Raw genomic sequence first — 72089 nt, forward strand, 5'->3', positions numbered from 1 at the left:
TGAAATGAAATAGACAGAATATAAATATAAGAAGAGACACTGGTAGCTGCAGAACGGCTCAGAAAGGCAGCTCACCACTATGCCTCGGGATGACGTGGGTATGTAATGATAGGTCCTTCACTAGTACCTGTCTCAGATCCTGCACAAAAAGTGCAGCAAGTGTAGTATGAGTACGTAAACAACGTGTACCCAGTAAGTATCAAGCCTAATCTCGAAGTGGTAGAGACGAGATGGCCGACTTTGACACTCACTATGGGTCAATAATAATAACTGAAATAAAACTAGGATATTTAAATCAGCATGATTTACAGAATTTATAATAATTTATTTAATCAGCAGAAATAATCAAATTCCTTCAAATGTAACAATTCTCAATATATTAATTAAATTCCTTCAATTCAAATAATTTCTAACTTATCAATTAAACCTCATTTACAGGAGTAACAATTAATTCCTTAACAAGCAAGAATAATAATTCATTAAATTCCAAGGATTTTTCAATTTATTAATTAGCTTCACAAGCTGAAATAAATTATTAAAGTATCGTATAATTATTATTATTAAGCATGATTTCTGTCGAGGACGTACGACCCGATCCAGAGTGTCGTGTACACTGCCGAGGGACGTGCGGCGCGATCCGTAGATGCATCTATCCTGCCGAGGCATTCGGCCCGCTCCACAAGAAAGGAGGACATTTTCTTTGTGCCTCCGGAAGGAGAGTATATTTATTATAAGATGAATTTGGGAGGAGAAGAATTTCTTTTAACAATTAATTGATTTAAACAAAAAGTAAGCATATGAAAATTTCATATTTTTCTACTTTTCATAACAATTCACAATATATGCATCAATTATTTTAATTAATAAAGAATACAATTCACACAAGTAATTCATGCTTTGAGTCTTATACTCCCTAGACTTTAGCATTAATAATAGCTACGCACGGACTCTCATCACCTCGTGCATACGTAGCCCCCGCAATTAGCAACAATTATTCAATTTAATCCCTATGGGGTAATTTCCCCCTCACAAGATTAGACAAGAGACTTACCTCGTCTTGCTCCAATTAATCCACTATAAGGCCTTTTCCACGATTATCCAACTCTGTCTCGCTCGAATCTATCCAAAATAATTCGATACAATCACTAAATATTATAGGAATCAATTCTATAAGAAAATGCTACATTTTTAATAAAAATCCCGAAATTAATTAAAAATTCGTCCGTGGGGACCACATCTCGAAATCTGGGAAAAGTTACGAAATCTGACAACCCATTCAATTACGAGTCCAACCATACCAGTTTCACTCAAATCCGACTCTGAATCGATACCGAAATCTCAAAAATTTGTTTCTATGATATTTCTAAATATTTCCCAAATTTAAATCTCAAAACACTAATTTATGGTGAAAACAATGAAACACTTGTATATGTAGACCAAATCTGAGTTAGAATCACCTACTCCAATATTTTTCCCTTGAAAATCTGACAAAAGTCGCCTCTGCTCAAGCTCAAGTTCGTCAAAAATGGCAAATGGGACGAATGTCCTCTGTTTTTATAACTTACAGCTCTGTCCTGTTCGATCAAGGAGCTCGATCTTGGGAGCTGGTCATGGCCTCGATCAGGCCTCGAGCCTGGGACATGGTCATGGCCTCGATCAAGTTCGATCTTGGGTCTTGATCCTGGCCCTCGAGCCTTACCTTCGATCGTGGCTTCGATACTAGGCCGCGTCCCTCACTTCGACTCAGGCCTCGATCATAGCCCAGAATATACAGCAGAAGGGAAAATTGTAGCAGCTTTTTAAGTCCAACTTTTGATCCATTAACCATCCGAAACTCACCTGAGGCCCTCGGGACCTCAACCAAATATACCAACAAGTCCTAAAACATCATACGAACTTAGTCGAACCTCTAAATCACATCAAACAACGCTAAAATCATGAATCATACCCCAATTCAAGCTTAATGAAACTAAGAGTTTTCAACTTCTACATTCGATGTCGGGACCTATCAAATCAACTCCGATTGACCTCAAATTTTACACACAAGTCATAAATTACATAACGGAGCTATGAAAATTTTCAGAACTGGATTCTGACTCCGATATCAAAAGGTCAACTCATCGGTCAAACTTCCAAACTTAAATTCTTGTTTTTAGCCATTTCAAGCCTAATTTAACTACGGACTTCCAAATAAAATTCCGAACACGCTCCTAAGTCCAAAATTACCATACGGAGCTGTTGGAATCATCAAAATTCTATTCCGGGATCATTTTCTCAATATGTTGACCGAAGTCAAACTAAGCACTTTAAGGCCAACTTAAGGAACCAAGTGTTCCGGTTTCACCCCAAACACTTCCAAATCCCGAACCAACCATCCCCGCAAGTCATAAATCATTACAATCACCTATGGGAAGTTTTATTTTAGGGAACGGGGTTCTAAAAGTTAAAATGACCGGTTGTGACATTACACTTTGCACGGCCTTTACGTTGTCCATGGCCGTGATATCTTCGATGGCTTTGATCTTGTCAGGGTTGATCTCGATTCCTCGGTTGGATACCATGAACCTGAGGAATTTACCTGATTCGACTCCGAACACATATTTTTCCGAGTTCAGCTTCATATTGTACTTCTTCAATATGCTGAAGGTTTCCTGCAAATGTTTTAAATGGTCTTCTACTTGCAGGGACTTAACCAATATATCGTCAATGTAAACCTTCATCGATTTTCCTATTTTTTCCTCAAACATCCAGTTTACTAGGCGTTGATAGGTGGCACCGGTGTTTTTTCATCCGAATGGCATCACATTATAATAGTATGTGCCGTATTTAGTGATGAAGGAGATTTTTTCCTGATCACCCGGGTCTATCGGTATTTGGTTGTATCCGGAATAGGCATCGAGAAAACTGAGGATCTCGTTGCCGACCGTGGCATCGATCATACGGTCGATGTTAGGCAAAGGACAAAAGTCTTTAGGGCATGCCTTATTCAAATCTTTGTAATGTACACACATTCTTAGTTTATTCCCCTTTTTAGGAACTACCACTATGTTTGCTAACCAATCCAGGTATTTAACCTCCCGAATGGACCCTATTTTAAGGAGTTTAGATACCTCGTCCTTGATGAAAGCATGTTTGACCTCAGGCCTCCTCTTCTGCTTGACCGAATTGATTTTCAGGTCTAGGCTTAGCTTGTGAGTGGTTATTTCCGGCGGGATCTCTGTCATATCAATATAGGACCAAGCGAAACAATCTATGTTAGCTACAAGAAATTGAATAAGTTTTTTCCTGAGCTCGGGAGTTAACCATGTGCCTAGGTATACCGTTCGATCGGGTGTATGCTCGATCAATATAACCTATTCCAACTCTTCGACTGTTCATTTGGTTGCGTCGGATTCATCAGGGATTAAAAAAGATAGGGGAACCCCGTAATCGCCGTCTTCATAAGTCTTCTACGTATACGGTTGGGTCGTGGTCGGTATCGATGACTGTTATTTGGCCTTTTGGTTTGCGCCCGAATTTGGTTCCTTCGATGTTGCGAGCATTGATATTGGAGTCACTTCTTCGACTAAAAACATCTCTTTTGCGGCCGGTTGTTCCCCGTTGATTGTCTTACCCAATCCCCTCTGGAGTTGGGAATTTTAACACTTGGTGAAGAGTTTAGGGCACTACTCTCATGTTGTGGATCCATGGCCTTTCGAGAAGGGCGTTGTACCTCATGTTTCCTTCGATCACATAAAACTTGGCCTCTCATATGGTTTCGGTGGTATTGACCGGTAATGTTATCTCCCCTTGGTGGTTTCACATGCCATGTTAAATTCGTTTAGAACTCGGACTGCATGCACAATTTTGTCTTGTAGACCGAGCTGCTCCACGACCCTTGACCGAATGATGTTGGCCGATCTACCTAGATCAATCAACACACGTTTAATTCGAGTTTTATCAACGAGTACAGATATTACCAGTGCATCATTGTGAGGTTGTACGATCCCTTCCACATCTTCATCGCTGAAAGATAAAATCCCTTCCGGTATATAGTCTCGAGTTCGGTTCTCCCTAGTGATGGATAGTTTGGTGCGTTTCAACATCGGCCCTTGTGGGATATCGACTCCACCAATGATCATATTAATGACGTGTTGAGGTTCGGTATCCTCCTGTTCTGTCTGTTTGTTAGAATTCCTGTTCCTGAAATGATTCTTGGCTCGATCACTCAATAATTCTCGAAGGTGCCCATTGTTGAATAGTCGGGCTACTTCTTCTCTCAATTATCAACAATCTTCCATTCTAAAACCGTGGGTCGCATGATATTTGCACATCTGGTTAGGATTCTTTTGAGTTGGATCGGATTGTAGAGGTCGGGGTCATTTAGTATCCTTGATGTGCCCGATAGCTAATACGATGGCAGCAGCATCAACATTAAAGTTGTATTCCGATAGCCTCGGTGCTTCTTTAGGACCGATGGACCTGTCGAAGCTATTTTTGGTCATGAGCCCCCGGTTGCTTCGACCTTGGTCATTTCTCCTTTTGTTTCTTATGGGATTCCGCCCGGACCCATTGCTCCTCTAATCTCCATTATATGGAAGATATCGATCCCTGTTTAATCTTAGTTCAGGATCGATGTCTCTCTTAACTTTGTCGACGGTTCTGACATGATAAACAGACTTTGAAGGGGCCCCGAGTTGGTCATCTTCGACTCTAATTTTTTATTGATACTGATTATGTACGTTGGCCCAGGTAACGGCAGTGTATTCTATCACATTCTACATCAGTTGTTGTGATGCTACTGAGCTTCGAATATTGAGCCCCTGAGTGAAAGATTGAACATCCCAATCATCAACGACGGGCGGTAGATCCATTCGTTCCATTTAAAAACGGGACACGAATTCCCTAAGCATCTCGGTATCCTTCTGTTTGACTTTGAAAAGGTCTGATTTCCTGGTTTCGACCTTGATGCACCAGCATGTTCTTTTACGAAAGAGTCTGCAAGCATAGCAAATGACTCGATAAAATTAGGAGGTAAGTTGTGATACCATATCATAGCTCCCTTTGACAGGGTCTCCCTAAATTTTTTCAGTAAAATAGACTCAATCTCGTCGTCTTCCAAGTCGTTCCCTTTAATGGCACATGTGTAAGAGGTTACATGCTCGTATGGATTGGTCGTTCCGTTATACTTAGGTATTTTGGGCATACAGAATTTCTTGGGGATCGACTTCGGAGCCGCGCTCGGAGGAAAAGGTTTTTGCACGAACTTCCTGGAATCCAATCCTTTCAATATTTGAGGTGCTCCTAGGATTTGACCTACTCTGGAATTGTAGGTTTCCATTTTTTTGTCATTTGCTTCGATTTTCTTTTCCCTTGATTCTATCCTCTTTGTTAGCTCCTCGAGCATCTTTATAATCTCGGGGTTAGTATCCGATTCTTATTCATTTGACCTTACTACGACCGATTTATTTCTGCGAGTGACTTTACTGGGCGGATCGTGTTCAACCCTGCTTGGCGTCTGGCTTTGGATCTGCAACTGAGTTATCGCAACCTGTTAAGCTTGTAGCATTTTGAAGATCATTCGTAGGCTGATCTCGTCTTTTTTTATTGTTTTGTGTGTTTCGAGCTGCCGATCGGGCCCTACCACGGATGCTATTTTCGGGGTCGGTAGGCAAGTTTGCGTCGATGGTTACATGTGAATTAACAACAATCGGATCTGCGATCGGAATTCCAATGGGATCAGCAGTTGGCCCTACATTACCGGGTGCTATGTTGTGATTCTCACCTTGATGACCGGACTCATTGTCGATATGTAAGGGTGCTAATTGAGAGTTTGGCATTTTTAGCCTGAAATCAAAGACACTTCAAAGAGCAAGTGTAAAGTAGTGTGTGTTATGGAGATTTTTATCAAATAACCACTATTATCCTTAGCCCCACGGTGGGCGCCAAACTGTTTATCATCAGAATCAGATAACAATTGAATTTGTTAGGGGTTTAAAGGATATGCGGATTAACTTGATACAAAGCGATAAATTAGATTGTAATTGAAATGAATAGTGATGAATTAACTATAAACCACACGAATTGGATGATTTCAGCTTAGGAAAGCAAGCTACCCTTGAGTTGAATGCACTTTTATTGACATAAGGATATCAAAGAGTAAGAACTTAGAGAATGCATTGCTTATCAGTATATGTTACCATGTCCCTAATGAATTGTCAAGTCCCCTTTATATATTAGGGGAGATCTACCTTTTAAGGTATTATTTTATTGTTCTATAAAAGGCAAAATTTCTTGATTTTCTGACCGTTGGTTCCTTGTTTGAGTCGTTCCGTGATTTCCACCATAATGATTGGTTAATGGCGAGAATTATAGACCCTATTAGATGAGTTGGCAAATCTTTCTTCGAAGTCGTTGAAAACATGACCGGTTACTCTTTCGGTAAACTCGAGGGAAAATCTGATGGTTTCGATGGCTATATTTGACAATGCTTTAGGTTCGATCATAATCACCATGTGCCGATCTTGGCTGATGGTGTTAGACATCAGATCGATCTTCGAGCTTGATTTCACCCGATCACAGATATTTCGACCCTGACTTAGGGAGTTCGGAAGCTCGATCGAATATCGAGCTCGGTTTTACCCGTATACAAATGTCAATTATGAGGGTCATTGATGAATACGTGATGGTGAACATAAATGCTAAATTCTCTGTAACAGACCGTCGCTCTTAATGCTGCAAAATATTCTCTATTAAATTCTACCGGGCGTAGAAAATTTAACATACCTTTATGAACATTATCCTTTCCGGTGACAAGCGGAATGACTGTGTTCGGTCTTCGGCCATCCCTGTCATGAGTTCCACGTGTCCAGAGGCGGACCCAGAATTTGAGCATGACGGGGGCACCACTGTATGCTAATCACTAGTGATAAAATTCGGCGTGCAACTCTTTGAAAACTTAATGATTATGATAACTTATCATCCATGTATTATTAAAAAAAGTTCTAAAGAAAAAAAAGCACCGAACAGAGAAGAGAGGGAGAGAGAGAAGAGAGATTTCTTCGCAAAATGGGTGTTATGGGAAGAGAAGGAATAAAATTAATTAAGTTGACTATTGTGTATTAGTTCTAAACTATAAATAAATTCAAAAAAAGATAAAAGTAAAAAATTAAGTAATTTTATTAAATATAAAATATATTATATTCAAATAACTAAAATATTAACTAAGTTGACTATTATATATTAGTACTAAATTATAATTGAGTTAAAAAAAAGAAGAGATAGAAGTAAAAGATAAAGCAATTTGCTATTAAATATAAATTACATTGTACTAAAAGAATAAAAATAGAAGGAGGAGAAAAGCTGAACGTGGGTTTCGAACCTGTGTCACCAGTAAAGCTGGGAATTTAAGTGCCCAAAGCAACCAGTTCTCCTAGCTACATCTTTATTTTTGGGGCACACTTCAAATATTTAAGGGGTCCCATATAAATGCACAAATATATATAATATGTATATACATGCTTTTTGCCGAGGCTAATGGGATCACGTGACCTCTCAACCCACAACGTAGGTCCGTCTCTGCACGTGTCCTCCCTTTATACGACCACGTGTCATATCATATTTTACCCTATATTGAGAGTTGAATGGAGTGCAAATGAAAATAGTGTTGATCTCTTTAGCGTGTAGAAAAACCTTTTATGAATAATTTTAAGTTTTCTATAAAATAAGTTATCTTATTATTAAAAGAATCCAGTCAACTGATTATAAGAATTAACTCGGTGTAAAAGAATTCTTATCTGCTTCTTTCGTTTTTAAAAGGATTTAACTTTGTACTATTCGAACAATGCAACTAGTCTTTTTGTTATGGGAAGACACACGAAAGTTGGATACAACTATATAATATCAAGCAAATGCTGGATGATTTGAATAAACTGAATCAATAGGTTTTGTTACTTTCGTTATATTATAGTTATTGCTGTCCTTTTCTTATTATTCAAGGGTCAAAACGAAAAAGAAAGGAAACAGGTTTTTATCATTTCTTTTGGGAATTTACATCATTAGCTGCAAATTGCATTAAAACTATACTAAATGAAGAGCAAGTTGCAAGTAAGTTAAATGCTTAAAAATGTCAAAAAATGTAGGCCAACTTGGAATAAAACATAATGTGCTGGTGCTGTCTGCTGATGAATCCGAGACTGCTTGTAAAAATAATTGTCTAATGAGTCGTGCGATAGAGCCACTAACAACAACTTCCTTATGGTACATTTGTATTTTGTACTATATATACAATTCATTGAATTTAACTTTTTTACGGGGCAACTGTATAATTTTTTTAATTTGATCAGGTTAAGAATATATATATATATATATATATAGTAATTTTATTAATAATTTTCATTGGATAACTTAAAAAATATAGTTAAACAATATATTATAATCAGTTAAATACACTAGCAATATAAATTATTTGCACATAAGCTACTCATCCTGACCTAAAAGGGATCAGACATGGTCAGGGGCGAAGCTACATTAATATACTTCATCGAAAAATTATACTGTATATATAAATAAAATATTAGATTTTATAGGTGTATAATTTATACTGAACATTCTTTATACTGAATATTCTTTGTCGGAATTTTTTTTTTTACTTCTTTCAAGTTTGAACACTTTTGCGGAAATTTCTGACATCGCGCCAGTGTACATAGTTGATAGTACGTAGTTGTTAAATCGGAACAATTTATAGCAATATTCAAGGAAATTATGGCATGTCGTAAGATTTAATTAGGAGATCAAATAATTTATATTTTGAGAAAGGACAAATCTTGCCATTTAAGTCTTTGATTTAATGCTTCACATGCAGGTTCATCACAAGTGTGACTATCCGTATTTCAAATAATTGTTGATGTTCAATGCGCATGCAATCATGCCCTTTTTAGGTCAATAAATATTGAAGAGAAATAGTTTATTTTTTCAATTGGGTAAAAAAAAGAATCATTTACGATCAAAAAAGTATAGTCGATAAACCTCTCCATTGCATAACCTATTTCAACTTAAACTTACAGGAAAATTAGTGTATTAATGAACTTTTTTCTTACTTAAAATAGTATTTAAGTTATTAAGAATAATCGTTTGCAATGAGGACCTAAAGTGATATTTAAAGCTCTTTTCTTTAATAAAGTAAATCAAAAGGCGATACCTTCACGTTGAGATACGAATTTTTTTATGTTAAAGAGTTTCAGTAATACATACTGCATCATATTATATTACGTAAAACTTCCTCGGATGTGTTTACCCTAAAAAATGGATAACAATTAAATTTGTAAGTGATTTTAAGGATACGTGGATTAATTCAATACAAACAATAAGTTGCATTAGATTAAACAGATAAAGGACGTGATAAATTATAAAACCGATCAAGAGAGATGATCCCGGACTTAGTAACAACCTTAATGAGATGCCTGCCCTCGATCCCGGACTCACAATAACGAAGCACTGATGAACAAGAATAAGAACTTTGAATAACAGAGAAAATAAGACTATATTGCCTTGATATGTGTGTTACAGTGTCCCTAATGAATAATCAGACTCCCTTTATATAGTAGGGGAGTTTTACCCTAAGTACAATTCTATGAAAGTAAAAAATCTTTTATTTAACCAATCACTGGTTCTGTGCCGATATGTGCCGAGATCCACGCCGTGATATCCGGTCGGTCGCGGATATCACGGCCTTTTGTTGGTCGTGCTCGATTGTCTGGTAATGCTCTCTGAGGCTTTTGGGGTTCGAACCGACCTGGGGGGTCATGGCCCCGATACTTCCGAGGGCGGGTGTTTTGCCTGGACCTCGGACCAAGGGGCATCTTGCCTCTATTTCGGTCCCTTGCCTTTACGTTTCTTGTTCTGTTCACTTCATCGGAAAACGAGGTGTCCCATGAACTCGGTTTCACCTGTATACAGATAGTCTCCTCGTTTCTCGGAGAGTGAGTTTACGGAAACGACGAGAAATGACACGAACACTTCGATTCCTTCTTCAATAGGCCGTGACAGAAACGACAAAGAATCCGAAACGTCCCGTCAGTCGCATCATAATGACCTCAAACGCATGTCGGCTATCGACAGACCATCCCTCGACACAAAACGGCGTGAATCCTCTATAAATACTCCCCTCCTTTGTTCATTTTTTACTTTTGACCAAGCTTTTACCTCATACCTTTAGGATATTACTGCCTTTCTTCGTACCCCAACATTTTTACCTTCGTTCTTCAAAAAATTTCAGCAAATCACAAGTTTTCATTTATCTTTTACCCAAACCAGTGCGTTTGATTTTCTCGGCAAGCTTTTACCCTTCATCTCCCAATCTTCCTTCTCACTTCTCCTAACTTTTTTCTAGATAACAATGGTGAAGACTTCTAAGACTGTTTCCCAAAAAGTTGCTACTTCTTCTTCACGACCGACCACCGAAGTCAAGGAGACCGCTCCCGATGTGGTTGACCTTGGGAGGTCCACTCCGGGCGTGGCTACCGATACCGACAGCCGAGCCTCCCTTGAAAATGTTCGTCTCCGGGGGGTGTTCGGTCGCGGATGACTTTAAGGTCAAAAAACCCTCATCGGTGCAAGGCTGATGCGAGGCGGTATCTAGGTACATTTGCTCCATCATCGAGGCCGTCCTTCCTGCGGTTTGTAAGGACTGCGGCTGGGCGGATAAGGACATAGTAATTCCCGGGCTCGATGACGACATTACTACCCATGTGGGCGGTGGACCCAATTATTTTGGACTTCTGTAGGAGGTGTGAAGTGTGCTTCGGTCAGATCCACCCATCGTTGTGGAAGATCATAATCCTCCTCCGATTCTTTGTGAACAAAATCGACTCCTGCTTGTTCACCATCGATCATCTACTCTGCATGTACGGTCCCCGAATCTTCTGGGGGGGTGATAAAGCTCGTACGTCGGGCCAACAAAGCCCCATTTCAAGCATCGACGATGACCAGGATTGGGGCTGGCAGGGACGCTTTGTCCGGGTGAGGACCACAAACTTGATCCCTGTCGAGTTTAGGCCATTCCCAGAGAAGTGGAATGTATTACGTAAGCATAACTTTCTTTTAAATGTCAATTTTATGCTTTATCTCCCTTTTCTCATCGGTATTTGCTGTGGTGCAGCCCTTGCTCGAGTCCCAAATGCCACTCCTCGGCTTAAGGAGTGAATCGAGGGCATTTGCTCTCAGATGCCTTATTGTAAGCGCTCATGGCGTGAGCTATCGAAGGGCCGTTGGGAGGTTCAAACTGACGGTAAGATCTCTTTTTCGAATAAGTAACATCACGCTCCCCTTTAAGCATCACATTCTCATTTCCTTTATATTCTTTTCGTAGGATTGCCTAAGACCATTGAGCTTAGGGATTTAATAGGGGATGAGGACTTGTCCGTTGATCTTTCCGCCTCGGGACAGCCTGGGGATGCTGCAGGAGAGAAGAAAAAAAGAGGCTCCGAGTTCCCCGAGCTTGGAGAAGAAGAAACCAAGGAGAAGATTGTACCGCAAGCCAAAGGAGAGTTCTGGCTCTCGAGCACCCGAATTGGACTTGCTTTATCGACTCAGGGATGATCCCGAGGAGGATGATATTCTCATGGCCCATAGACCGATCTCCCCCGAAGAGAGGGTGATTGTTGAACGAGAGTTTTATGAGGCTGATCTCCCTCAGATTAGGGAAGTCGATGAGGAGATCGGAGTCGAGACTTCTCGAGATGCCGGTCATGCCCCGAAGGAGACACCCGGTGTAATAGAAATTTCAGGGTCGCCTTCTTATATCGAGTATATGCTCGAAGAGGCTTGAACGACAAAGGAGCGATCCAACGAAGGGGATCATGGTGTGGACGATCCCCTCCATTCCTTTTTTTAAGGTATGGACTTAACCGCCCTGGAAGACTTCTCCGGGTTAAGTGATTTGGAGGTGCCGAGGAAAGACCCATCTATGGAGGTCGGCGGGAAAAACTCGAGCCCAAAATTAGTCAACTGGTTCCCCTCCCCAAGCATGGATCTCGGCCGAAATTGGTCAATAATTATCACCGTCCCAGAGGATGCTCGGGTTCTTTCCGCCCCCGTTAGAGAAGCTAGCTACCTCCGCTGCCTGGTAACCGAAGAAGACCAAGCAAAATTGAACGAGGTGGATACGCCGTGCTTGTTTAATGAAGCAGAGAAGGCGCTGAACCGGGTAATGCGTCATTACACTCTTTCATCTTCATATTTATTTTTTGATATCTCTCATGCCTTTTCTTTTTCCTTTATATTTTTGCAGTCCTCGGTACTTCATCATGAAAGTTTCCTCTGGTACCGGGCTGAGGTTAACTAGCTTAAGGTTGAGGTCAAGGAGCTTGCTGAGAAGAGGGGCATGTATAAGCTTGTCAGCGAGCAATGCGATGAAGAAGCCAAGAGTCTCTGGGCTGAGTTGGATGCGGCTCAGAAGGGGAATACCGACCTGGTGGAACAGGTAAAGATTTTTGAAGTTAGTGGTGATGAGTTAGATATGGTGACTAACGGACAAACCCTGCTGCTCCAGCAGAAGGGTGACAGGATCGACCAACTTCGAGCCGAGATGGACGAGGTTAAAGCCATGGCCGAATGGTGGAAAGGAAAAATGGACTGATTGGCTTCGGAGAAGAAGACTGCCCAAGAGCAACTAGCATCGGTGGAGTTCCAACTGCGAGTTGCAAGAAAGAAAGATGAAGCACATGCTCCATGAATCGAAGATCACCAGTCTCAACTGGACTCGGCCATTGCTGAACGGGATGCCCTCGGCGAGGAGCTCGAAATAGCGAAGTCTGCGTCGGAAATGACCAGGGCCGATACTGCAGAGATGGTGGCCCAGTAAAGGGTTGATGCTGAGGTAGCCCAAGACCGCCTGAAAGTTACTGTCGAGTACGTGGAGTGGTTGTCCTGAAGGGAGGCTCTCGAGGAGGTCCATGCCCGGAGTTTCGACCTGTCGGCCGAGAACGAAGATGCGAAAGGCTCAAGGCCAAGGCAAGAAGTTGGCTGACCCCGAGGGTGAGGAAGGCTTTGAGGGCTCCGACGAACCCGAGGATGGAGAAGACCCCGACGGCTCTGATGACGAGGCGAGTTCTAGTGAAGATCAAGCTTAGGTGCCTTAGGGACTGTTCTTTGTTTTTGTATTTTGTTCATTTTGTTGAGGCCGTTATAGTTGGCCTTTGTAAAAGACTTTTATTGCAATGTATATAAGGCTTTTTTCCCTTTGGCAATTTTTGAGTTCGTTTATTTTGGCTTCCCCTTTATGATTGCAAAGTTTTCAAATGCCTTAGCATAGAATAAAATGTAGAAATAATGTCTTGTTCGTAGGTTCGAACAAGAGTCGTTCTCGATGTAAATTTTGTTTGAATCTTATAGGGGGATCGGTATGACCGGAAGCTTTCCCCGAAGTGCTTGTTTAGATATTTTTAGATTATAGTTTTGCCGAGGGTAGCCATTGAACCAGTTTGTAATTTTTGAAGGCCTTTATGTTTCGATTACCAGCTTTGAACGTCTCCGAGCCATTTATAGGGTAGTCATAGCCTTTTGAGTTCAGGTAAAGCCTAATAAGCTTTGTACATTTGGGCTTCGATACCCGAGCCATCCGAACTTGTCTTGGATGACAGTCCCCGAGTGGGGGTGATCTCTTGGATCCGGATAGAGGCTGCCCTTGGGCTCAATATCTTTAAGGAAAAATGTAATAGTCTTAAGGGGAAAAAAATGTGTCTGCAAGGTAGAAATTTTCTTTCATTCATGTGAGCAATATATAAGATTGTAAGTATGTACAAGCTTCGTGTTATGGCTTAGGTGGTCTACGAGGGCACGGTTCACTTTGACCGTTTGGTCATTACAATAAATCCTATCCACCGAGCCCAGACTGTTCAAGCACAAAGCTTCCTTCCTTGCTAGAATTATTACCCGAGGGTGATGGCCCCCAGTATTTGAGGTCGATCGTCGAAAGGGCTCAGATACTATTGATCTGACCATTGATTTCGATTCATAACCGATCTTTGATTCTAAGTTAGTACGATCCATTATTGCCTCGTTAAAAACCTTGCCGGAAAACCCATTTGGGATAAAACCGGTCCAAGGGGAAAAGAGTGCAACATGTACTTTGAGGCCTAACAGCTGCATCATTATTTGGTTTTTGACTGCAAGTGTTAATCCAATTCGCAATATATGTAAAGAAAAGAATGAATGGGGTCGTACCTCAGCAGTAGTATCGTTTTAAGTGGGTTATGTTCCAGTTGTTTGGTAGCTGTTCACCGTTCGCCTGCTTCGAGTTTGTATGAACCTTTATCGGTAATCTCGATAATTCTATATGGTCCTTCCCAATTCGGTCCTAGTTTCTCTTCGTTGGGGTTTTGGGTGTTCAGTATCACCTTTATTAATACCAAGTCCCCAATATTGAAGTGTCAGAGGTTGGATCTCCGGTTGTAGTACATTTTGATCCGTTGTTCTTGGGCGGCCAATCGGACTAGGGCGACCTCGCGCCTCTCATGCAATAGTTCCAGGCTCGTGCCCATGGCCCTTCAGTCGCATATCAGAACCTGAAGCTCGGTTCTACTACCTCGACTGGTATTAGCGCTTCAGCGTCGTAGACCAAAATGGGGTGGCTCCGGTACTTAGATTTTGAGGTCGTACGGTATGCCCACAAGACTTCGAGCAAACTTTTTTTCCATTTTCCTTTGGCGTCGGTCAGTCTCTTATTAAGGTTTTGGAGTATGGTCTTGTTTGTAGACTCTACCTGCCCGTTTATACCAGGGTGATAGGCTGTCGATAGGATCCTTTTGATCTTATGATCCTCGAAAAATTTGCTCATTTTACTGCCGACGAAATGCTTCCCGTTGTCACATACGATCTCGGACGACATTTCGAACCGACATATTATGTGGTCCCAAATAAAATCAATAACTTCCTTCTCTCTGACTTTCTAAAATGGCTGAGCTTCAACCCAGTTAGAAAAATAGTCAATCATAAATAATATAAATTGAGCTTTACCGGTTGCCCATGGCAGGGGACAGACGATGTCCATTCCCATTTCATGAATAGCCAAGGTGACAAGACCGAATGCAGCAACTCCCCAGGCTGGTGGATCATTGGTGCGTGCCTCTGATAGCCGTCACATCTCCGTACGAAACTCCTTGGCATCCTTCTCCATATCGATCCAGTAATAGCCAGCTCTGATTATTTTACGAACCAACGATTCGGCCCTTGAGTGGTTTCCACAGGTGCCTTTGTGAACTTCCCTCAGAACGTATTTGGTGTCTCCCGGCCCCATACATATGGCGAGTGGGCCATCGAATATTCTTCTAAATAGGGTGTTATCTTCAGACATGCTGAACTTGGCCGTCTTCGTGCGCTAAGTTCTTGATTCTTTAGGATCCAAGGGTAGCTTCTCGGTCTTCAGGTAATCTATATACTTGTTTCTCCAATCCCAAGTTAAGCTTGTCAAGTTTATCTAGGCGTGGCCTTCTTCCACTACCGATTTTATGAGTTGTACGACCGTTCCCGAGTTGAACTCATTGTCATCAACGGACCACCCCAAGTTAGCTAGAGCATCGGCTTCGTTGTTTTGATCCCGGGGTACATGTTTCAAGGTCCATTCCTTGAATCGATGTAGCATTACCTATAGTTTATCCGGGTATCTTCACATTCGTTCCTCTTTTACTTCGAACGTCTCATTGACTTGATTCACTACAAGGAGGGAGTCATATTTAACTTCAATCACTTCGGCCCCAAGCTTTTAGCCAATTTGAGACCTGCAGTCATGGCCTCATACTCAGCCTCATTATTAGTCAATTTCACGGTTCTAATAGATTATCTAACTATGTTACCCGTGGGTTGCTTCAACACGATGCCAATCCCGGATCTTTTTGCGTTCGAGGCACTATCCGTAAAGAGGGTCCAGATCCTAGAAGAAGTCCCCGAGTTCAACAACAATTCCCTTTTGACTTGGGGTATTCGGGCTGGCATGAAGTCAACCACAAAGTCTGCCAAAATTTGGGATTTGATGGGGCCCATTTGGCCAATCGTACCGAGAGCTCGTATTTATGCATTATGTTTCTTAATGGGTAAGTAGTTATGAGACATATGGGATGGCATTGAAAATACGGCTTTAACTTCCGGGAGGTGCTTAGCAAAGCCAACGTCAATTTCTCCTGGTGAGGATACCTAGTTTCGGTTTCGCCTAGAGTCCTGCCAAAATAATAGATAGGAAATTGTGTACCTTCCTCTTCTCGGACTAAGACTCCACTTACTTCTATCTTGGACACTTCTAAGTACAGGTACAACTGCTCATCTGTTTTCAGAGTATGAAGCAAAGACGTGATCGAAAGGTACCGCTTGAGTTCTTCCAAAGCTTGTTGGTACTCCGGGGTCCATGAGAAGTTATTCTTCTTCTTCTTTTATAACGAGAAGAACTGGTGGCTCTTATCGGAAGACCTTGAAATGAATCGGCCCAAGGCAGCTATGCGTCCGGTTAGCCTTTGAACTGCTTTGAGATTGTGCACGACAGCGATGTCTTCTATGTCCTTGATCTTGTCGAGATTGATCTCGATCCCCCGGCTGGACACCATAAATCTGAGGAACTTTCCAGATCCGACCCTGAATGCGCATTTCTCCGGGTTTAGCTTCATATTGTATTTCTTTAGTGTGTTGAAGGTTTCCTAAAAATGTCCCAAATGGTCTTCTGCCCGTAGGGACTTTACTAATATGTCGTCAATGTAAACCTCCATCAATTTTTCTATTTGTTCTTCGAACATCCAGTTTACTAGGCATTGGTAAGTGACATCGGCGTTCTTTAATCCGAACGACATTACATTATAACAATAGGTGTCGTTGTCACACCTCTTTTTTCCTGAGGAGATAGGGGATAAAGAGTTTTTCCAATTTAAGTGACATTATTCGAAATGAGATTCTTTATTTATTCAGAGTCGCCACTTGGAATAATTTATGGTGTCCCAAGTCACTGATTTATTTTAGAATCCCAAATCGAGGAAAATTGACTCTTATTTATGGTCTGCGAACACAGAAGACCGGGTAAGAAATTCTGTTAACCCGAGAGAAGGTGTGAGGCACTCCCGAGTTCCGTGGTTTTAGCACGGTCACTCAACTATTAATAATTGGCCTAGTTATCTAATTTAATACATGTTTTAAACCTATATGTGCATTTTTATTCCTTTTGCCGCTTTTATTACATTACTGTATTTTAAACTTTTATGAAATTAATATGAGACGAGTTACGTTGTCGTACACTCGTTGTTTATACACATCGCAAATTGCGTCACGTAAAACACACCCGCAATCTACAACGTGTTTAATTTTATTTATTATTATTTGAAGATATGGTCGAGTCACGTGAAACGCACACTCGAATTGGAGATTATGTATCGTGACCATGCCACGGAAACCGTACCCACAATCACGATGATTTATTATTAATCGCGCCTAAAGCAAGCTACGATGTTTGAATATTATTCAATTACTAATTTTGAGATTATTTTAAGGTATGAGGTATGGAATTATTTGTGGAAGAATTGAATTTATTATTTATGAAAAAGTGGGCTAGTTTAGAGAAAGATGAGCTAGCTATGTTATTTATTACTTTGGGCCAGATGAGACTAAATCTTTTGGCCCAAAATCTTTTCTTCTCCAATAACCCAAAAATCAATTTCCTTAGAAACAAATCGTGGCCCAAGCAAATTATCCAACCCAATATCCCATATTCTGTACATTTCTTAAACAAAACTAATGACACCACAATCTCATGACCAAAATTAGTAAACAAGCCAAATTACAGTGATTCAACTGACCCTTTATCCAGTTAAATCAACTCAAAACAAAACTTTGCAACTCTAAAATTAACATCATGGTCCAATAAACATATGAACAAGGAAACAATCAGATTCAAATGAACCAAATATCAATAGAGTGAATTACTACTTCATGCTATCCAATAATCACACCAATAGACAAGAAGGTAAATGGACAATTATAATCAGTGAAGAAAGGGAAATAACATACCTTTGATATAAATTAAGAGAGTTGAAATTACAAGAGCGCTAAACAATTCGACGAGTGTTGACTCGAGCTTTCACCGACCACGAAATCTCGAACAAAAAATCCCAACTTGCAACCCCGATCGACCTTACAAAACCGGTGATTTAGTGGCTTGTTTTTGTTGGGTTTAAACTATTTTTTTTGGGGGGGGGGGAGGGGTGATTTTGTTTGATTTTTCGAAAGAAAGACGAAGAAAGAATGACACGAGTAGAAATTTTCTTATCCTAGAAGAAGAAAATAAATTTCTCTCAATTCCTTCCTCCCTATTGTTTTTCCTCTCTCATCCCTCTCTCTTTTTCATCACATTTCTCTTCTATTTATAGAAAAAAATTTCGGAATTTTCAGATTTTTATTTTTTATTTTTTATTTTATTTTTAATTAAAAAGAATTTCCACTTCCCATTTTTCTTATTTTTTTAAAACAATATTTCCCCACTTTTCTTTACTTTTATTTTTGAATTTCTCAATTTTTTTACTTTTAATATATTTAAAATCCCACTTTTTTATTTTTCTTTTTTTATTTCCCACTTATTTTACTTTTCTTTTTTTATTTTTCACTTACTTTTACTTTTAAAACAAAAAATCAGATACCTTATTTTTATTTTTTAATTCCAACTTTATTTTACTTTTCATTTTATAAATTTCCACATTCTTTTACTTTTATTTTTTTTAATTTTCCACTTTCTTTTACTTTTTTTATTAAACAATTTCTACCTACTTTTACTTTTACTTTTTAATTTTATATTTCTACTTTTCCTATTTTTTAATTCCCATCCGAAATTTGTTTTAAAAAAAATAATTTTTATTTATTTTTGTTTTTTTAATTCAGTTTATTTAATTCATTTTATTTAAAAATAATAATAATAAAAATAACATTAATAGTAATAATTGACCTGTTAAATTATTAATAATTTTTCTATATATATATATATATATATATAAGTGTAACAAAGCTAAAAATATATATTAAATTATGAAAATATTTATATAGTAGAAGGTGATAGAAATTCAAATATAGTCAAAAATTAGGTGCTCATAGTCGTATTTTGTGATGAAGGAAGTTTTTTCCTGATCACCCGGTTCCATCCAAATTTGGTTGTACCCGGAATAGACATTGAGAAATTTGAGGATCTCGTGGCCGCTCGTTGCATCTATCATGCGATCTATGTTGGGCAGGGGGATAGAGTCCTTGGGGCATGCCTTGTTCAAGTCTTTGTAGTCTACACACATTCTTAATTTATTTCCCTTTTTCGGGATCACTACCACGTTTGCTAACCAGTTCGGGTACTTAACTTCCTGAATGGAACCTATTTTAAGGAGTTTAGATACCTCGTCTTGGATGAATGCATGCTTGATTTCGGACTGAGGCCTCCTCTTCTGTTTAACCGGGTGAAACTTCGGATCCAAGTTTGGCTTGTGAGTAGTTATTTCCCGCAGGATCCCTATCATATCAAGATGGGACCAAGAGAAATAATCTATGTTAGCTATAAGGAATTCAATGAGTTTTTTCCTGAGCTCGGGACTTAACCCCGTGCCCAAGTATACCTTCCGACCGGGCAGGTGCTCAATCAATATGACTTGCTCTAACTCCTCGACTGTTGACTTGGAGGCATCGGAATCGCTTGGGGCTATGAAAGATCTGGGAACTCCGTAGTCGTCATCCTCGCCCGTCCTCTGCTTTTCTGGTTTGGTCGGGGCTGGTGTCGGTGATTGCTATTTAGTTTCTTCTTTGGTGACCAAACTCGGGTTATTTGATATCGAAAGTGCGGATATTAGGACCACCTCATCGACCGCGAACATCTCTTTTGCGGTCGGTTGCTTCCCGTAAACTGTTTTAACTCTCTCTGGTCTGGGGAATTTCAACGCTTAGTGTAATGTCGAGGGTTCTGCCCTCATGTTGTGAATCCATGGCCTCCCGAATAGAACATTGTATTTCATATCTCCTTCGATCACATATAACTTTGTTTTTTGGACGGTTCCGGCTGTGTTTACCGGCAAGGTTATCTCCCCTTTAGTGGTCTCACATGCCATGTTAAAATCGTTTAAAACTCAGACTGCATGCACAATTTGGTCTTGTAGACCCAGCTATTCCACGACTCTCGATCTGATGATATTGGCTGAGCTACTTGGATCAATTAGCACACGCTTAACTCAAGATTTGTTCATGAGTACAAATATTACCAGTGCATCATTGTGGGGTTGCACAATGTCTTCAGCATCCTCGTCATTGAAAGATATGGTTCCCTCCGGTACGTAATCTCAAGTCCGATTTTCTCTTATAATGGACACCTTAGTGCACTTTAACATCGGATCTTGGGGGACATGGACCCCACCCATGATCATGTTGATGACGTGCTGAGGTTCCTCTTGTCGATCTGCTTGTTGGAGTCCCTATTCCTGAAGTGATTTTTGGCTCGATCACTCAGAAACTCTCGGAGGTATCCGTTGTTGAATAACCGGGCTACTTCATCTCTCAGTTGTCAGCAATATTCAGATCTGTGGCCGTGAGTGCCATGATATTTACACATTAGGTTGGGGTCTCTTTGGGAAAGATCAGATTGCAATGGTCGAGGCCACTTAGTATCTTTGATGTGTCCGATGGCTGTTACGATGGCGGCAACGTCGACGTTTAAGTTGTACTTCGATAACCTTGGCGCTTCCTTAGACCCGATGGGTCTGTCAAAACCGCTTTTGCCCATGAGTCCCCGATTATTCTTACTTCGGTCGCTCCTTCTTTCACTTCTCCATTGTATGATTGATACCGATCTCTATTCAATCTTGGCTCACGATCAATGTCCCTTTTGGATCTGTCACCAGTTCTGACGGGGTAAACGGACTCAGAAGGGGCCCCGAGCTGATTGTCTTCGACCCTGATTTTTGATTGGTACCGGTTATGGACATCGGCCTAAGTTACTGCCGGGTATGGTATTCTATCAAATTTTGCTTCAACTGATGTGAAGCCAGTGAGCTTCGGGGATTGACTCCTTGGGTGAAGGTCTGAACGGCCCAATTATCTGCGATCGGAGGCAGGTCCATCCATTCCATTTGAAACCTCGATATGAATTCCCTAAGCATCTCGTTATCTCTTTGCTTTACCTTGAAAAGGTTCGATTTCCTGGTTTCGACCTTGATGGCCCCGTCGTGGGCCTTTACAAAGGCATCTGCAAGCATAGGAAACGAGTCAATATAATTAGGAGGTAAGTTGTGATACCATATCATAGCTTCATTCGACAAGGTCTCTCAGAACTTTTTCAACAGAACGAATTCGATTTCATCATATTCCAAGTCAATTCCTTTGATGGCGCACGTATAAGAGGTCACATATTCGTTGGAATCAGTTGTCCCATTATACTTTGGAATTTCGGGCATACGAAACTTCTTCGAGATCAGCCTCGGAGCTGCGCTCGGAGGGAAAGACTTTTGGACAATTTTATTTGGAATCTAGGCCCTTCAGTATCGGTGGTGCTCCCGGGATTTGGTCGACACTAGAGTTATAGGTCTCTACTTTTTTGTCGTTGGCTTCGATTTTCTTTTCTCCCGATTCCACCAGTTATGTCAGTTCCTCAAGCTTTTCTATTATCTTGGGGTTGGTCCCAGGTTATGCTTCACCCGGCCTTTCTGTGGTCGGTTCATTCCTGTGGGCATTTTTCCAGGACGATTCGGGATCAACTCTGCTAGGGGCTCGGCTTTGGTTCTGTAACTGAGCTATCGCTGCCTGTTGAGCCTGTAGCATTTTGAAGATCACGCGCAAGTTGATCCTGTCACCTTCGCCGTCGTGTGTGCTCCGGGCTATCAATCGGGCTCCCCCGCGAATGCTCTTTTCGGGGTCAGTAGGCAAGTTTGCTTCGATAGCCACATGTGAGTTATCATCGATCAGATCAACGACTGGGACTCCGTTGGGGTCAGCAGGGGGCACCCCGTTGCTAGGTACCACGTTGTTGTTTTCTCCATGGTTGTCGGACTCATCATCCACATTCAAATCGGCAGATTGGGAGTTTGATATTTTTAATCTGATCTGAAATTAAAAGCTCAAAGAACAAGTGTAAAATAGAGTGTGTTATGGAAATTTGTATCAAATTGCTACTATTATCCTTAGCCCCTCGGTGGGCGCCAAACTGTTTACCCTAAAAACGAATAATAATTAAATTTGTAAGTGATTTTAAGGATACATGAATTAATTCAATACAATCGATAAATTGCATTAGATTAAACAGATAAAGGACATGATAAATTATCAAACCGATCAAGAGAGGTGATCCCTGACTTAGTAACAACCTTAATGAGATGCCTTCCCTCAATCCCAGACTCATAACAACGAAGCATTGATGAACAAGAATAAGAATTTTGAATAATAGAGAAAATAAGAGTATATTGCCTTGATATGCGTGTTACAATGTTCCTCATGAATAATCACACTCTCCTTTATATAGTAGGAGAGTTTTACCCTAAGTACAATTCCATAAAAGTTAAAAATCTTTCATTTAACTAATCACTGGTTTTTTGCCGATATGCACCGAGATCAACGTCGTGATATCTGGCCGGTCACGGATATCACAGCCTTTTGTTGGTCGTGCTCGATTGTCTGGTAATGCTCTCCGAGGCTTTTGAGGTTTGAACCGGACCCGGGGGTCATGGTACCGATACTTCCGAGGGTAGCTATTTTGCCCGGACCTCGGACCAAAGGGCTTCTTGCCTCGATTTCAATCTCTTGCCTTTACGTTTCTTGTTCCGTTCACTTCATCGGAAATCGAGATGTCCTGCAGACTCGATTCCACCCATATACAATAAAGTCATATTTTAAAAAAAAATCATTTTAAGTAATAAAGATTTAAGTGTGAGAAATAAGTATTTTATATGTTCAGTAGAAATATAGTACTCCAGTAATAAATTCTTTTGCAAAAGATTATTGTATGGGAATATCGCGGCTTTACGAGGCCGAGATTTTCTGAACACGTGACAAGGCCATCTAACTTCTTAGTATAAACCGACACCGTTTTGTCTGTTACCTTAGCTAACATATGTTTGGTATCATCTTCCAAAGTCCTTGTCTAAACCACGTGGGTCATAGGTACTCTTGTAACCCACCATGTGTCACTTCCTTGTTCATTTACGTTTCACCTCCCAGGGGTTCTCCCACGGAATTAAATTCAACCCCTCCTGTATTTTCTACTTCCCAACCCTTTGTCTTCTCTTCTATAAAAAATATAACCTCCCATGGCTAACTCCGACCTTCCGGCGACTTATTTTCCGGCGAGTTTGAAAACTCCGACGAATTCACTTTACAAGCTTTATTGGAGGTTTTCTATTCCCATTTTATAAAAATATCTCTTTATTTAAATTCTACTCCAATATTCTCATTTGCTGTTTATTTTTTTCTTAATGGAGAAAGCTGAAGAGAACAGAGGAAACGAGTATTTTTCGAGGGATTTATTGCATAAAGTTATCAATGGAAAAAGGAATTATGAATTTGATGAAAATGTGGTGGGTGAAGATGAAATAGAGCTAAGTTTGGGACTTTCATTGAACGGTAGATTTGGGGTGGACCCAAAAAGAGAAAAGAGGCTTAAACGTTCTTGTTCCTCGATAACAAATTTTGTGTTTTCTTCTGGTGATTATAATTATAATAATAATAATAATAGTAATGGAAATGAAATTCAATTTCGTGATGACATTTACGCACCACTTAATAGGACGTGTTCCTTGCCTACGGAAACAGAGGAGGAGTGGAGAAAAAGGAAGGAGTTGCGGTCCTTTAGGCGTTTGGAGGCAAAGAGGAAAAGATTGGAGAAAATGAAGAATGTTGTTAAAGTTGTTGTAAAGGAAAATGAAGAAAATGGGAATTGTTATAGTAATGGTGAAACTGGTGGTACTTTTTTGCAGTCTTCAGTGGGGTCGTTGGGATCACAGGGAAGTGGTTCTGGTTCGTCAGGTATTTCTGAATTTGAGAGTCATCAACCTATTCAAGGTATCAGAAATAAATTTCCTTTTTTATTTTTATCCTTTAATAAAGGGTTAGTTTGTTGTTGATTATTGTTCTTGTAATGCCGCGATCTTCGAGAATGGAGTTGCTTAGGTTTGTACACAAGAAAAGAAATAGAATCCACAACTACTGGTACTAAATTTGCTCTTCTTAATCCTGGGATAAAAGCTGCAAATTCAGCACCAGATTGTATCAACCATAGCTCTACTTCTAATGTCTAAACGCTAAAAATCTTGTAAAGCAACATTTCATTTAATCTTGTTAAAAATTTGGAAAAAAAAAACGAGGAAAATAAAAGTTATCCATATCACTTGAAGACTAAGATCATCAAGATGCTGTAATGTTGGTGAAGTAGGATCGGAAGAATTTGAACTATATATGGGTTCTGAATTTGCCATGGAGTTCATAACTATCTTTTGTTATGGGTTTACAATTAGATATTTATGTATATTTAATACAATATAGTGTTTAAACAAAAGTGATTGAGTTCGGCTAACCACACCTAATAGGCTAGCTCCGCTTGAGTAGGATGTTTCCTATGCATTATGGAGTCTAAACCTCTAGCAGAAGTCAATGTTAATTTTCTCTTCTTCTCTCCTTTGCTCTAATGTTAGAGATCACTTTTGGTCCCTCAAGATATTAACTGATTTGGCAGAGTAGTAATGTCTAATGAGCAACTTGTCCTCGGCTAATTATACTCATACTCATACACTTTACTGGACAGGTAAAGGGCCTTGGTGTGCTAAGAGCCTAAGATAATGAAGTTTCGCCACTTGTTTATGAAATATTAGTTGATGTTATGTAGATGGTGGTCGAATTATGATGTAGATTGATCTATCTAATGCTTGTGTTGCCTTTGATGAGAGTTTTGGCTGCTCTTCTAGGCTTTTCAGTAGAATTTCGTACGTTCAATAATTAATAGCTATAGTGTCTAACTCTATTTGGTGGCGGAACCTGTCGATCTATCATTGCAATTCGACTTGTACATTGTTTTTGGGTCTGTGGGATTTTAGGTCTTTAATTTATTACCTATTCCAAATGGATTGATGTTTGCTTTGCCTTATTCTTCAAACAGTGGCAGCCTATTCTGAATATATATACACATACTATTTTTAAAAAAGAAAACAATATGTGTATATATAAAGCAGTAGCAAATGAAACCACTTAATCCTAATTAACTGTCTCTGTTACTGGTCACATACATGCTTTGCCGTTGGCTGTGGATATTGAAATGGGTTCATCACTTAAGCTCACTGGACATCTGGAGACATGAGCTTCCAATATGCTAATTAATTCATTTGTTGCATGTGGCAGATTGACTCAATTCTGGTTTTTCTGCTAAGTTTATTTCCTTGTAGCGGTTGAAATGGAGAATCTTTGCAGTGTATTTCTGGTTGTTTATACTCATCGTCAACCTCTCTTTTGTTTCTTCTCTTCGTTGCAGGGCGGAGTGATAGTACTGAAGCAAGACCTCCAACCAGTGGCCAATCTCCAAAGCACGAACAGAAATCGGTCGCAATAGCACCTGAAACTAGTAATGAGAAAACACCAGTCTCGTCCAGAAAAACTTGCAAGGAAGCTAAAGAAATGTTCAAAAACTTCATGCTGAAAATGCCTTGTGTTTCCACAAGAGGCAATGGACCAAATGGGAAGAAAATTGAAGGATTCTTGTACGGATATAAGAAGGGAGAGGAAGTCCGGATAGTTTGTGTTTGTCATGGTGACTTTCTATCCCCAGCTGAGTTTGTTAAACATGCTGGTGGAGGTGATGTACAACACCCTTTGAAGCATATTGTTGTTAATCCTTCTCCTTTGTTGTAACAATGGGCCTACGCCCAAAAAGGGTTTAGCTTTATCATTGTTAGTTTTCCTTTTGTTTTGTGAACTAAGTTCCTCAATCAAGTTAGAAAGGTTAAGTCGATATATTTTGTGTATTTAGGTATGTGTCTCGTTGCAACCCTTTTCGAATCACTCACCCGGTACTGTGTTGGTGTGAGATAACAAAGAGATAATAGGTAAATAGTTGAGGCTGCGTGCAAGTTGGTTGTGCATCCGCCATCGTATATATATATTATACGTCCGCCCGGCTGCGGCTATTTTAGGTTAATTCTGAAACTTGATAACTCTTGTTAAAAATACGATTGTCCAGGTGATCATTTCTGAAATTCGGTTGACTGGTCTGGGCTTAGTTGGAAGCAAAAGGCGGGCTTTGTTTTCCCTTTGTTAACATAAAGAACCTGTGCTAAAACAAATTCATGATTTTCAATAAGATATTGTAAGCCATTCCAAGATAAATTACGAATCAGTATACTAGGTTATTTTTGGCCTGGTCTATGTCAGAATGAGTCTTCAGATGATTTACATAGCAAACAGAGAATTTCATTGGCTAAAAATATTCCCATGACCAAATAGGGGTAAAGCTAAGGTGAAATTGGCAATAGAAGATTAGATACATCAACTTTATATTGGCAATAAAGAGAGTAATACTACGCTCTCTGGTTTTAAAAGAGTGTCCACTCAGCTAGAAAAAACCGACCTTATATTTTCAAAGTTACCCTTATTTATATATTTCTAAAAAGTCTTTTATATTACTCCAATATTTTTATGATATTATTAAATAGGTTTAATATTTGGTTATTACAAGTTTTTGTCTGATTTATGTTATTGCTATAGATCTCATAGATCTTTTAGATCTTTTATCTCTAAGCCAGGATCTTCCGAAAATAGCCTCCTTACCAACAAAATAAGGGTAAGGTCTGCGTACACTCTACCCTTCCCAAACTACACTAGTGAAATTACTAGTGATTTGATGTGATTATTGTTGTTGTAGTAATAGTGCCATTCAAATTTGTGCTATTCCACCTTTTTTACATATTTCAAGTTTGGCTCACTTATGGTTTGGTTTATGTATTTAAAATTTATTCAAGGCATGTGAATGTGATGATCAAGAGTCCATTTTTATAATTCTAATTAGGGATAATTCAATCAAATTACTTATTTTGAACACTTATTTTGAACGGGAGGGAGAATTAAGTAAGATACAAATACAATATGATTGGAGGTTATATTGTACCGACAAGTAAAAATGCAGAAAAAAATATAGTGACACCTGTGTTGACAGTAATTAATTAGTAGGACCCAATTAGTGGTAACTTGCAGCTCCTCCTAATCCAGTGCATCCTCTCTTCGGTCTTGAGGTCACTACTCATTCTGAACTTTGCTGGATCTCTTCGTTGTAATTAGTAGGAATTCGTAATCGTGTAGTTAGGGCAAATCAATTGCAAGGATTCATTTAATCAGCCAAATTCAGATCGAACGGCGAAGCCGAAGCATTGTCGGCATCTCGCTCTCTGTCCACAGATCTCTATCTCACTCTTTTTCACGACTTCAGCTCTTTCTCTTTGTTTACGTTATTGGTACGGATTCTCAGTTTTCATTTTCCTCCTCTATGTGTTTATGTGTGAAAGAGAGAACATATTATGTACATATTTTTCTTCACTTGCTAATCATTTTGTTCCTTCAGCTTTATAAAGTGTTGCTATGCTTTTCATTCTGCTGTTCCTTGCATTATCAACTTATTTTTGTTGTTTTCTTGTTGTATTGTTATTATTTGTTGCTTGCTAACATGCTTAGTCTTGTCTGCCTGTCGTTCATATATTCCTTTTCCTCCAGTTTTAGTCCTACTCTTTGCACCCTTTTTGAGTTGCCTATATGCTTTTGTTTCTGCATTGATTCAACATTGAAAAAATCCGATTGTTGAGGAGCTGGACGCAAATTTCTTGCTTACTTCTTTACCAGATATTACAGGTTGTTAGAATTATGTTCAATTCTGTTAGTTCTATAATAAGGTATAAGTTAAGTTGCAAAAATGTGAGTTTGCTAAAATGTTTCATAGTAAATTCCTTTGGTGAAGCAGATTAGCTTTTTCAAAATCTTCTTATGGAGCATGCATTCAGTCACTGTGCATAGTTAGTTATAAATTGACTGCTAAAAGGTGGTTTTGCAGTGTGTCCTGTGTTAAGTATTTTACCTTTTCAAGGAATTCCGTGTCGTTTAAAATTTATATTGTCATTGTTATTGCGCAGTTACATTCATCTTTTGTGATAGTCTATCTAATTCAATTTACCTGCTTTAGTGCTTGCTTTGACTTATCAGGTTGTTTTAATTGTTTCGCTGAAACAAATATTACTTGTGATATTAGTAATTGATGTGTGACACATTTATCATACTTTTCCAGATTTTACCAGTCCATGTTTCTATACCGGCATACACAGACACAAGCTGGTACATCCTAGATCATCTTTAAGGAATGAATGCAGCAGTTGAACTGAATTTTCACCTCCTATCTGCAAAAATCTCCTGGATCCGAGTTGATTGATTTTTGTATTGGAGGGAAATTCTTGGTAATTTTGAGAGACGGAGTCCATTTGGACTGCCAAGTGACTTACAATGATGATCAGCAAACAACTTTTATTGACATATTTTTATCTCCTTGTCTATATTTTACTTTCATCAGGAGTTATTTTGTATAACAAGGTATGCACCTTTTTCCAAGTATTTCATGATTGTCTTCGAATTCATTGGACCCATGGATTATTCTGTCAGTTGGAATCCGTTTACAGCTATAACTTAAGTGCAATTGATCGATGTTAGAAATACAAAAGCGTTATATTTAAACTGTGATTCGGGCAACCTCGGAGAACATACACCAAATTGACAAGCTGCTGTCATTCATTACCACTAGATTCCAAGGAAAACTTAGTAGGGTACATGGAATGGATCACTTACTTTAGCAACCAAAAAAAAGTAGAAAAGTAAAACATGCAAAATATTTGCTGCTAGTCCAAAATCAACTTTTATATCCATTAAAAACTGAAAAGAGAAGGGACACAAGTTTCTTTACGTTCCATCCAATTAAACCAAACAACATGAAGGGAAGAACAATTCTTTATGAGAGAACCAATGTTTTTCATTTGAGATATTTTTGAGACCGATGTCAGTGCAGACACGAGGCATTTGGGGAATCAGGAAGAAATAAACAAATGATGAGGGAGATATGAATCCAATGATGTGGACGCGGAGTAGTGTTTATCTAGATTTGGCCCCATTTGGCATTAAGAGATACATAATTCTTGTTTAACTGTTAGTCTTTAATTGTTGTGTGTGAAGTATAAATTATGAAGCCATATTGATCCTCTAGAATAAGGAACGGGTTCAAAAATACCACTTCCTTGCTCCACTGCACCCTTGCTGAGTAACATTGTCTTGACTTTTCCAACATCATGCATTAAGGGAGTGAGCACACAGCAGGGCACTTCTTATAAACTTCATTTGTTCAAAACACATCAAAATGAGCGGCTTGTATGTGTCTTCCCTTTTACTCCACCACCGTAGCTCAAAATAACATTAGTTTTGGTTGTTTTGGGAGGGGGGGGGGGGTTCTGCTTTTGTCAGTCTGTATTTGTGCATCACAAGTTTAGGGAGAAGTTTCTGTTCGATACAATTTTCAATGACTTAGGTGTAGATTCTTTTACTTTCTTACGATCTCATGATTCTTCTTCTGTCTTTTGCAGTGGGTACTTTCACCAAAATATTTCAATTTCCCATTTCCAATTACACTTACCATGATACATATGGGTTTTTCAGGCTTAGTAGCTTTCGTTCTTATCCGTGTGTTCAAGGTATGACAATTACGAATTACTGAATTTTTCTTTCTTTGAGAAAACAATTATGAATTACTGAATTACAGTGACATTTTTCTGGTACTCTTTGTCATCTCTGCTCTTCTGGATAATGGCTTCTGGATACTCTAGTTATTGATGACATTATTGTAGAACTGTTTGCTTTTCTGAGATTGTTATGCATTACATTTCAAACAGGTTGCTTTCTGTAGGTTTTAGTGTTATACGAGATTGAGATGATCTGTGTTAAAAGGCCCAGGATTTTCTTCAGATTTTGTCACATACTTAATTTGTTCCTATTCGTTGTTGTCGATATTATTGTGTCTGTAAATGCACCACGACCATAGCGCTGCCTAAGTTCAGGTTATTCATTGGTTTCACATTCAATGATAAATCTATCTTGTCCAATCAAACTTCACCCATAGAGGCACAAAATTCTCTGCCATCTTGCTCTTATTCATTTTACTTCTTCTTCAACTGCTTCTTGTCTTTCAACAACTGATATTTGTGTCAAGTAGTTATCAGATAGAAGATCAAGGTTAAGCACTCCACCTATCTCTTTAAGGCATTAGCATTGTCTTGCAAGGATACAAGGTCCTTGCCTAGTACTTTCTGATTAGAAGGTTCTGAATTTTCATTGGCAGCTTGTTACAATACTTTGACTAGTAGAAAAAGTTTTTTCCATTGAATATTTTTAGGGATCTGGAAGAGAAAGGTATGTCTATGGCCTAGCAACTCTTTTAGTCTGCATTAGCAGTCTTGTAATTCTAACTCTTATACATGTTAGTTTTTATCAAACAAAATTAAGCACCTCATATGGAATTAGAGTTTAGTGTTGTATGTTGATTTGAAAAGAAAATCTTTGAGAGATTTTGACTATGTTAGATTCATATGAGAGCTTATTTGTTTATTTTGAGACTCACCCTTTATCACAATTCATTGGGATCTTTAATATTGTTGATGATCAATCATTGTGTGAGAACTTGCTAATTGAGAAATGTACTGTGCTGGCGAAAATTTATCCTCTTTTTACACTTTCCTGGGGACTGAGGAGAGTGGTTGTGGCCATGCAAATGAACTTCCTTGGAGAACTTGTTTAGTCTGTGTTTGTGTAAAAGGTTTTGTGGGTGTTTGGTCGTCTTTAGCTTCTGAATTTGGTTTTGTTTTTACTTTATCTATATTGGAAAATTAATTTATCATGCCTGATCTTAGTGCTTTGATTATCGTATTACGGGCCATCTAGCTTTCCCTCTTAATTCCTTTATTATCTTTTGCAGGTTGTATCACCTGTCAAGATGACTCTTGAAATGTGAGAATTGCAGATTTGAACTGCTTTCACTTTGAGACTTATCTTTATTCTCATTCTCCATTTATAACTGAATTTGCAGATATGCGATGTGTGTTATTCCAATCAGCGCTTTCTTCGCTGCAAGTCTTTGGTGAGCTCTCTACTTCGGGGATCAAGAATATTTATTGGTTCTTTTAGTGGATTCTGTCATTCATGATCATTTGTGACTTGTTGGCGCTTATTCTTTTGAAATCGGAGCCTGTTAGACGTACTCCATTATATCGGCATATTGGTCTAGAGCTTAATAGAATGTACTAGCTAACAGTGTTTTGTCATAATGTTTGACACTGTTGACCATTGACCTTCCATACGGAGATGAAGCACTATTTTACCTTGGGTTGGTCGGGTGGAAACGGAGGTCTAGAAGAATCTGAATTAATTGAAGATTTCTCTCAAGTATGAAAGCTTTCATATCTGCAGGTCCATCCTCTACATGGCTGATCAGTTTTTCTCATTGTCTTATCAAACCTAAAATTGACATTTCATTACCTTTAGACATTGATTGAGCTCCCATTTCATATTTTCCCCACAAAACAAGAACAATGGGCACATGCAAGCGAAAATGTTCTACATTAAAAGCAGTGAGATTTTGAATCTTTGACTTGAAGTTGATAAGCTGCTTTACCTGCTGAGCATGACCTAGAAATAAATATGAGACTTGCAGTCTACTGGCTGTCTCCTGGATATTTTCATTAATAATAATTCACAGTTAAAAATAGAAAAGGACTGAGTCTGCTCAATTGTCATCAATACAAATGTAATGGATCTACTCCCGCTTGTTATTGTTTAATTTTCTCTTTTGCTGATGACAGAGAAGTCCTTGTTTTTATGGTATCCTTTTAGCTCTTTTTTAAAACTATTTTCAGAAATGTTGGCATTCCATATTTCAGGTTAATGTGAATAGTGAGTGATGGTTGATTTTCAGACTTCAGAGTTATCCTACACCTTTTTACTTGTTTATGTTGGTGGATGGATTCTTTAGCTCTTCCTGTCCTTTGTTGGACACTTCTTGTATCTGTACTAAAGTAAAGGAGAAAGTATACTTAGGCCAGAAATCAGGATGATAATAAAAATGGACACCTCCATGTGTGGGTCATCATGTTCTTCGTAGCGATGGCTATTGGACGCGTAGTATGCATACCCCCTGCTTAGCATTGTACCCACCTCACACCACAATGAGAATTATTAAACCGCCCCGCGAATTTCTCCCTGCCCATTGCCCTGCTCCCCCCAAAAAAGGAAAAGATAAAAGAGGCATCCTGTCGAATTGCAGTCTATTGTTCTTTGGCATGGCAGCGTAATTGATTTTTCACTTCCTTGTCTCCTATTCCTCGTTCCTTACACTCCTAGGTTCTTAATTTCTCGTGGAGAATTTTGGTTGCAGACAATTTCTGTTGTAGCTAGTGAGTTGAGGCTATGATGTCCAAATTTTGTCTCTGAAAAAAGCATATTTTGTGCTTGCAGGTTTGGCAACACTGCTTATCTATTCATTTCTGTGGCCTTCATCCAGATGCTCAAAGCTCTGAGTATGTCCATATACTTCACTCTTTTCTAGTTGTGAATTCCTGTGCTTGGGAATCTACTGAATGGCTGTAGCTTTTTCTATATTGAAATGACAGTGCCGGTGGCCACCTTTGTCATGGCTGTTATTTGTGGAACCGACAAACTAAGATGCGATGTATTCTTGAACATGTTGTTGGTCAGTGTTGGTGTTGTAATATCCTCCTATGGGGAAATTCACTTCAACATAGTGGGTACAGTTTACCAGGTGACTGGGATATTTGCTGAGGCTCTTAGGCTGGTGTTAACTCAAGTTCTTCTTCAGAAGAAGGGATTAACTCTCAATCCTATCACCAGTTTATATTACATAGCTCCATGCAGGTATTTTTCTTTAGTCTTGTAAGGTTGACTTATCTGTTCTCATTTGGTCAAACTGGTGTTTTTGTTCAGGTCTATATGATTCCAATTATAATTTTGCTGTCAGTGATTCCAAGCCTTCACCTTGCTCACCACACCCTAGGAATAAGGGGAAAAAAGGATAGCAGGAGTAGGAAACCGTTCCTTAGATTTGGTAACTTTTTAAAAGGGTTAGAGCAACTTTTCCTTTTGATTGCTTCCGGCTACAGTAACTCCCGATACATTAATATCATCTTACTGCACCTAAAATCTGTTGAAATGTGTGTATCACATTATCTATAAGCTTTAGGTGTTAGAGAAGGGGTACTTCTATACACTACTCCCTCTGTTCCATTTTATGTGGCACTATTTTCTTTTTAGTCTATTTAAAAAAATGACATCTTTCTATGTTTGGAAACAATTTAACTTTAACTTTCCATTTTACCCTTAATGACATGATTTTATAGCCACAGGAATCCATGGCATGTTGCTACAAGTTGTGAAAGTCTTTCTTTCTTTCTTAAACCCCTCGTCCAGTTAAACACGTAAAATGAGGAGGGAGTATTACTTATTTTTTAGGTCTGCAATAAAATCAGATATAGAGAAGATGTTGAAACTTCAAAGTTGTATTGGATTATTCATTTGTCACAAATTGCTTAAACAGTTGTAGCTAAAGTTGAAAGGTCTTGCAAAAGGTTGGTAGTACACGGTGTATAGAAAATTGAAGTATTTTATGATTAACTTTGCTGCTGTGTTGACAAAGTATATTTACGTGTTCATAAACAACTATTCTAAACGAGGTAAAAGTTAAAAAAAAGTTCCACAGATGTCTCTGGCCCTAACAACATGTGCACATGCTGCTTCTGCGAGACCATGGCACTCTACATTGTAGTCCTCCTAACTTTACTATTCTGCTTTTGTATTTGTATTATCTAACATGGGATTGTACATAAAGGACATATTTTATGATGAAATATTGCAGCTAATATTCTCTTGATTTATTTTAAAAGGAGATGGTTTCCAGTTGCTGTATTTACTTTAGAACTGCATCCTTTGTGATGGATAGGCTTGCAAATTACAATAAGGTTATGTTTCTTATGCTGTTGCTTGTTTAGTATACTTCTAAGAAACAAGAGATGTTATCTTTAAATTTCCGTTAAGATGTAGTCCTGTGTATATACCTTTCCTGCATGCCATGCCTATGTCTTGGCTTTGATGAAGTTAAAAAATGTGCAGTTGGTGACAATATGGGTATCTACTTGCTAGTTCTTTTGTGGAAAATCATGTTAGCAACTATATGAAATGGTTTCTTGGTACATAGATATAGAAGGGGTATGTATCTCTATATCCTCTGACATGCAGGATGCAATGACTGTTCTACATATTTGCTTACATTTTCCTCCAAAGTGAGGTGTAGCTTCTATAAACTACTGGCTTCAAAGGAAAACTTTCTCTGTGTGTGCATGGTGGAGCGTAATCATTGTAATTTAAATGTCATTCTTATGTTGTGTAGAGTCTCATGTATGTGATATTTTCCTGTTTCTTGAGGTACTTATCAATTTTTGTTTTAATATGCAGCTTCATCTTTCTTTTTGTCCCATGGTATCTTCTGGAGAAGCCTGAAATGGAAGTCTCACAGATCCAATTCAATTTTTGGATTTTCTTTTCAAATGCACTATGTGCACTTGCTTTGAATTTCTCAATTTTCTTGGTGATTGGTAGAACTGGTGCTGTAACCATTCGAGTGGCTGGTGTGTTGAAGGATTGGATATTAATTGCGCTTTCAACTTTAATTTTTCCAGAGTCAACGATAACCACACTTAACATTACAGGCTATGCAGTAGGTAAGCTTAATATTCCTTATTTGTGGGAACTTTATGCTAAGAAACAACATATTGATACTTACTAAAACAAAAACAAAACGAATGGCATATTGATGAAATTTTATTTTTGTTTTAGCATTATGTGGTGTCGTGATGTATAACTATTTGAAAATCAAGGACGTTCGAGCATCCCAGCTTCCTGTAGATAATATTATAGACCGAACAGCTAAGGTCAGATTTCGTGACTCTCAAGAATGACTTCCAGACTATTGCTTCTTTTTCAGTTTTTGTATTACAACTTTTTTGTTCATTGTTTTCCTGGGTGTTTCCAAATTTCCCAAGAGGAACATAAATGTATTTGCATGCTTCTTTTTGTTTCTTGGAGAGCTGGTGTTTCTTGTTATAATTATCAAATTCAAAATACAAAACAATTATCATACTTATATATTTAAGCTATAGAGTTTGCTTAGAGAAAAGCCACATTATAATTTTCATATGCAAGAGATGCTTATAAACACTTAATGCAAGCATTGAATAAGCATATTTTACATCTTCTGGCTATCCAATTTTTGTTTCCCGTACTATTATAACTAATCTAATTTGCTTTGTGCTCATCATAGTCAAAAAATAAAACTGAAAAGGAATATATCTTATTAAGTCACATGCACCTAAGTGTGCTGTAGCGTTCAACGGGTGAAAACCATCAGAGACCAGTGTTTAAATTCCAGTATAGTCAAAACATTAGTTGATTTCTTCAAATCTGCCTAAGCCTTGATGGACCAGTGGAATAGTCGAGGTGAGTGCAGGTAAAAAGAAAGAGACATGATTGCTTATTTGGCTGTGAAAGTTAATGCCTTTGTAAATCATGAAAGATTCGTCTTTCATATGATTTTTCTTGGAATGGTTGTTGTATAGTTAACTCAGATAAAAGTTTACCTTGCCTGCATTTTGCCTTTTACAGGAGCTTAAGATGGAGAAGAAGTCATCTGATCTGCACTTGCCAGATGATAATGCTATTCTTGGGGGTAGAGGTACAAACAATGGTTCTTCAGATTCAACAGTGGATGAGGAAGCTCCCTTCATACCATCAACTAGAATCTCTCATCTTGGGCGAAGTAACCTCTCAACATAAGCACTATTAGTTCCTCGAAATGTCAATTTTTGGTGCAGTTTCAGTTACTAGAATTATAGAACAAGCAAGATTGAGGAGAGCAGGTCTTGTGTATACATCCTCCACCATTTCGCTAAGAGTTGCATTTCTTTGCAAAATGGTTAGTGCTATCAAACCCTATAAGGTCACGTGTTGTAATATTTTAGGGCTATTGACGTTCAAGAACTATTATTCTTTTATTCACATATGCATATTATCATCATACATGCAATTGCATCGTGCCTTGGCAACCTAGATTCTGAAAGTTTTTCAGCTGAAAAGTCTGTTGTCATTAGAGAGAAATATCATCGTTCACCCAAAATTGTTACTGTCATAGAAGACAGTCACTAAGCGGCTGGTTTGAGAAAAAGACTCTTGTCTTCATATTTAATTTAGTAGTATTATTTTGGTCTATCCTAAGTTAATTTCTACTAATTCCTGTTCTACTTTTTCTTTTCTGTCTCTATTGTTGCTTAAAATATTAAATTTCATTTTGATTTTCCCTTTTATTTTTAGTTGGCTCGTATTGGTCATGCCTGTCCATAAATGCAATATCCCGTCGTTGTCTAGCTCGGTGTTCCTTCGCATTCCCCGTGGCACAAATCAACCAGTAGAGTTGAATAGAACCAATTTTTGTTACAATATGTCAAAATCTGACAATTCCGAATTGAATTTGATTGTAAATGAATTTTAAACAATTCAACCGAATTAAATCTGACCCAAATATTCTGTTTTTACTTTTTATTGCAAGTGTCCTTGAAAGTTAACCATCATCACAAAAGAAACAATGTGGACGGTGAAATTTTACATCAGCAGATTTATTAGGGCTCGACGTTTCAACAACTTTACTTGCAAATAATCTTTAGTTCATTTACAATTTGTTGTTTACAAATTTTGGGAAAGAATTTGAACTTCACGTTGGCATAGTTATGCTAAATTGAACTAGTGATTTGAAGCGTATTTCAACTTCAAACACCTTTTTTCCCAAGTTTCATTCACAAATTTTCAATTTCTTTTCGGAAAAAATTATACCTATCCAAATAGAATTACAACTTTCATAACTCTTTTTGACTTCAAACAATCTTTTTTTTTTCCAGCGTCAACTCGATCAGACACTTCACTGTCCAGTTCTAGCTTCAAATGTTTGTGGGCTTTTCGCTTACTGTAGTAATGCTCGGCCCAAAATTTCCCAAGCCTGTACTACACTTCCCTGGTTGGGAAAAGACAAGGAACAGTATGTATATAGATGAGGCTGAAAACCATCATCTTATCCACCACCATACTCATCATCAAAGTCTAAGAAATGCAACTATTTTTGATATGTGCTTAACTACTCATGTTGTTTAATTTGTCTATTATACATTATAGCTGCAACTAACTGCGGTAGAAAAAGCAGAAGCTTCTTTTCCAATGGAGACACAATTGTGGTGCAATAAAACGCACAATTGTATTGGTACGTACCCCACTCGAAACCTTGCACTTTCTTTGGATTCGGTCTCATTCCTCTTACTGTTTATACGTAGCTACACAGTGACACATCACCTCTTTTCTGCGTTATTAATGGTGGAACACAAAATATTTTGATTGCTTTACTTTTATGGTAGGGATTGAGACAACGAGACTCCAAAATCAACTTCCATTTTTACATAGAAGGTGGCAGCAATCATTTTTCCAGCCGTTTAATACCTCATTTTTCCACAGTGTAACTTTTCGAAGCATTCACCTCAATGCAACAAAGGTATATTTGTCTACCCGTCGTATTAGAAACCGATTAGAGAACTTGGTACATACCTCAATCTCAATACAACTTGTTTAATTTCTAATTCCTCACAAGAGTTTATTTTTGGCCATAAAAAAAGATTTATTTTTTCGAAAATTTGTTTTTTTTTTTTCGAAATAAGTATTTGGCCATAAAGTTTTCGATTTTCGACGATGAATTTTTCGGTATTTTTCGAAAATTTGAAAAATTACAAAAAATTATTTTTCAAAATTTATTTTAGATCACTCACAAAAATTCAAAAACAGCACAATCGTATATTCATGTTCAAACACAACTCTAATTTTCAAATATCATTTTCATTTGAATTTTTTTTTCACCTTTTTCCAAAATTTTGCAATTCTTATGTCCAAACACCCACTTATAATTTAGTACATACGACCGGTTCATATTATCTGTTTTTAAAGATTTTTGCGAAAGATATTTTATTTCCTTAGTTATAGTAATTTTTATCTAAATCACCCGTTATCTCTTTTTTTAAATGTATGACGTATCTGTGATCGAGGAATAAGGGTGAATCTAACACACACACACCAAAAAGAAAAAGTATTTATTGTAGTTCTAAAACATCAAATATACAAATTCAGTTTGGCAGAACAAGTAACATGGACAGGAGGGAGTATTCAGTTTGAATTATAATTCCAAAACTGAATATTCTACTGTTTTTGTGTCTAAACTAATTCAGACATTGGCTACAAGAAGGAGAAGAGCAAACATACAGACAGAGACTTATGTGCTAATGGAACCTGGGAAGTCCGAGGAGTTTGTAACAGAGGAAGAATTAAGGGACAGGTTAAAAGGTTGGCTAGAAAATTGGCCAGGCAATGAGTTACCAAAGGATCTTGCAAGATTTGAAGAAATTGATGATGCAATTCAATACCTAGTAAAATCTGTTTGTGAACTTGAAATTGATGGAGATGTGGGTTCCATTCAGTGGTACGAAGTTCGTTTGCAACAAAACATGGAATAGTGACTAAAATCAAGCTTAAGCTACTTGCTGCTTCTTGTCATTACTTGTCGGATTAGAATGTAATTAGTTGTTGCTATCTATTAAAACATAATACTACTACTCTCGTCTTATTCTATCCACTTAATTATTTACAAAATCTATAGTAATAATTTAGTCATCATCATGTGTTCTAGTGCTTGTATTCCTGGATGGATGTACGTTATGGATAGTAGATTAGGTATACTCACTACTTTCGAATTGAACTATATGGCGTCGTTTGGAAGAATGTATTAGAGAAATAATACATGTATTAGCGTTAATCCTTTTTTTATACACCTTTTCAATCTATGTATTAGTTATACACCATATTTGGTACTATCCTATGTAATATCCTTGAAATTAGCAATACCAATGCTATTAATACACGCATAAGCATGGTTAAAGATAAAATTACCCTTGAAGTCCCTCAAAGCTAAAGAATGTGGAGGGCAGTTTTGTAAACAAATAATTTTTAAAAAAAATTATACAATGCATATTATTTTTAATACACTACACCAAACAGTCATAAAAAATAATTTAGCATAACTAATACTCGCATTACTAATACACTTTATTCAGTACTATTTTATACACTCTCCCAAACGACCCATATATATATATATAAAAGATATCTCATGTAAAAGTCAACTTAATGTATGCTAATTATCTTACTAGGTTCAATAACGTCCACTTTATAAGAGAAAAATTCCTTAAAAGATAGTGGAATTTGTTTTTCATTTGTGCTTTGAAAAAATAAATATTTAGTACATTAAAATAGATTAATTTTGATTAGAACAAAAACATATAGAAAATTTATAAAGTTAAACTTAATTAGGTTGGAAATGAGATATAAATATACAATTTGTTGATTTAGTTTGATGTCTTTTAACCAAAGTGAAAAAAAAACTGAAAGGTTGGCTAGGGAGGGGGTCCTTTTCACCTTGAACCAAGGTAATTATTTTGTTTCAATTCATGTGACCATTACTTTTTTTAGCCTATTTCAAAAAATTATTTCTAGATTTGAAATAATTTAAAATTTTATTTTATCCTTAATGATAAATTTTATAATCATACAAACATTATGACATTTTTAAATAATAAATTTCAAAAGTATTTTTTTCTCTTCTTTAAAATCTTACTTCTATTAATCATTCTTAATGATGAAAACAAAAACAAAAATCAGAATCGAATTCACATTACGAACTCTTGTACATATTAATCAATGTTTACAAATAGTAGGCCGGATTCAAAGTAAGGGTACTTTTAAGTTGAAAATCGGGTCCTCGAACATAGGGACATTGACAAAAAAATCTAATGAGTTAGCTAAGATTCTCCTGAAGAGGAAAATCAATACAGCCTTTGTCCAGGAGACTAGATGGGTGGGTACTAAGGCTCGAGATGTAGATGAGTTTAAACTATGGTACTCAGGAGGTGTAAAGGGTAGGAACGAGGTAAGTATTTTGGTTGATAGAGAACTCAGGGAGTTAGTGATAAATGTGAGATGAGTGAATGATAGGTTGATGGATATTAAGCTAGTCGTTGGAGGGCAGAATGTTCATGTTATTAGTGCTTATACACCTCACGCGGACTTGGGCGAGGAGGTTAAAAGGGACACTTATGGAAGGATTTGGACGAGGTTTTGCAAGGTGTCCCACACTCCGACAAGCTGTTCATAGGTGTAGATTTTAATGGCGTTATTGGGGCGTCTGCTAGCGGTTACGACGAAGTGCATGGCAACTTCAATTTTGGATATAGAAATGAAGGAGGTACTTCGCTTTTGGATTTCGCTAGTGCTTTTGATTTGGTTATAGCTAACTTGTGTTTTCACTTCACAAAAGGGAGGAGCATTTGGTCACCATCCATAGTATAGTGGCCAAGACCCACATTGATTCTCTTCTCTTCAGAAGGTGTGATAGAGGTCTATGCTCAAATTGCAAGGTTATCCCGAGCGAGAATATAGTAACCTAACATATGCTCTTGGTTATGGACTTAGAAATTCAGAGGAGAAGGAATAAGAGGGTCGCGTGTGGCCAACCAAAGATCAAGTGGGGAGCCTTGACTAAGGATATCGCCCTACAATCAGGGTAGATATTGCAAGGGGGGCCTAGAGGAGTAGTGGGGACACGAGTAATATGTGGACCTCGACAACGAATTGCATTTTAGAAGCTGATACAGAGGTGCTAGGGGTCTTGAAGGGTCACCCTAATGGACACAAAGAAGACTGGTGGTGGAATGGACAAGTACAGAAAAAAGTGAAAGCCAAGAAAGCAGTATATTTGAAGCTAGTAGAAAGCAAAGATGGGGAGGAGAGGAGTATGAATAGGGAATGGTATAAGAAAGCTAAGAAGGAGGCAAAGTTAGCCGTTACGGAGGCTAAGAATGCAACATTTGAATGGTTGTATGAAGAACTGGGGGCCAAAGGCAGGGACAAGAAACTACACGTGCTAGCCAAGGAGAGGAAGAGGAGGATCGTGACCTAGACCAAGTGAAGTACATCAAAGACACAAATGATAATATATTGGTGGATGGCGCACTTATTAGACGTAGATGGCAGACGTACTCTCATGAACTCTTGAATAATGAGGGGAATAGGGACATCATGATGGGGGACTTGAGGTTCTCTCAGAGTCCCCGTGAATTTCGGTATTGTAGGTGTATCAAGGTTAAAGAGGTTATGGGAGATATGCATAAGATGAGCAGAGGTAGAGGAACCGGGCCAGATGAGATCCCTGTAGAATTTTGGAAGACTGCAGACATAGCAGGTTTGGAATGACTTACTAGGTTATTCAATGTCATTTTTAAGATGATGAAGATGCCTGAAGAATGGAGGTGGAGTACGATGATTCCATTGTATAAGAATAAGGGGGATATCCAAAATTACAACAACTATAGGAGCGTTAAGCTGCTAAGTCACAACATGAAAATTTGAGATATGGTGGTTGAAGTTAGGGTGGGGAGTAGTGTATCTATTTTCGAGAACCAATTCGGGTTCATGCATGGGCGATCGACTACTAAATCCATTCACCTTATTAGAAGACTGGTGGATCAGTATAGGGATAGAAAGAAAAACTAGCACATGGTATTCATTGACCTAGAGAAAGCTTATGATAAAGTTCTTTGGAGGTTCTTTGGAGGTGTTTGAAGGTGAGAGGTGTGCCCGTAGCATATAAGAGGGTGATCCAGGATACATACGATGGCGTTAAGACCCAGGTTAGGATGGTGGGAGGAGAGTTGGAACACTTCCTTTTCGGGATGAGCTTGCATCAGGGATCCGTGCTTAGCTCATTTTTATTTGACTTGGTGATAGATGTTCTGATGCAGCACATTCAAGAGGAGGTGCCATGGTGCATGTTATTTGCGGATTATATAGTACTAATTAATGAGATGCGAGGTGGTGTTAACGCGAGGCTGGAGGTTTGGAGACAAACCTGGAGTTAAAAGGTTTCAAGATGAGCAGGACTAAAACAAAGTACTTGGAATGCAAGTTCAGCGAAGTGACTTATTATATGGATGTGGAAGTGAGGCTGGATTCACAAGTCATCCGTAAGATGGAGAGTTTCAAGTACCTAGGATCTATTATCTAAGGTAATGATGAGATTGGCGAGGATGTCACACATCGTATTGGAGCGGGATTGATCAAATAGAGGCTTACTTATGTGGTTTTGAGTGATTAGATGGTGCCAAAAAGACTTAAGGGTAATTTCTATAGAGTGGTGGTTAGACTTACTATGCTATATGGGGCATAATGTTGTCCTGTTAAGAACATCTATGTCCAAAAGATGTAAGTAGCAGAAATGAGGATGCTGAGATAGATGTATGGGCATACCATTATATAAGATAAGGAATGTTGATATTTCGAAAAAGGTGGGAGTGACACCCGTGGAGGACAAGATGAGGGAAGCTAGGTTGAGAAGGTACGAGCATGTGAAAAGGGGGTGCATAGATGTCCCAGTGAGGAGGAGTGAGGGGTTACACAGGGGGGGGGGGGAGGCTGAAGAGATGTAGAGGTAGGCCTAAGAAGTAATGGGGAGAGGTGATTAGATATAAAATGCCGCTACTTCTGTTTACTGAGCATATTACCCTTGATAGGAGGGTATGGAAGTTGAGAATTAGGGTAGAAAGATAGTGGTTAATCGGGCGCGTCTCATTTTCATGTTATTTTCATTAGTATTAGTCTCACATTTTATTTTCTTCGTATTCGCAAATTTCTTTTACTTTATGTCATTTCTTTCACTTCGATTATTATATCACCTTTGCTTGCTGTGGTTACCACTTGTTGTTTCTGCTTCCTTTTGTTTTTTTTTCTTGAGCCAGGGTTTTATTGAAAATAATCTTTCTACCTTCGTAAGGTAGGGGTAAGGTCTGCATATACTTTACCCTCCCCAGACCCCACTTTATAGGATTATACTTGTTGTTATTGTTGTTGTTGTTGTTGTTGTTGTATATACATAGATTATATATTGATCATATTTAGTTGTACACATATTGTGTATAGATACATATTTATACACATATCACATTTAAATTAATTTTTCATAAGGGGAGAGGAGGAAATATTGATTATCATGTTCTCTTAGCATGTATTGGTGTGATATTTAGTACCAATATTTGAAAACATTCATTGCGAGAAATACAAAATTGTCATGACCCAAAATTATATATGCCGTGATGGCGTCTATCGCGATACTAGGCAAGACGACAACTCACAAATAAAAGGCATATTTAATTTAAAACATACTGAAATAGGCTTAAGTAAATCAAATCTCATAATGATTGGAAGAAAAAACCACAACTCAAAACGGAATTCCTTAAAATTCGGGTGTCATTGAGTACGTGAGCATCTATACAATAACATGGTCTTACTGCTGAAACACTTTCTAGGAAGGTAGAACAGTATAAATGAAACTAAAATAAAGAGGAGGATAGTCAAGGTGTGTGGACGCCAAGGAATCTACCTCGATAGTCTCCAAACTAAATAAGCTCCAACACTAGCAACCTCCGTGCCCGGAAGTACATGGATCTGCACACTAAGTGCAGAGTGTAGTACGAGTACAACCGACCCAATATACTCAATAAGTATCGTAAATAAACATGGCAAAGTAAGAGAAGCATAAATTATTAATGATACTAGTTATCACCTGTGTAGTTCCGTCTTTTAAACCGGCACAAAGCAATATTGAAAACTAACTCATCAAGTTTCGTGAGAAAACATTCGTGTGTGCATGTGTACAGTTTCTCAATTACTATGCTCAGACAATATCATGGCATGCAGATGTGATAAACAGTTAAATCGGATAAATGATCAAAGAAATGCAAAATCTACACAACACTGGCCGGATTCTCTCAACTTTCCATATCTGTTCCAAAGCATTGATAAGTATTCTCAATAACCGCGAGTACACCATCAAGAGAGAAATATGAGAGGGTGACCCTAGGGGGATGGATCTGTATCCATACGCTGCATAGACAACTCATGTGCTGCACGGACAACTCACGTGCTAATAATAGAACCTGCACGGACAACTCACGTGCTAATAATAGAACCCGCATAGACAACTCACATGCTGCACGGACAACTCACGTTCTAATAACACAATTCGCCCGGTATGGTCACTGGCCTCCAGTCCAAACATATCATACAAGAGCAATTAAACAAGTATACATGTATGTGATGAATGAATAACAATTCTCATGCTCCTGTACTGGTATAAATGACATGCTAATGTGTAGGCATGTGCAAAGTGTGCTATCATAGCTCAAATCAGAAATTTCATCGCTGAAAAGCATTTATCATGTTCGTTCAGGGATTAAACCTCTATGTAGCCTCAACATGGTTCAGCATGTGCGCACCCAATAGCACGTAGCTTCACAATAATTTAGGCAATTAGTGTCTCAATCGATTTTAAATAAGATACTTACCTCAAGCAAATCAAATCACTCTGCTAGCAAGCCCTTCCCACACGTATCGACCTCCATAAGGATTGAATCTAGCCAAAAATAACGTAATATTATCAACAAAAGCTATAGGAATTACTTCCAATTAATAAAGCTACGATCTTTAACTAAGGTCAATAAGTCAACTCAAAAACGTCAACCCCGGACCTACTTCTCGGAATCCGGCAAAATCAACAAAATCCGAACACCCATTCAACCACAAGTCCAACCATACCAAAATTACTCAATTTTGATTACAACTCGACCTTTAAATATTCAAATTTAAGCATATGAAGTTTCTACAATTTTCCCACTTTTTCCAACCCAAAACATTAATTAAATAATAAAAACAATGATATATTCATGTTTATTAACCAAATCCAAGTTAGAATCACTTACCCCCATCAATCCCTTAAAAATCCCTCTAAGAATCGCCTCAATCCAAACTCCCAAAATTAAATTATGAAATACAACTCAAACCCTCGTTTTGAATTCTTATATTCTGCCCAGATGCCCCTTCATCGCGATCGCGGAAAATGTCTCGCGATTGCGAAGCACAAATCCTCAAGCTGCCAAAATCTACTCTCTGCGAACGCGAATAACCCCACGTGAACGTGACTCATAGGTTCCCAGACCAACGCGATCGCGAACCTCATCACACGATCGCGAAGAACAACTCGCGTGAACCCAAGTCTCCTCCTTTCCTTCTTTGCGGATGCGACCCTCTTCACGCGTTCGCGATGCACTTCCTTCCCAAGCTATGCGATCGCAAACACCTTCATGCGAACGCATAACACAAAAATCCCAGCTGCCCAAAATACTCTTCGCGATCGCGATCCTCCACTCGTTATCGCATATAAGGAAACTAGAAACACATGCGTCAACAAACTTTAGCATTTCTTCAAGCCAAATTTCAATCCGTTAACCATCCGAAATCAATCCAAGGCCCCCGGGACCTCAATCAAACATACCAACAAGTCCTAAAATACGATAGAAACTTAGTCGAGGCCTCAAATCACATCAAAGAACATCAAAAACACAAATCGCACCCCAATTCAAGCCTAATGAAACTTATGAATTTCCAACTTCTACAATCTATGCCGAAACCTAACAAATCAACTCCGATTGACCTCACATTTTGCACACAATTCATAAATGACACAACAGACCTATATTTCGGAACCTAAATCTGAGCCCGGTAACCACAAAGTCAACTCTCGGTCAAACTTCTCAACTCTCCAAACTTTCATTTTTTCAACTTTCGCCATTTCAAGCCAAAATCACCTACGGACTTCCAAATCAATATACGAATACACTCCTAAGTCCAAAATCACCCTATGGATCTTCGGAACCATCAAAACTCCATTCCTGAGCCATTTACTCAATAGTCAATATTCGGTCAACTCTTTCACTTAGGCTTCCAATATTGGTACTAAGTGTCCCAATTCATTTCGAAACATCCCCGGATTCAAACCAACCACCCCGACAAATTACATAACAACAACCAAACACAGAATAGACAATAAATAGGGGAACAAGGCTACAACACTTAAAACGACCGGTCGGGTCGTTACATCCTCCCCCTCTTAAACAAACGTTCATTCTCGAACGAGTCTAGAATCATACTTGGAGTCTCAAATAGGCGTGGATATATGCTCTGTATCTCCCGCTCACTCTCCAAAGTAGCCTCATCGACTGGCTGACCTCTCCACTACACCTTCACTGAAGCTATATTCTTTGACCTCAACTTTCGAACCTGCCGATCCAAAATGGCCACTTACTGCACAACATAAGTCAAATCACCATCCAACTGAACCGTGCTGAAGTACAAAACATGAGATGGATTACCGACATACTTCCGGAGCATGGAAACATAAAACACTAGGTGAACACTCAACAGACTAGGCGGCAATGCAAGCTTGTAAGCCACCTCTCCAATCCTCTCAAGCACCTCAAAAGGCCCAATATACTGAAGGCTCAACTTGCCTTTCTTTCTAAACCTCATAACACCCTTCATGGGTGAAACTCTGAGTAGTTTCTTCTCCCCCACCATGTAAGCCACATCTCGAACCTTCCAATCGGCATAACTTTTCTGTCTAGACTACGCCGTGCGATGCCGATCCTGAATCAACTTAACCTTGTCCAAAGCATACTGAACCAAGTTAGTACCCAATAGCCTAGCCTCACTCGACTCAAACCAACCCACCGGAGACCGACACCATCTCCCATACAAAGCATCATACGGAGCCATCTGAATGCTTTATTGGTAGCTGTTGTTCTAGGCAAACTCTGCAAGCGGTAAACTGATCCCAAGAACCCCCAAAATACATGACACAGTCTGAGGGTGGAATGTTGTACTCAACTCAACCTGTGTGCCTAACTGTTACTGTACTGCTCTCCAAAACTATGATGTAAACTATGTACCCCTATCAGAAATGATGGACACCGACACACCGTGAAGGCGAACAATCTCGCAGATGTAGATCTCAGCCAACCGCTATGAAGAATAGTTAGTCCCAACTGGAATGAAATATGCGGACTTGGTCAATCGATCCACAATCATCTAAATAGCATCAAACTTCCTCGAAGTCCGTGGGAGCCTAACTACGAAGTCCATGGTGATACGCTCCCATTTCCACTTCGGAATCTCAAGCCTCTAAAGTAATCCGCCCGGTGTCTGATGCTCGTACTTCACCTGTTGACAATTTAGGCACCGAGCTATAAACCCCACTATATCTTTCTTCATACTCCTCCACCAATAGTGCTGCCTCAAGTCCCGATACATCTTTGCGGCACTCGGATGAATAGAGTACCGCGAACTGTGAGCCTCCTGGAGAATCAACTTACGAAGCCCATCTACATTGGGCACACAAATCCGACCCTGCATCCACAACACCCCATCATCTCCAATAGTAACATCCTTGGCATCATCGTACTAAACCATGTCTCCAAGGACAAGCAAATGTGGGTCATCATACTGACGCTCTTTGATGCAATCATATAAGGAAGACCGAGAAACCACACAAGCTAGAACCCAACTGGGCTCCGAAACATCTAACCTCAAGAACTGATTGGCCAAGGCCTGAACATCTGACACAAATGGTCTCTCACAAATAGGAATAAATGCAAGTTTACCCATACTCACCGCCTTTCTACTCAAGGCATCGACCACCACATTGGCCTTCCCGGAATGATACAGAATGGTAATATCATAGTCCTTTAGCAGCTCCAACCATCTAGGCTGCCTCAAATTTAGATCTTTTTGTTTGAACAAGTGCTGAAGACTCTGATGATCCGTAAATACCTCACAAGACACACCGTAGAGATAATGAATCCAAATCTTCAATGGATGAACGATGGATGCCAATTCCAAATCATGAACATGGTAGTTTTTTTCACGGGGCTTCAACTGGCGTGAAGGATAAACAATCACTCTACCCTCTTGCATCAAGACACACCCAATACCAATCCGAGAAGCATCACAATACACAATATAAGAACTCGATTCCGAAGGCAAAACTAGAATTAGAGCCTAGGTTAAGGAAGTCTTGAGCTTCTGAAAGCTCTCCTCACACTCATCTGACCACCTGAGTGGAGCACCCTTCTGGGTTTACTTGGTCAAAGGTGCTGTAATGGACGAGAAACCCTACAAAAAGCGACGATAATATCTGGCCAAGCCGAGAAAACTCCGAATCTCAGTAGCTGAAGACAGTTTGGGCCAACTTTGAACCACCTCTATCTTCTTTTGATCCACCATAATCCCCTCACTGGACACCACATTCCCCAACAACGCCATTTAACTGAGCCAAAACGCACACTTGGAGAACTTGGCATAAAGCTTCTCCTCCCTCAACCTCTGTAGTACAATCCTTAAATGACGTGCACACTCCTCCTGGCTATGTGAGTACACCAGGATATCATCAATAAATACTATGACAAACGAATCAAGATATGGCTAGAATACGCTGTTTATCAGATACATGAATGCTGCTGGGGCATTGGTCAACCCAAAAGATATCACAAGGAACTCATAGTGATCATAGCGGGTCTTGAATTCCGTCGTTAGAATATTCAAAATCTTGAATCTTCAACTAGTGATACCCAGACCTCAAATCAATCTTAGAGAACACTCTCGCTCCCTGAAGCTGGTCAAATAAATCATCAATGCACGACAAAAGATACTTGTTCTTAATTGTAACTTTGTTCAACTGCCTATAATCGACGCACATCCTCATAGTACTATCATTATTCTTCACAAACAGAACCGGTGTACCCCAAGGCGACACACTAGGCCTAATGAACCCCTTATAAAGAAGCTCATGAAGCTGCTCCTTCAATTCCCTCAACTCTGCTGGTGCCATACGATACAGAGGAATATAAATGGGCTGAGTGCCCGACACAAAGTCAATTCCAAAATTAATATTCCTGTTGGGTGGCATGCCCAGCAAGTCTATAGGAAACACATACAAAAAGTCTCGTACTACCGGAACAGAATCAATAGTAGGAGTATCGATACCAACGTCCCTCACAAGAGCCAATTATGATAGACACCCCTTCCCAACCATCCGTTGGGCCTTCAGATATGATATCACATTGCCGGGAACATAATCTAGAGAACCTCTCCACTCGATCCTCGGTTACCCTGACATCTCCAACGTCACGGTCTTAGCATAACAATCCAGAATAGCATTATATGGGGATAACCAATCCATACCCAGAATCACATCGAAATAAACCATACTAAGTAATAAGAGATCAACTCTAGTCTCCACCCTTCCAATGGTCACCACACACGACCGATACACACGGTCCACAACATTGGTATCACCCATCGACATAAATGCAAAACATGTGAAACTAAGGACTCACAGGGCATATCCAAATAACGAGTAAAATATGATGATACATAGGAACAAGTAGAACCAAGGTCAAATAATGTGGAAGCATCCCTGTGGCACACTGAAATAATACATGTGATCACCGCATCTGAAGCAACGCCCTATGGCCTAGTAGGGATATCATAAAATCTGGCCTGACCGCCACCTGATCGGCCTCCCCCTCTAGGGCGACCTATAGCTTCCTGATCCCCGCCCCGAGCTGGCTGAGTAGGTGGTGTGGATGCTGGTGATGATACTATCAATCGAGAACTCTTGCTGTGGAACCCCACTCAACAGTCTAAGGCAATCCCTCTTGAGATGACTCAAGTCCTCGCACTCGAAACAACCCTTCCTCTGACGGAGCTGCTGCTCCTGATAACCCGATGAACTACTGTAGAAACCTGGGAAGATGAATCATGGTAAGAACTCTGCGCTGGTAACGCAGTGAATGATGGCTGACCCGAATGGGCACTATATGAACCATGGCTAGATGATGCACCACGTTGAACTAGACGAGACACCTGGGCGTGCCTGTAAGGATGACCCCTAATGTGGTAGAACTGACCCCTAGAAGAAACACCGCTGAAACCACCTCGTTGTCGAGCAATATCAACCACCTTGTCAAACCTAGCACCTGATGCATTTCTCTTGAGTCATAACAAAATGCAACCCATAGCTGAGGCCATCAATGAACCTACTAATCCTCTCCCTCTCTGTGGGAACCAACTAGATCGCATGACGAGCCAACTCTGAAAATCTCATCTCATACTGAGTCACTGACATACCTTCCTGGCGTAGCTGCTCAAACTTCCTACGCAACTCCTCCCTACGGGTCTGTGGAACAAACTTCTTTAAGAAGAGAACTGAGAACTCATTCCATGTAAGTGGTGCAGTGCCGGCTGGCCTGCTCAACTCATAGGCCTCCCACCATCTGAAGGCTTCCCCCGACAGCTGAAAAATAGTAAATGAGACTCAACTAGTCTCCAGAATACCCACTGTACGTAGGATCTGCTGGCACCTATCTAAGAAGTCACGAGTATCCACTGACTTAGCCCCACTGAATGATGGAGGATTGCGCCTCCCAAACTTCTCTAGTCTCTTCTTCTCCTCATCACTCATAATGGGACCCACCTAGACCTGATCAACTACAACCGGCTGGGCTGGTAGTACCCCCGGTGTCTGAAATCCCCACACCACCTGCTCTGGAGTACGAGCGGCGGGAGTCTGAGCACCTCTCCCGGCATAAGAAATGGCTGGCACGACCTAAATTAAAACCGACTGAGCGAGGCTAGTGAAAACAATCAATATCTAGGCTAGAGCCTCCTGAAGGCCTGAGATCACAATGGGCACAACTGGTGCTTGAGCTGGTCCTACCGGCTCAACTACATATGGAATCTACTCCTGAGTTGGAGCAACTGGTGGATCTACAGGTGTTGCTCTAGTTGTTGTATGACCTGCACTTTAGCCCCTACCACGACCCCGACCTCTCATGGACCTAGCTGGTGGTACTGGTGGTCGTCCTCCCGATCCGGTAGCACGTGTCCTCTCCATCTGCGAGAGAATAGAATAACAGAAGTCTAGTTTCCAAAATCAACAAATTCGCATCACAAGAATACCAGAAATTGAAGTTTTCCTAATGGTTCGGCAGTCTCACGAAGATAAGTACGTCTTCGTACCGATCCGCAAGACTCTACCAAACCTGTTCATGACCCGTGAGACCTATGTAACCTAGGATTTGATGCCAACTTGTCACGAACCAAAATCACATATGCCGTGATGACGCCTATTGCGATACTAGGCAAACCGATAACTCAAAAATAACATGCATCTTTAATTCAAAACATACTAAAATAGGCTTAAGTAAATAAAATCTCATAATAACTGGAAGAAAACACCGCAACTCAAAATATAATTCCCTAAAATTAGGGTGTCACTGAGGACATGAACGTCTATACAATAACTTGGTATGACTGCTGAAACACTGTTTAGGAAGGTAGAGCAGTATAAATGAAACTAAAAGATAAAGGAGGAGAGCCAAGGTCTTCGGACACCATGTTAGCTACCTCGATAGTCCCCGAACTGAATAAGCTCCAACATTAGCAACCTCCGTTCCCGGAAGTACCTGGATCTGCACACAAAGTGCAGAGTGTAGTACATGTGCAACCAATGCAATGTACTCAATAAGTATTGTAAATAAACACGGCAAGGTAAGGGAAGCATAAATTATTAATGATACTAGCTATCACCTGTGTAGTTTCGTCTTTTAAACTGGCACAGAACAATATTGAAAATTAATTCATCAATTTTCATGAGTAAACATCCGTGAGTGCATGTGTACAGTTTCTCAATTACTCTACTCAGACGATATCATGGCATGTAGAGTTGATAATCAGTTAAATCCGATAAATGATCAAGGAAATGCAAAATGCACACAACATTGCCGGATTCTCTCAAATTTCCATATCCGTTCCAAACTAGGGGTGTGCATAATACCGACCAAACCAAAAATACGGACCGAACCGTAAACTTTGGTTTTTTCGGCTTTAGGTATTTGGCTTATTCGGTCGGTTTGTGGTTTATATTTTTTATAATTTTGGTGTTCGGTTCGGTGTTCGGTTTTACAACTTCGGTTTTCGGTTAAACCGAAAAATCGAAGTTTTCATAGAGGACATAGTTTTCTCGAGCATGTTTGTCCGCTTTCAAACAAATGTAGTAAATTCAGAATGGTCTACTAGGACCTTTAGATGAAAACTCATGCAGTATTCTTCATTGAATCATTGCACATTAGAATAAACTAAGTTGAGATAGTTTACTTCAAAATATATGTTGTTTTAAAATAACAGAAAATTGCTGAACATTTATCTAAGGGGGAAGACTGGGAAAAAACAAAATAGAAATTATACAAATGTACTATCATATCCAGATCTTTACCAGAATCATGCATGGTGATGCTGCATCGTGTCAACACGGAGAAATTAAAATCATTTCTACGACCAGACTCTATTTCGAACATACTTATGCAGCAATTCAGGCTCTTCTTGCAAAATTCTGAATATGTCCGCCTTCCGGGCATGGACCTTTCTGGCCATAGCATGGGTCTTGATGAAAGATTCTGCGAGCATCTCAAAGGAATCGATTGAGCGTTCGGGTAGGAGTAAGAAATCGAACTAATTTTGGTTCTATTATTGGTGCACCAAATAGAAAACCAAAAACCAAACAAACCGAACCGAACTTCATAAAAACCGAACCAAACCGGGCGACGCCCACCCCTATTCCAAACCGCTTATCAGAATTCTCAATAATCGCGTGTACACCATCAAGAGAGAAACATGAGAATTATGAAATATAATTCAAACCCTTATTTTGAATTCTTATATTCTGCCGAGATACCCCTTCATCGCGATCGCGGAAAATGCTTCGCGATTGCGAAGCATAAATACACAAGTTGCCAAAATTTACTCTCTAAGAACGCGAATAACCCCACACGAACGCGACTTGCAGGCTCCCAGACCAACGCGATTGTGAACCTCTTCACACGATCGCAAAGAACAACTCCCATGAACCACAGTCTTCTCCTTTCCTTCTTCGTGGACACGACCCATTTCACGTGTTCGTGATGTACTGCTTTCCCAACCTACGGGATCGTAAACACCTTCACGCGAACGCTTAACATAAAATCCTAGCTTCCCAAAATACTCTTCGAGATCGCGACCCTCAACTCGCGATCGCATATAAGGAAACTAGAAGCACATGCATCATCAAACTTGAGCAATTCTTCAAGCCAAATTTCAATCTGTTAACCATCCGAAATCCACCCGAGGCCCCCGGGTGTAACGACCCGATCGGTCGTTTTGAGTATTTTCACTTCGCTCGGTAGTTTACGGGCATGAGTAGCTCCGTATGATGTATTATAACTTATGTGAATCGTCGGTTTTGGTTTTCAAGTTATTCAAAATCGATTTGGAAGAATCAATTTCATTGTGGAAGCTTTAAGTTTGAGGAGTTGACCAAGTTTGACCTTTTGTGAATTTAACCTTGGAACAGAGTTTTGATGGCTCCAATAGGTATGGATGGTGATTTTGGACTCAGACGTATGCCCGAATTTGTATTTGGATGTTTTTAGAAGGTTTCGACACAAATTTACAAAAATTAGGAATTTGAAGGGTTGTAGAGTTCATAAGTTTGACCGGAAGTTGACTTTGAGGATATTCCGGTTCGGATTGTTGTTCCAGGAATTGGAATAGCTTCGTTATGTTTTTGGGACTTGTGTGCAAAATTTGGGTTCATTCCGTGTTGATTTGATATGTTTCGGCACAAGTTTTGGAAGTTGAAAAGTTTAAAGTTCATTGAGTTCGATTTGAGGTGCGATTCATCGTTTCAATATTGTTATACATGATTTGATGCCTCAAGTAGGTTCGTATTATGTTATTAGACTTTTTGGTATATTCAGACGGGGTCCCGAGGGGCTCAGGTGAGTTTTGAACGAGGTTCAGATCATTTCCGTCTCATGTTGCATTGCTGTAGGTATGTTGGTTTTTGTGCTTCCGCATCTGCAAAATGTGTGCAGATGTGAGTTCGCAGATGTGGACAATTGGTCGTAGAAGCACAAGAAGGCTTGGCTGGAATAGACCACAGAAGCGGAAATTGAGGCGCATCTGCGGCCCCACAGATGTGAAGGTTTTGGGTGCAGAAGCGAGATTGAGCGCAAAAGTTTATTTGGCTTCGCACCTGCGGTAGTGCAAAAGCGGATGGTGATCTGTATGTGCGAGAGGTCGGGTGGCTAGTGGAGTCCGCAGAAGCGGAGCTCTTGTTGCAGAAGCGACGCCTCAGAAGCGGCTCGTGTGTCCGCAAAAGTGGAAATGGCTTGGTAGAAGCCTTTAAATCGAGGGTTTGGCCGTTTTATTCATATTTTTAGATGTGGGACTCGGAATGATGCGATTTTGGAGGCAAATTTCATCACAAGGATTGGGGTATGGGTTATACACTTGGTTTTGATTATATTTCAAGATTTTATCTTTATTTTTGGTAACTGGATCATGAGTTTTAAAGAGAAATTGATTTGTCTAAAACTTCATAAACTCAACTGAACGTCGATTCAGAGTCAGATTTGAGTGAAACTGGTATGGTTAGACTCATAGCTGAATGGGTTATCGGATTTTGTGAGTTTTTTCGGGTTTCGAGGTATGGGCCCGGGGTTGACATTTTGGATGATTTTGGTCTTTAGATTAATGATTCAACATTTATTGATGGGTTTATTTCCTTTGGCATTATTTGATGTATTTGAGTTGCTTTTGGTTAGTTTCGAGACGTTCGAAGGTCGGTACGCGCGAGATGGCATGTTTGGAGCATCGTTTGGCTTGCTCGGTATTGGATTTGGCTTGTTCAAGGTAAGTAACATTTCTAAACTTGGTGTTGAGGGTATGAAACCCCGAATTAAGTGTTTTGTGTTTTGGTGTTGAGGTAACGCACATGCTAGGTGATAGGCGTGTGGGCATGCACGTCATGAATTATGACTCCGTCATTCTTATGGTACTGTGTAGTTGCCTGTTCTTAACTGTAACCATGAAATTTCTACGTACTAGAGCTATTGAGCGGTGACCCATGTTAGAAACCATGACTAGGCTACATGCTTATTCTGTTGGGACCCACTAATGTTATATTGCTGTTGAATTATTTGTTTAAGTTGCAATTTCATACTCAGTCATGTTCATTCATTTAAAATCATATCTTAGTCTCTGTTGCTATTTATTGACACATCATATCATCATTTTGGGGCTAGTTTCATGGTACCATGAGCCCGAGAGACTGGAGAGATTGATGACTGTGTAAGGCCGAGGGCCTGAGTGTAAGTGATATTATGGGATCGGGCTGCACACTGCAACATGTTATATATTATGGGATCCGACTGCTCGCCGCAGCATGTAATATATTATGGGATCGGGCTGCACGCCGTATCATGTTATATATTATGGGATCGGGCTACACGTCGCAGCATTTTTCATTGACTTATGCCATGATTGGCTTGATATAGCGCTTGGGATGAAGGAGCCCATCTGGAGTCTGCACACACCCTTAGTGAACACGATTGATTTATATTGAGGGATGGATCTTCCCTGGACATGGATCTTGTCCGAAGCTTTTATATTTGGGGATGGATCTTCCCTGGGCTAGATTGGCCATATACAGTATTGAGTGACTGAGCATGTCGAGTGGTTGAGCATGATGAGTGGAAAGTGCAAGGCAGTGAGAATGAGTACTCTGAGAGTGTGATTACATGAGTTCATCTCTGAGATACATTGCATTGACATGCACACATGACATACAGACATAAAGATGCATTTTTCTCATGCTGTACGGTATCACATCATTGATGACTTCTCACACATATTGACATATAGGCATAGAGATGTATTTTCCACATGCCATTTGAAAATTACATATTTGCCTGTGGAAAGCTATTTGAGAAAAAATTCAGTTTTGAAATTCACTCATATTTTCGGCGATTTAGGTAAAAGATTTGGGGTTTTCACTAATATACTAAAAAGGAGGATCTATTTTCTGAATTTTATATCTGAATTAATTCTTTCATTACTTTCATTATGTTGCTATGAACTATTGTTGGCTATTGGTGTTGGAATCCGACCCTTGTCCCAGCTCGTCACTACTTTCAAGTTTTGTTACTTATTGAGTACATGGGGTCGGTTGTACTCATACTACACTTCTACACCTTGTGTGCATATATTGACTGCTGATGTTGCTATGATCGACGGGAGCTGGAATTGAAGACGTACCTACATTCCGGTTGTAGCTGCCTCTTATTCATGGTAGCCTTAGAATATATAAATGTATTTATATATTTTTTGAACAGATGATGTATTTATTCCTTACCAATATTTTAAATTCTAATCTTAGATACTCATGATTTGTACTATCAGTCATTGGGAAATTCTTTGTATAAAAACAATTTTATCATCATTTCTTCTCTTAATAAGTATCATTTGAACTGGTTTCATTGTTAACTGGATTACCTAGCAGGTTGGGTTAGGTGCCATCATGACCCGTTGGATTTTGGGTCATGATAAGTTGGTATCAGAGCTCTAGGTTCATAGGTTCTACAAGTCATGAGAAAGTGTCTAGTAGAGTCTTGCGAATCGGTATGATGACGTCCATACCTATCTTCGAGAGGCTACAGGGCATTTAGGATAAACTTCCCATATTTCTTTCCTTATCGTACGACATTGATTCAACTTGAAGCGTAACTCTTTGAATTCCTTCCACGCATTCGTATGCGCAAATGAGCGCTCGGTATCAGCTGTGCATCAATGGCTTGTGATTCCATTGATGAGGTGCGAGATATGATTTTTGTGTGCTGATGATGGGCCAATCTTGAAGACTTGAGGCCGGGGTTTTGACGGTAGCTTGAGCATTGAGATTTTGATTGTGTGAGCACGTGATTTTGTACTTATATGTCCGGTAACGTCCCTATGAGTGGAATTTATGACTAGATGGGTGGTTAGATGGCTATATGATAAGTATAATTTAACTGCGGGATGTGTCTATATAGATTGAATTTGACGAGAAGAGTTTGCCTGTGATGTAAAAAAGGGCTATTGGGTGATTGATTTCTATCTTGATGTGACGTATAGTCTCGAGTGTATTGGAGTATCTTTCATGTTGTTCAATTGTGAAACGAATTAGATTCTCATGTCTTGTTGATGAATTCAGAATCAGGAAGATTAAGTGATTACGTAGTAGTTGTAGCTGTGGAAGGGTATAGAGAGATGTCAGTTTGAGGCAAAACAGGTGGGCTATCTACTGCGGGGGTTCTGAGGTTGTGTGATCCCTATGTTATTTTGTAGAGAGTTCCCTTTTACTAATGAATTATAGGTGTTGCAATTGAGTTTGGATCACTGGTGGAAGTTGGCTTGACTGTTATAAAGGTGAATGAGTGGTATTATGGTAGTAATAGAGCATGGGCATTGTGAGTTATTGTGTATTTTGATCTATGGATTTGGGCCAAGTGGGGGAGTTTGCTATCGACAATTTGATTGCATGATTATGTGTTGTACCGGTTTCAGTTTGAGGCATACTTGTGGATCGGTTATGACTTGCACATGTTGGTTTTGAGGATGAATTAAGCAAAGGAATTTCTGGATACAGGTTGTATTACACTCTATGGGTATACGGAAATCATGGGATGATTGAGTGGTTATTCATGAAGGATATAGTGCGCATGGAGTAGGAATTTGCTTGGTGGTGTGCAATTGCTTCTTTGGGTGTTGTCATGCTAATGGGGCACATGTCGTTTGACCTGTTTGGGTGGTGCAATTGAGATTTGAATAGAGTGGATGACTCTCGAGAATGGTTCTAATGGATTCTATAATGACCCGATCAGTCGTTTTGCTTTTTAGAATCTCGTTCTCCTAAATAAGACTCCCCGTATATGCTTGTACTATTTTATGACTTGCGGGGATGGTTAGTTTTTGGAAGGGTTCGGGTTGAAATCGGAACACTTGGTTCCTTGGTTTGGCTTTAAAAGGATATGTTTGACTTTGATCAATGCTTTGAGTAAACGGCCTCAGAATTGGTATTTGATGGTTCCAATAGATTCGTATGATGATTTCGGACATGGGCGTATGTTTGGACCGGGTTTTGGATAACCCGAGAGCATTTCAGTGCATAATAGTGAAAATTGGTTCTTTGAAGGTTTTAAAGTTCTTTAAATTTGGTTTGAAGCATGATTTGGTATTATCGAGGTGTAATTGGGATTCCGAGCCTGAGAGTAGTTTCGTATGGTGATTTAAGACTTGCCCGCAAAAGTTGGTGTCATTCTGAGTAGTCTAAGTATGATTCGACGCGTTCAGAGCAATTTGGAAACTTGAAGTTCATATTTTGATTCAATTCGATTTTAGGGTGCGATTCTTAGTTTCGTTGTTGATTTATGCATTTCGAGAGTTCGATCAGGTCCGTATTATGTTTATCTACTTGTTGGTTCATTTGGACTTGGTCCCGAGTGGCTTGGGTGAGCTTCGGACCGCTCGGAGCAATGTTGGAAAAACCAGAAATTCTAGTTCTGGTTTCCTTCTTCGCGAACGCGGAAGGACTCTTGTGTTCGTGATGTAGGAATTTGGGCTGGGTGATTTTGCGCTACGCGTTCGTGATAGCCAGCCCGCATTTGCGAAGGTCTGGGACCTGTAACCTTCGTATTCGCGTGAGGTGACTCGCATTCGCGTAAAGGAGCTCGGGCTGGGATTTGGGCCGCTGTTATTCTTTGCGTTTGCGAAGGGTAAGCCAAGCCAGCCTCCACGTTCGCGAGGCCCCTGACGGGTTCATGATGAGTCACGTCTAGGGGGCCAGGGCCGTTTGCCTTCGCGAACGCGAGGCCTCTTCCTCGTTCGCGATGAAGAAGGCAGTTGGGCAGTGTGTTTTAAAATCAGGACTTAAGCCATTTTTGGGTTCATTTATTGCACTTGTGGGCAATTTTGGAGCTTTAAAGAGGGGGATTTCAACCTAGCTTTTGAAGGTAAGTAATTTCTACCTAATGTGAGTTTAATACATATATTATGGGTAGATTTTAACATGTAAATTTGTGAAAATCATTGGTTTTGATGAAAAATCTAAGTTTTTATAAAAATGGGATTTAACCACGAAAATGGTTATGGAATTTAGTGAAAAGCATATATTTGAGTTCATGAGGTTATGGGTAACAACTTTCTTCAAACATTTCCGGAATCCGGACACGTGGGCCGGGGGAGAAGTTTAGGAATTGTTCAATTAGGGTTGGGAAATCACTTTAATAGTTAGGATATGTACTTTTGAACATGTATTGTTTATTTTATATAATATTTGACTAGTTTCACGTCGTTTGGCATTGAGTTGAGGGTTTAAAGCACATTTGTGGATCAGAAAGTAAGCTTTGAGACCAGGTAAGTCTCTTTTCTAACCTTGTAAGAGGGAATTAACCCTATGGGAGAATTGAATTAATATGTGCTTCTATTTGTGGGGGCTACGTACGCACGAGATGACGATAGTCCATACGTAGCTACTAATTATGCTTATGTCCGGCTAGTTTAGGACCTAAATCATATGATACTTGCGATGTTTGAACCCTACTTGCTAATTTAAGTGCTTAAATCATATTGGAACTTGATAAAGGAATTGTAAAAGGTTGAATTTCATTTACTTGAGTTTTGGACGGGTTAGTTGATAATTAATGAGAATTGATGTCTCCTTGAATATTAACCTCTTAATAATCTTTGAATCGGTTGTTTATAAAGTATTTTCTCCTCTTGTGGAGCGGGCCGAACGCCTTGGTAATAGAATAGATGCATCTATGGTTCGTGCCGTTCGACCCTCGGCAGTGCAAAATTTATATATTTGTATGTTGGATCGGGCCGTACGACCTCAACATAATTCGTGCGTAATAATTCTTGGAGCCCAATTATAACTGATATTGTCTCACTGGCTTGAGAGATTAATTTGTTAAATGATGGAAAAGTAATTTGGGATTTTCTATTAGTGAAAGAATTGTTCATTTATTTCTTGTTATTGAGTTTTCACCTGTATTTATATAGTCTATGCCTAGTTGTAATTTCAGTATTTTATTGTTAGCCCATAGTAAGTGTCGAAATCGACCCCTCGTCGCTACTTCTTCGAGATTAGACTAGATACTTACTGGGTACATGTTTTTTATATACTCATGCTACACTTCTGTACTAATCGTGCAGGATCTGAGGCAGGTGCATCTGGTTATCAGTCTGGCGCGCTTCCTTGACTTCCTCAAGACTTAGCGGTGAGCTGCCTTCCGAGCCCGTTCTGTAGCACCCAAAGTCTTCCTTTTTTTTTTACTTTTTGTCTATTCACGTCAGACAATATTGTAGTAATATTTTATATATTCTACTAGTAGCTCATACACTTGTGACACTAGGTCTTGGAAATTATGCTAGTAGACACATGATGATTTTTGGGTAATTTTACTTATCTCATTTGCTCTTAAAATTAGTTTCTCTGATATTATTAAATGTTTACTTCATATTTATGCACTACTTAAAAATCAGATATCTTAAAGATATTAAAAAAAAATAATCATGGGGTTAGTTCACTATTGGCTTGCCTAGCGGTAGCGTTGGGCGCCATCATGGCCTATAGGAGAAATTGGGCCGTGAAAACATGGTATCAGAGCACTAGGTTCACGTAGGTCTCACAAGTTATGAGCAGGCCTAATAGAGTTTTGTGGATTGGTGCAGAGACATCTGTACTTATCTTCGAGAGGCTATGAGGTGTTAGGAAACTACTCTTTCTTCATATCCTATCGTGCAGTTGCTGTTATACTAAGTGTCTTTCTCTTATTCTCTCACAGATAGTGAGAACGGGCACAACAGATGTTCCAGACCCAGGAGGAGCTGCTCCCCCTGTTGCTAGAGGTTGTGGCAGAGGCCGAGGGAGGGCACCAACCCGAGGTAGGGGATGAGGACGTACCAGAGTTGCCCCACCCATGCCCCCAGCAGATCCAGTAGAGGATCCAATTATTGAAGAGCAGGGCGAGGTTCCTGTAGTAGAACCAACCACGATAGATTTCATGTCAGCACCGGGCTTCCAAGAGGTCATGGACCATATGCTACGGTTCATGAATACTATGACCCAAGCCGGTTTATTTCCAGCAGAACCAGCCACATCTCAGGTTGGAGGGAGAGAACATACCCCTACTGCTCAGGCTCCTGGGCATGCAGCTGCTGTATATCAAACCCCAGGCACACTACCCATGGGCAGAGCCCAGCTAGTGGCAGCAGCCGTACCTGAGCCCAGACCAACTGCCGCCGACGAGCCGTAGAATCTATTGGACAGATGGACTAGGCTACACCCTCCTGTCTTTGGAGGTGAGTGACATAAGGATCCCCAAGACTTCATTGATCGGTGCAGGGACAGACTGCACAATATGAGGATATTAGAGGCCCACTGATGGATTTTACTACTTTCCAGCTGGTGGGCAGGGCTCGTAGATGGTGGGAGTCTCATCTTCTTGGCAGACCAGCAGGTTCTCCTCCCTTGACTTGGGATCAATTTACACGCCTTTTCTTTTATAGGTATATTCCACCCTTCCAGAGGTAAGAGTTGCAGTTTCGGTTTGAGCAGCTCCAGTAGGATCAGATGTCAGTGACCGATTACGAGGCGAGATTCTCTGAGTTGTCTAGACATGCACTTATGATACTTCCTACTGAGGTGGAGAGAGTATGAGGTTTGTTGCGGGGTTGCACTCCGGTATTCAGGCCATTATGGCCCGAAAGGTTTAGATGGGGACTTTTTACCAGCTAGTTGTGAAGATAACTTGGAGGATTTAGGGTTATCGTCAGCGGGGCCAAGAGAAGATGCCGCAAGGCAAGCGGTTTCGTTATCTGAAGGGTTCAGTGGTGCTCCAGCTGGGGTAAGAGGTCAGTTTGGGAAAGGTTAGCCTAGTAGGCCCACATATCTAGCACCGCGGCCTCCTCGGGGTGCACCAGTTTGACCTTATTTCAGTGCCATGCCAGAGAGTTCCTACCCCCACCAACTATTCAGGGTTCCTCCAGTGGGTATTCATGCCATCAGGGTCAGACTTTAGGTCAGCAGTCCTTTATGTCGTGAGGTTGTTTCGAGTGTGAGGATTTCAGCCACGTGTGGAGGTTCTACCCCATGCTTTGGGGCAAGGCAGTGCAGCAGGGTTCTCAACCTATGATTACAGCACCAATAGCCGCACCAGCCGTTCGGCCACCCAGAGGTAGAGGGCAGGTGGGTAGGGGCCGTCCGAGAGGTAGAGGCCAGTCAGGTGGCGCTCCAGCTAGATTCAATGCTTTCCTGGCCAGACCAGATGCATTGGCCTCAGATGCCGTGATCACAAGTATTATTTCTGTCTGTGGTAGGGATGCTTCGATATTATTTGATCCAGGGTCTACCTATTCATATGTGTCATCTCTGTTTGCTCATTTCTTGGATATTGCTCGTAAGTCCTTGGGTACTCCTGTTTATGTGTCCACTCCGATGGGCAATTTGAGGCAGTGCAAGTGGCTTGGTTTACTAAAGGACTATGATATTACCATTCTTTATTATCTGGGAAAGGCGAATGTAGTTATGGATGCCTTGAGCAGATATACGAAGAGTATGGGTAGCTTGGCATTCATTTTAGCAGAGGAGAGGCCCTTAGCTTTGAACATTCACCCCTTGGCTATCATGCTTGTGAGGTTGGATATTTCAGAGCCCAACTGAGTTCTTGCGTGCGTCGTTGTCCAGTCTTCACTATTGGAGCAGATCAGGGCTCGACAGTTTGATGATCTGCACTTGTTGGTTCTTAGAGAGACGGTACTACAGGGTGGTTCCAAGGAGGTTATTATCAGCGAGGATGGTGTTCTGTCCAGGGTAATGTCAATGGTTTGAGGGATAGGATCCTAGAGTACGCACATAGTTCTTGGTACTCTATTCCTCTAGGCGCTACGAAGATGTATCGCGACCTGAGGTAGCATTATTAATTGCGGTAGATGAAGAAGGACATAGTTGAGTATGTTGCGAGGTGTCTAAATTGCCAGCAAGTTAAATATAAGAATCAGAGGCTAGGTGGCCTACTCTACCAGATGACTATACCAAAGGCGAGGCTAAGTTATACGGTACTAATTTGATAAATGATGCCTTGGAAATGGTAAAGTTGATTTAGGAGTGACTTCGCACAACACCGTCCAGACAGAGAAGTTACGTGGATCAGAAGGCATGTGATTTATAATTTATGGTGGGCGAGAAGGTTTTCTTGAAAGTATCGCCAATGAAGGGGATCATGAGGTTCGGGAAGAAGGGCAAGTTGAGCCCAAGGTTTATAGGCCCATTTGAGGTGTTGAGACAAGTTGGGGAGGTTGTGTATGAGCTTGCCTTGCCTCCCAGTCTATCGGGAGTTCATCCGGTTTTCCACGTGTCTATGCTCTAGAGGTATCTTGCCGATAAGTCACATATATTAGACTTCAACACGATTCAGTTAGACGAGACTGGGTTATGAGGAGGAGCCAGTTGCCACTGTTGATAGGCAGGTTCTCCATTTGAGGTCCAAGAGGATTTCCATGGTGAAGGTTTAGTAGAGGGGCCAACCAATCGAGGAGGCGACTTGGGAGTCCGAGAAGGACATGCAGAGCAGATATCCACACTTATTCAGCACTCCAGGTATAATTCTAAACCCGTTCGAGGACGAGCGTTTGTTTAAGAGGTGGAGAATGTAACGTCCTGACCGGTCATTTTGCTCTTTAGAACCTTCTTACCTTAAATAAGATTCCCCATTCTGATTTTACTATTTTATGACTTGCATGGATGGTTAGTTCGGGATTTGGAAGGGTTCGGGTTGAAATCGGAACACTTGGTTCCTTGGTTTGGCTTTAAAAGGTTATGTTTGACTTTGGTCAATATTTTTTGTAAACGGCCTCAGAATCGGGATTTGATGGGTCCAATAGATTCGTATGATGATTTTGGACTTTGGCGTATGTTCGGATCAGGTTTTGGATGACTCGAGAGCGTTTCAACGCCTAATATTGAAAATTGTCTCTTTGAAGGTTTTGAAGTTCTTTAAATTTGGTTTGAAGTAGGATTTGGTGTTATCGATGTCAAATTGGTATTCTGATCCTGGGAGTAGTTCCGTATGGTGATTTAAGACTTGACCACAAAATTTGGTGTCATTCCGAGTTGACGAGAGTCCGTACGTAGCTACTAATTATACTTATGTCTGGGTAGTTTAGGACCCAAATCATGTGATACTTGCGATGTTTGCATCCTACTTGCGAATTTAAGTGCTTAAACCATATCAGAACTTGATAAAGGAATTGTAAAAGATCGAATTTCATTTACTTGAGTTTTGGACGGGTTACTTGATCGCTAATGAGAATTGATGTTCCCTTGAATATTATCCTCTTAATAATCTTTGGATCGGTTATTTATCAAGTATTTTCTCTTCTTGTGGAGAGGCCGAACGCATCGGCAATGGAATAAATACATCTATGGTTCGTGCTGTTCGACCCTCGGCAATGCACAATTTATATATTTGTATGTTGGATCGGGCCGTACGACCTCGACATAATTCGTGCGTAATAATTCTTGGATCCTTATTATAATTGATATTGTTTCATTGGCTTGAGAGATTAATTTGTTAAATGATGGAAATTAATTTAGGATTTACTATTAGTGAAAGAATTGCTCATTTATTTCTTGTTATTGAGTTTTCAACTGTATATAGATTGTCCATGCTGATAAGTTGGTATTTTACCAACTTATCTCGTCAATAATCTTAGTTTTTTGCTATGTTTGATTGAGTGAATCGCGTGTTTAATGTCGTTTACATCCATTTTACAGGTTTTATGTAATTTAGAAGTGATTTTGAATAAACCAAGTGAAAACGAGTAAAAAAGGAGCTAAAATGCAAACAGGAACGCTGCCCAGTAAATTACCCTTCACGAACACGAAAGGAAAAACTCGAACGCGGAGCTTCAGAAAAACAAACCCTCACGAACGTGAAGCTGGAGGAAACAAACCTTCCCGCATGCGAAGGGACAATCGCGAATCCGAAGATGAAGGAAATAAACCTTCGCTAACGCGAAGGTATAAACGCGAATGCGAAGAACAATTAGGCAAAAAAATTGGGCAGTTCTGGAATTTCACGTTTTTGACCCCCAAGCCATTTAATACACGACCTAGCATATCTTTGGCTTAATTTTCAGTCTCCTGGACTATAGAATACAAGTTTTGGAGCTAGGGTTCTTGCACACATGTTGGCTCTTGAAGATATGAAGCTTTTGGTTGAGAAATTCTTACCAATTTATTTTCATTTCTTCTTTTCCTTTCTTTGTATTGTATATCTAAGTGTGTAGTATTTTTTCCAGCACTTGAATCTTGTTTGTGGGAAAATTCATATTTAAAGTGTGTATTAAATATCTTGTTGTGCTTATATATTGAACGATTTTTAGTTATATTGAAATGAGTTATTGTTTCTTCAATTATTCTTGTTCTTTAATGTTTCCAAAGGGATTAGCTAACCCTAGGACTCGCCCATATACTTCGAAGTAATTTTGGGAAAGCTAATTTGGGATTGAAAAAGGTTAATTAACAAGAACTTGAGGATTTAACCCTTACTTTATAGATTCTACCTAGGGATATGATTGAACTACTTGTAACCATATTCAGGTGTGCTTAATCTCTTAATTGCTTTAGGGATAATTCAATTAGGAAGTCTTGTTAGTCTTCAAAAGAAGCTAATATAGAATTGTTACCCGAGGCTAATTAACATAAACTTGCTCATATTTGTAAAATCGTAAAATACATTGGATCATTACTTGAGTGTAATTCCCAATACATCTATACTTGTAGCCATTGATCATTTTACTTGCTTTCTAGGTTAGTTTATATTTTCGCATTTAGCTATAATATTTTCTCAAAACCATTTTAAGTGTCTGGCTAAGCATAACAAGTGATAATTCTCTTACACGCCTAATCATCTACATATTGTTCTCTGTAGGATTCGACCCCGACTCGTAGTTTGGTAAATTATATTGCATGCGACCGTGTCCATTTACTTTTTAGTAGTGGATTTGGACGTTATCAAAATTGGTGCTGTTGCCGGGGAACAATTTGGCATATTTAGGTTGTTTGGGAAGTAAGTGTACGTGCTTTGGTCCAAACTTGTGAATATTTATGTAATTAGTTTTTTTTATCTTTGTTTATCTTCTTATTTGTTTTATTGTTTGTTTTCTTAGTTTTGAAAAATGGCATCATGTAATGAAAATTGGTTGGATGGTAGTTGTTCATACTTTGATGACCCTTGTCCTTATTTTGGAGGACCCCACTCGTTGCAAAATTATTTAAATTCTCCCAGGAGCGGATTGTGCGCACAATCTCAAACCCATGATTGGAGTATCTGTGATAAGTGTGGTGTTCAAAATGGACATTGGGTTCCCTTCCCCCATCCCCCGCTATGATGATTCTACTTTTTGTGATGAAAATTATAGGAATATGGAAGTGGAAGAAATTGAGCATGGTAAACATGGAGAGTTCTTGGCGCTTGAAAGGTTGAACTCACAAATGGGAGAAATGCTTGAATCTTTAGATGTCCAAAAAGTCTCGGAAGTAAATGATAGCCAAGAACCTTCCTTAGAGGTTGAACCCGAAAATCTTTCTTTGGCACTTGATCAAAACCAAGAAAAACTCTCAAATGTTCAAAATAAGAGGATGATGCTCATGTTGGAGGCCTTTCTTGAAAATAAGAAGAAGCAAAGCTTGGCACTCGAGGACTTAAAACAAGCATTACATCGAAATGATGAGACTATCCGCACTTTGGAAGATCAAATGAAAATATTGGTTGATGCTCACTATGCCCACCAACTTGAGAGTGTGGAAAGAAGTCAAGAAGAGTCCAACTTCGAGGAAGAAAGTGAGCTTTATTTTGAGGAATCAAGAATTGAACATCCGCCAACTGACTTCATACTTGTTAGTGATGCCAAGAAAAATATGGAATTAGAGTCAACCGATGTAGTTGAAAATATGGCTGAGACTGACCCTAGTCCGGGGGAAAAAGAGAATGTCAAAATCCGGAAGAATTACAATTTAAAGGCTTGAGGTCACATTCCAAGCATTTTTCAATTTTGTAATTGCATAGTGATATGGGAATTGAGTCGTGTGAATCCATATGGAAGTGAAAAAAAGAAAAACAAGAGCCATACATTTTGCAATTTGCATATTCAAGAACTCAAAATGACATTCCTCAAAAGAAAGCCAATAAATGCAAAATGAAGAAACTAGAGTTTGGCTTGATCATCTATTTACCACCCCCGTTGCTCGTGGTCACAAACTTGATTCCAAGTTAGGTGCCTAATTCATATCGTCCAAGTGGCGAGAAAGTGGTAAAGTTGAGTCCCGTCGTGTCGCGACGTTAAATGCGGCGCTTGGTGGGAGGCAATCCATCATTTTCAAAATTGTTAGTCGAGTATATTACTTTTGACTAATCTGCCAAGTTTTAGAATTTTTGGAGTTGATATGAGTAGGTCGGGGTGACCAGACAGCCAAAAACTACTAGTTGTTGGAAACTGCAGAAGCACTGCTTCGCGTTCGCGATGGTCTTTCACGATCGCGAAAGGTTATGAAATTTTATGCCTACGCTTCCGTGATGCTTTGGTCGCATTCGCGACTATTTGGCCAGCTTTTACTCTTCATGTAGGCGACACTTTCCCCATGAACGTGTGAAGTTAGGTAAGTTTTAAAAATATAAAAATACTGGAAACACTCGAAATAGACACCTAATTCCCTCTTGGATCAAGAACAGTTCTCCACATCCTTGAATCCCCAAAAATCAAATTCCCCATATTCTTCAAGTCCATTACAATTTTCCATCTCCATTTGCAAGGTATGTGATTTCCTCTATTGTCTCTTAACTCTTCCTTCCCTTTCTTGGTGTGAAGTGGTAGAAGAGCAACCATGGTTGTTTTATGCTTAGGGTTGCAAATTCTTAGTCTTAAATGTCAACCTTGTGTGTGAATTTGTTGTTGTTTGCTGGGTGAGGAGGGTGGAGTGTGAGTGTGTGGTTGTTATTGTACAATTTTGGGCGAGATGTGTACTAAAATTGACTGGAAAATGAACAAGGAAAAGAGGGCACACACACACACACACTGTTTGACAAAATGCCTGAAAGAAAAATAGGTCTGGGCGATGAAGATGACCTTCACAAATGCGATGGTCTGCTCGCGAACGCGAAGGTATAATTGTGGGAATATTTTTTGCTCTTTACGAACGCAATGAAATTTACGCGAACGCGAAGAGAAAAACCTAGCAGTCCTCAAAATGGCTAAAAATAGTAGCTTTGCACAACTTTGTCAGAGACCTTTTTGACCCATGTCTTTGGCCTAAATACCTACTAATACATTTTTAAGTGTCTATATGAGCTTTTAACATTGTTGGTCTATTTTGTAGGTACTTTGGGCATAGAATGGATCTGGAACACAATGAAATTGAGCAAGAACATGTCCCCGAAGCTGAACAAGAGGAGCCCTTTGATCATGACTGATTTTTATCTGCGGAATGTGAATGGAAATATGACGAACTCTTGTAAAAAACCAACATCAAGAAAAGAGGCATAAATATGGAAAAGGTTGAAGCTAAAATGCCGGAATTCTACGCAAGATTGGTAGAAAGTAGGTGGATTTGTTTTGCCGCTCAACCAAATGATGCCAACTACACAGTAGTTTTGGAATTTTATGCAAACGCCTTGAGGACCAACTTCCAAGGAACCTTAGTTACTATTGTACGGGGTGTGCAAGTCAATTTTAGCCCTGAGGTGATCAACGTAATTTATGGCCTTCCCAATGCCGATAATGAGGTTTACAGAGACAGAGCAAAAGCAAGAGGAAACCAATGGTTGGTGGACAAATTGCATGATGGGGTGACCCCCGAAGTGGTTGACAGCGCACAAGGGATTTGATTCTCATGACTTCACTACTGAGGCAAAGACGTGGCTCTCTATTATCTGTGAAAGAGTCTTGCCTTCTACAAATGATACTGATGTGACACTAGAGAGGGCACTGTTAATTACTGCTATCATGGATGAACTACCTGTGAACGTGGGGGAGCACATTGTTAGAGAAATCGAGGAATCCACCCATGGGAGGTCCAAGAGCATATTCTTCCCATCATTGATCACTCGGCTATGCTATGATGCTTGAGGTGTTAAAATGCCCAAATAATTATGAGAAAGGTTTGGGAAAGCTGACGATCCACCCATTGCTGAAAAGGGGACCTACTGACAAGCAGAAAAAGAGGAGGATTGATGTTGCATCCTCTTCATTTAGGCAGTTCTCTAAGGCTACCACTGATCCTGTCGGATCCTTTGCACCTGCACCAGGGTCATGTGACCTCATGGGACCACTCCAGTCTGGCCCTCACACTATGCCTCACATATCCAGTCAGATACATGGAGTAAATGTTAGGCAGCTTTAGCTGGCCTCCCTACTGACCCATCTGGGGCTAGCACATATACTGGCACTGCTGCCCCACCATCCCTGGATGACGTGGTCAAAGATAAAAAAGCAATAACGGGTAAGATGGAGGCCATGAACAACATGTTGGAAAATATGAGCCGCCGACAAGGGATGATTGAGAAGCGACAAAGAAAGTTCAGGGAGCACGAAAAGAAAAATGGTAAATTCCTAAATAAAATGATGGATAAGCTGAGGTCGTTTTGCAGTTCAAATGACTCTAATGATGAGGAGGATCTCAAATTTCCTTCCACCTCCAGCTCCAACTGAGGCCGATTCAGGGAGCCCCTCTTACTATTATGCGTTTTATTTTGATATTGTGCAGTAAGGACACTACAATGACTTTAGTTTGGGGGTGGCACACTTTATTTATATATTTATGCTTGACTTATTCCCTTGCAGGACTTATGAGTTGGTATGGATATTGTGTGCCCTTGCCGGGCTTGTGTTGTGATTAATAGTGGTGGATTAGTCGCTTTTGTTATTTTATTTTCTTTAGTAGTTTTTAGCTATTGTATTTTTTTTCGTTTAGTAGTTTTTAGTTTATATTATTTTTATCTCCTTAGTAGTAATATACTTTTCAATAGATATGCTACAGTTCTTTCCCGATGAATATTTTTGTGTTGAACCAGGTGACTTTTCCCTATGATGGATGGCGTGACAACTTTCTTAAGGGATTAGTCTTGTTTATTTTTTTTTATTTTTTAGGTAAATATTTTTTTTATAGTTACTTTAGTAGCTAGTAGTGAATAAATTGGTTATTGGGTGTAATCCTTTGTCCATAAACCAACGTGTGAATTGTTTGGTACCAACATAATTTAACATAATTTATAGGAAAAATGATTGAAGTGATAATACTTGTTGTGACTTTTAGGTTCTATTTTTGTCTCTTTGATTCATTAAACAGTCTTTTAGGCTATATATGATTTTCTTTGGATTCATTGGTTTTAATTGGATTTTGAATTTATATGTCACTCGAGTTTGTATGTGCCATGTGTGGTGAGATTTGTTATGAGTTCTTTTGCATTATTTATAGTTTAGAACTTGCTCGGAATGTGCTTCAAGGTAAAATCCTAGACTAACTTGATTTTAAAATGATTTTAGGCCTTCCTTGGACCGTTATTGTGCCTTAAATTTCCTATCCTTGCATATTTTCCCTACTCAACCCCTTTTGAGCCTTTAAACTTTTGTGTTTGTCAACCATGTTACAAACTTTAATCCTTCGTTCTTTATTGATCTATATTTTGGCATCCTACCTCCCTAAATACTTTGAGAGTGTAAACATAGGCTAAAGGCCTATGTTTGGGGGTGAAGGTTGAAAAAGTTGTGATGTGGAAGTTGCTTAAAAGGTGAAAGGTAATATATATATATATATATATATATAGTGGAACCTTCCTTGATTTTGAAGGAAAAAAAGGGAAGAAAAAATAAGGAGTTGTGAATAAAGGGAAGATTAGGTGTGGAATAAAAAGTGAAGAAAGGTTGGAAAAAGTTTTTGAAGGAAGTGTAAGTGAATTGTTGCAAATTGTAGTGCTTAGGGAGGTTTTGAGTCACTCTTATCCAAATTGTGCCCTACCTTAATAAAAAACATACATTACAATCCTTAAAGTCCTACTTGATTTTGAATCAAGTGTGTCCACATTAGTGGAGAAATACATGAAGGGCAAGCATATGGCACTACTTTTGTGCATTTGAATATCATTGTGTGAGAGAGAGTTATTTATTTTCATTTGATATCCCATTTGTGTTTAAATTGTAATTTATAAGTTGAGATTCACTCTTAAATGTGAGGGCACATAAAATTTTGAGTTGTGAACTTAATCCAATCTCCAATTGGGAGGAATTAACAAGGAAAAGTTACTTGTGATAAAGAGGCAAAATTTGCGATTCATATGCTTTGGATTAATTGTTGGTACCAACCGAAGTCACTAATTGTGTTTAATTTAAACCTTTTTGACTTGAAATGTTGTTTGGTATGCCACTAAGATTAATTGATGATTCTATAGAAGGATGTTCTTAGTTGTTGAATTGCTTGAGGACAAGCAATAATTTAAGTTTGGGGGTTTGATAAGTTGATATTTTACCAACTTATCTCGTCGTTAATCTCAGATTTTTGCTATGTTTGATTGAGTGAATCACGTGTTTAATATTGTTTACATCCATTTTACAGGTTTTATGTGATTTAGAAGTGATTGTGAAGAAACCAAGTGAAGACGAGTCAAAAAGGAGCTATCATGCAAATAGGAACACTGCCTAGTAAATTACCCTTTGCAAACACGAAGGGATAAACGCGAACGCGGAGCTTCGGGAAAACAAACCTTCGCGAACACGAAGTGTTGTACGCAAACGCGAAGCTGGAGGAAACAAACCTTCGTGAATGCAAAGGGACAATCACGAACGCGGAGATAAAGGAAATAAACCTTCGCGAACGCGAAGGTATAAATGCGAACGCAAAGAACAATTAGGCGGAAAAACTGGGCAGTTCTGAAATTTCAGGTTTTTGACCCCCAAGCAATTTAATACATGACCTAGCAGATCTTTAGCTTAATTTTCAGTCTCCTTGACTAGAG

General features: G+C 39.5%; 4 protein-coding genes across 4 annotated transcripts; all 4 read left to right on the top strand.

The window, feature by feature from the left end:
• The first annotated feature begins 23189 nt into the window (after positions 1-23189).
• On the top strand, positions 23190-25950 carry LOC107783581 (ninja-family protein AFP3-like). The gene is made up of 2 exons (XM_016604568.2): positions 23190-24018; positions 25478-25950. The coding sequence occupies exons 1-2, from the start codon at positions 23433-23435 to the stop codon at positions 25852-25854; spliced, it is 963 nt and encodes a 320-aa protein (XP_016460054.2). The 5' UTR covers positions 23190-23432; the 3' UTR covers positions 25855-25950.
• Positions 25951-27163: 1213 nt separating this feature from the next.
• LOC107773453 (putative sugar phosphate/phosphate translocator At3g17430) lies at positions 27164-36151 on the top strand. The gene is made up of 10 exons (XM_075234379.1): positions 27164-27449; positions 28271-28569; positions 29607-29714; positions 30992-31023; positions 31103-31153; positions 32527-32588; positions 32682-32943; positions 34537-34802; positions 34918-35012; positions 35743-36151. The coding sequence occupies exons 2-10, from the start codon at positions 28483-28485 to the stop codon at positions 35911-35913; spliced, it is 1134 nt and encodes a 377-aa protein (XP_075090480.1). The 5' UTR covers positions 27164-27449; positions 28271-28482; the 3' UTR covers positions 35914-36151.
• Positions 36152-37200: 1049 nt separating this feature from the next.
• Positions 37201-38793, top strand: LOC107812824 (protein CHLORORESPIRATORY REDUCTION 7, chloroplastic). Its single transcript, XM_016637993.2, has 3 exons — positions 37201-37384; positions 37536-37669; positions 38394-38793. Exons 1-3 carry the CDS (start codon positions 37342-37344, stop codon positions 38676-38678), a joined length of 462 nt encoding a protein of 153 aa, XP_016493479.2. The 5' UTR covers positions 37201-37341; the 3' UTR covers positions 38679-38793.
• Positions 38794-40828: 2035 nt separating this feature from the next.
• On the top strand, positions 40829-41176 carry LOC107812823 (uncharacterized). The gene has a single exon (XM_016637992.2). It carries the CDS (start codon positions 40829-40831, stop codon positions 41174-41176), a length of 348 nt encoding a protein of 115 aa, XP_016493478.2.
• The last annotated feature ends 30913 nt before the right edge of the window (positions 41177-72089 follow it).

The sequence above is a fragment of the Nicotiana tabacum genome, chromosome 17 (assembly GCF_000715075.1).
Source record: "Nicotiana tabacum cultivar K326 chromosome 17, ASM71507v2, whole genome shotgun sequence".
Classification (NCBI taxonomy): domain Eukaryota; kingdom Viridiplantae; phylum Streptophyta; class Magnoliopsida; order Solanales; family Solanaceae; genus Nicotiana; species Nicotiana tabacum.

Excerpts from the sequence above, each read along its gene's own strand:
- LOC107783581 (XM_016604568.2), top strand. The coding sequence starts at position 23,433 with ATGGAGAAAGCTGAAGAGAACAGAGGAAACGAGTATTTTTCGAGGGAT. Across the intron at positions 24,019-25,477 it reads GAGTCATCAACCTATTCAAG|GGCGGAGTGATAGTACTGAA; the intron begins GTATCAGAAATA and ends TCTTCGTTGCAG.
- LOC107773453 (XM_075234379.1), top strand. The coding sequence starts at position 28,483 with ATGATGATCAGCAAACAACTTTTATTGACATATTTTTATCTCCTTGTC. Across the intron at positions 32,944-34,536 it reads TATTACATAGCTCCATGCAG|CTTCATCTTTCTTTTTGTCC; the intron begins GTATTTTTCTTT and ends TTTAATATGCAG. Across the intron at positions 35,013-35,742 it reads TTATAGACCGAACAGCTAAG|GAGCTTAAGATGGAGAAGAA; the intron begins GTCAGATTTCGT and ends TGCCTTTTACAG.
- LOC107812824 (XM_016637993.2), top strand. The coding sequence starts at position 37,342 with ATGGAGACACAATTGTGGTGCAATAAAACGCACAATTGTATTG. Across the intron at positions 37,385-37,535 it reads TAAAACGCACAATTGTATTG|GGATTGAGACAACGAGACTC; the intron begins GTACGTACCCCA and ends CTTTTATGGTAG. Across the intron at positions 37,670-38,393 it reads TTCACCTCAATGCAACAAAG|ACATTGGCTACAAGAAGGAG; the intron begins GTATATTTGTCT and ends AAACTAATTCAG.
- LOC107812823 (XM_016637992.2), top strand. The coding sequence starts at position 40,829 with ATGTGGACCTCGACAACGAATTGCATTTTAGAAGCTGATACAGAGGTG.